A 72,089-nucleotide genomic window follows, 5' to 3' on the forward strand; every position below is an offset into this window, starting at 1 on the left:
ATCAACTCACATGGCTCATTCTAGTTTCACTTGGAGATTGCTCAGCATTAGGACACCTCAATCTATCCCACAACTCCTTTGTAGGTCCAATATCACATTCACTCTCCAAATTAGAAAATATCCAAGATATTGATCTATCTTTCAATAATTTGTCAGGGTAGGTTCTAGAAGCGGGCTTGTTTGCAAATAGATCTATTTTAGCATTTCTTATGGCGAACCCTAGCCTATGTGGCCCCAAAAATTATTCATTACTTCCATGCCCAACTCACACCCACCAAAAACATTCTCTTCTTAAGAAAATAGCCATATTACTTGCTGGGCTCATTGGATTTATGTTATGCTTCTTCATTCTAGTAATGCTACGGAGATATAAATTTTTAGGCCAACTAGTCCTTCCCTCAAGCTTTAGTTTTGAGAGTCTCAGCAACCCAATTTTTTCTTATTAGGAAATTTTCATTGCAATATTTGGATTTGATGAGTCTATATTACTTGGAGTAGGTAACTTCAAATCTATCTACAAAGGTATCTTGAGGGATGGTAAGATTATTGCCATCAAGACTCTTAATTTTCAAAATGAAGAAGCTCTAAAGAGATTTAAGAGAGAGTAAAAATTATTGGGGAGGATTAAGCACCATAACCTCATTATAATCATAAGTGCATCTTTCTACCCTAATTTAAAAGGTTTAGTTCTTTAGTTTGCACCTAACAGATACTAGAAAAGCATTTGCACCCTGATAGGGATGATCAAGACTTTTGTAAATTTGGATTGAGAGAATGTTTGAAAATTTCTATAGATGTTGCCCATGCAATGGCATATTTATATCATGATTGTCTTCTACAAATTATGCATTGTGATTTAAAACCTAGCAATGTGCTCTTGAATGCCACCATGACAACTATTGTCACTGATTTTGGTATAGCCCATTTAACTACTACCGGTTCTGTGGATTTACTGAGTACAACAACATTTTGGCTTAAGGGATCCATTAGCTATCTTTCTCTAGGTAACATTTTTTGAGTTATCTTTATGTTGGCATCATTATTTACTTTATTATCATTTTATGAATTTATTGAATAAATTGGATTTCACAGTATGGATTCAGTGGGAATGTTTCTACAAGGGAGATGTTTATAGCTATGGATTTATGATATTGGAGATGATTGCAAGGAGGAGACCAAGTGATGACATATTTTTGGGAGATACAAACCTACAAAAGTGGGTGAGGTTGGCTTGTCCAGAGAGATTGGTAGATATTTTTGATAGTGAACTACTAAAAGATGTAAATGAAAATGTGGAAGACAATAGAGTTAGTTTTCTTTGTAGTGTTGAAACACCAAGAAAGAGACCTTCCATGAGAGGTGTAGCAAATGGATTGGAGATGCTGAGGACATCTTTGATGGGTGGGGAGGTTGCTTCCAATTTAACAGCTCCAATATCAGAACTCTTGGAGAGCACCAACTACGTAGTAGCAACTACATCTGACACTCAAAGTAGTTTATTTTAGATGTTTATAATTTTCAAACTAGTTATATTGCCTTATGTTTAATAGTTCAATCTTCCAGCACTAGCATTATAATTGTTTCATGCCAAATCCATTTCTTAAATTGTAGTTTTGCAAGCTTGTAAGAAGATCCAATTGATGTGTTTTCTTTAAAGTAGTTGGAAAAGTATGATGTTAATTAACACTTTCTCATGGCTAGGAAATGCCAAGCTCATATTCATGTTTTTTTTTAATGGATGAAGCTACTATTTCTTATGGAACTATTTCATTTTATTGGTTTGATACTTCTCCAACTGTTCAAGAATTTTTACCTTTTTCAGCTTCTTGTCTCAACTACTGATTTTGTGTATCTTTGTCTTAACTAGGTGCCTCAATATACATCACTATTTCAATTATTGTATTGATGACCTCTTTTAACTCTAGCTATTGGATATATTTGTTCATGTTTTAGCTACTATAGTTATATTTAAATTCAATTTTTCTTTTTTCAATTTAAAAAATGATATTTTCAATAAATACATACTGAAAACACAACTTATATAATATAGTGTCATGTTTGCAATACTTTGTAAAAGTTTAACAATTGTTCTCCTTTGATTTTCAAATTATATTTTCTAAATGTTATGTTTCCTTCGGTTCCTAAATATTCAGTATTAGAACAACATTATGTTATAACAATAATTAATATTATATCTAATGTTCCGAATTGTAAGAAAATAGAGTCTAACATAAAAATCTACTAATAATAATGTGAAATTTTCCAATTACTATTTGCCAGATTGTGTGAAAAACCTCCTTATAGCAATATCGTGAGAATGCTCGAAATAACAGAATACAAAGTGATAGCAGAACTCAGAATGAATCTACTGATCGCAGGCCACTTCGAGGGGGTAACCTCCTTTGAGCAAGCTCAATACAATAAATTCGTCCGTGCCCATCAAGGGCCTCAACCTATTCTTATATACTGAGTACGATCTAGAAAAGTAATACTACCTATGCATGTGGGATAGTAAAATATACTCACGGGACGACTTACAAAGCATATGCGTCCAACAACACTACTCTGACAAAATAAACAGAAGGAACACACAGGTTCCTAACATCCCCTCTCCCTTAGAAAAAGCTTTGTCCTCAAAGCTTAAGGTGTGGAAATTGTTGTTGAATCTGAAGAAGGGGTTCCCAGGTAGCATCCTCTGGTTGCATGCCATGCCACTGAATCAAGACCTCAGAGATGGAGCGAGAGCGAAGCTGGCGAGTGCGCTGGTCAATGATTGCCACCGGCTCCAGGATAATGGATCCTTCCGTATCCATTTCAGGGAGAGTAGTTTGTGCTCTGACAGTGGTACCCAGAACTTTCTTTAGACAAGAAACATGAAAGACTGGATGAATGCGGGAAGAAGGAGGAAGTTCCAGTTTATAAGCAACTGAACCAATCTTCTGCAGAACCTTATAAGGCCCATAAAATTTTGGGGCCAGCTTATGACGCCCTTTCAGCTTTAGGGAGGATTGTTTGTATGGTTGTAGATGAAGAAAAACCATATCCCCAACTTGAAATGAGCGCTCAGAACGGTGTTGATCTGCTTGCTGTTTCATCCGATTACGGGCCATGTGAAGATTATCCTGTAAGGTACGAAGAATCTGATCCCTGCTGCGGAGAACTATGTCAACTGCCTGGACTGGTGAGCTGTTGGGAGTGTAGGGAAGGAGCACTGGAGGTGCCTGACCATAGACTGCTTCATATGGAGTCATTTTAGAGGCAGTGTGGTAAGAGGTATTGTACCACCATTCAGCTAAAGGGAGCCACTTGGCCCACTGATGTTTCTGTTCGGAAGTGAAGCAACGAAGATAAGTTTCCAAGCATTTATTGACAATTTCAGTTTGACCATCAGTTTGTGGGTGATAGCCCGAACTCATCTTCAGTTTGGTGCCAGTTTTCTGAAACAGTTCAGTCCAAAAATGACTGGTAAAAGTTGCATCACGATCAGAGACAATGGAAGAAGGGAGTCCATGAAGACGAAATATCTGGTCCATGAAGATTTGTGCAACAGAGGAGGCAGTATAGGGGTGGCTGAGGGCACAAAAATGACTATATTTCGAGAGACGATCAACCACAACCAAGATCACTGTCTTGCCACCGGATTTAGGAAGCCCTTCATTGAAATCCATAGAAATATCAGTCCAAATCCGTGTAGGGATGGGCAATGGTTCGAGCAAGCCAGGAAGGAGGGTCGTTTCACCCTTGTGGCGTTGGCAAGTATCACATTCAGCCACCATCTGTTGAATCGTCTGTTTCATCCCTTTCCAAAAGAAGTTTCTCCTTGCTCGCTCATAAGTTTTGAGGAAGCTTGAGTGCCCTGCTGAAGGAGAAGCATGGAGTTCATAAAAAATAGCCTGATGTAGAGCTGGGTTCTGAGGAAGCACTAGCCGACCCTTGTATCGAAGAGAAGCACCATCCCAAGAGTAATGTGGTATAGCAGAAGGATTATTGGCTAGCTGGTGAATGATTTGAGATAAAGAAGAGTCACTGTCATAGCCCTGCTGAATAGACATTAACCAATTGGGAATGGGCATAGAAATAGCGGAAAGGGAAGCTTGATTATCAAATGTGCGAGAAAGAGCATCTGCCACAATATTCTCCTTACCCTTCTTGTAGGTGATCTCATAATCATACCCCATGAGTTTGCTGACCCATTTCTGTTGTGTAGGAGAGGATACCCGTTGTTCCAAGAAGTATTTCAGACTTTGGTGATCGGTTCTGATGCAAAAATGACTCCCTAAGAGGTATGGCCGCCACTTCTGTACAGCATGCAAAATAGCCATCATTTCTTTTTCATAAGTAGAGAGGGCTAGATTCTTACCAGAGAGGGCTTTGCTAGTGAACGCAATAGGATGGTCATCTTGCAGGAGAACAGCACCCAATCCATTGCCGCAAGCATCACTCTCAATAGTGAAGGGTTTGGAAAAATCTGGCATCGCGAGAACAGGTGTACTGCACATAGCCTGTTTCAGTTGTTCAAATGCAGTCTCAGCAACAGGGGTCCAGGAGAAGGCATCCTTTTTTAACAGAGCTGTCAATGGTGCTGCAATTTTCTCGTAATCTTTGACAAACTTGCGGTAGTAGCCAGTCAACCCCAAAAAACCCCGAAGGCTCTTGAGAGTTTTAGGATGCGGCCAAGTTTTCATGGCATCTATTTTTGTAGGATCCACCCGCACTCCATGGTGTGCAACAATATGCCCGAGATACTCCACTTAGATAGTTTTGCACAGAGTTGATGATCAGAGAGAAGTTGCAAGACAAGCTCCAGATGATGGAGATGCTCAGCCCAAGTTTTGCTATATATGAGGATATCATCAAAGAAGACCAGAATGAATTTCCGGAGGTATGGTCGAAATATGTTATTCATCACTGCCTGAAATGTTGAAGGAGCATTCGTGAGGCCAAAGGGCATGACTAAAAATTCATAGTGACCATCATGTGTGCGGAAGGCAGTTTTAGGTATATCCTCCTCATTAACCCGAATTTGATGATACCCAGAACGAAGATCTAACTTGGAGAAAAAATGAGCCCCATGAAGTTCATCAAGAAGTTCATCAACAACTGGAATGGGGAACTTGTCCTTTATAGTGAGATGATTAAGTGCTCGGAAATCAATGCAGAGTCGCCATGACCCATCTTTTTTGCGAACAAGCAGAACTGGAGAAGAAAAGGAACTGGTACTAGGGCGAATAATACCTTGCTTCAGTAAGTCACGGACAAGTATCTCGATTTCGGTCTTCTGATGAAATGGGTAGCGGTAGGGCCTGATGTTGGGCGGAACACTGCCAGGAAGGAGCTGAATACGGTGGTCCTCTGGACGAGAAGGAGGTAATCCCACAGGTTCAGCAAATACACCAGAATACTTGTCCAAAATGTGTTGGAGATCGGCAGGAGTGCTAGAGACTGTTGATGGCTGCATCTGAATGGAATGGAGCTGAGCGATGACACCATGTGAATTCTTCTTAAAAAGTTTTTCCATACGGTGTGAACTGATGATGCTGAGAGACCCTGGTTGTAAGCCTTTCAAAGTGTGTTGGTGCCCCTCGGCTGAAAACTGCATCCAAAGTTCAGCAAAATCCCAGAGAATGGGGCCAAGAGTGCGTAACCATTGGGCACCCAAAACCACATCACAGCCACCTAAGGGTAAGGCAAACATGTCAGAGCGCATGTTATAATCTCCAATAGAGAGACGCACATTGCGACATTTCCCTTTACAAGGTAAAGTGCCCCCATTGGCAATCATGACTTCAAAGCTAGAGCAGGGATGGATAAAGCAATCAACCTGTTTGGCTATTCGTGGATCAATGAAGTTATGAGTGCTACCAGAATCAATGAGTATAGTAAGAGGGATCTTCTTGAAGAAACCCTGGACCCGCATGGTTTGTGGAGTAGTGACTCCTGCCAAAGCATGGACAGATATCTCTGGTGGAGCTTCTGGTGAAGGAGGTTCAGGCTGGTGAGGCTCAACCGCATCATCCACTGTTTCCTGAGCATCTACATATTCTTCCAGTTCCGGTGGAGAATCCACATCCAAGAGATAGAGCTTTTGCTGAACACATCTATGGCCCTGAGACCATTTCTCATCACAATTATAACAAAGCCCTTTGTCTCGCCTGACTCGCATCTCTGTTTCAGACAAGTGCTTGATCGGAGTAGTTCTGGGAGCTGGTATGACTGGAGGGTTGTGAGAACCTGTATTTCTGAATGGAACAAAATTAGATCTGGAGCGTTGTAGAGCACTAATCTTGTCTTCCGCTAACTTAGCCAACCCAAGGGCTTCCATCATTGTAGTAGGTCGAAACATTTTGACTTCGGAGCGAAGTGCATCCTTCAGACCACTGACAAAACAACTACGGAAGAATTCATCAGACAAGCCCTCTGTGTGATTAGCTAATTTTTCAAACTCTGTCTGGTATTCTCTTACAGTGCCTGTTTGACGCAGTTTAGTAAGTGCTCCTGTGAAATCATCAAAGGAACTAGGGCCAAAGCGCTCCAAAATGAGGGTGCACAATTCTCTCCATGTTGGGCCTACATTAGCCTTGATGTACCAACGGAACCATTGAAGAGCTTCATGTTCCAAATGAAAAGATGCAAGGGGGACTTTGTGGTTATCCAAAGTATTATGCAAGCTGAAATACTGCTCTGCCCTATAGATCCATCCAGTCGGATCAGAACCATCGAAGCGTGGAAAATCAAGCTTTGGTCCACGGAAATTGCCAGAAGAGGACCCAGTATCTCCTGAATGGTTTCGGCTCATGGCTGACTGCTGAAAGTTAAGACCCAGAATTTTGTCATCCAGATCTTGAAGTTTGGTTTTGAGGGATGCCATTTCTTCTTCCATGATTTTTGCTCCTGTACGCGTAACAACCATAAAGCAAGGTTTTTTTTTTTTTTTTTTTTTGGAATGGGTAGAAGATGAGAAACAAAAACTTTTTTAGTTACGGCAAACTTGGATTTGGGTAAAACTCAGATAGGAAATGGGTGTTCGACAGGTGGTGGGAGACTATCTAGGGACAAGGGAAACTGAAAAATGAGGGTTTCAAGGGTAGGGAGGCGAAATGAGGCGAACAATCCAAGAGGGATAAGGGAGCAAAATGAGGAATTGAATCTTGTGGCTCAGTTTGGTGGCGATTGGATGAGAGGTGAAAAAGATAGGGCAAACCCTAAAATTAGATAAATGAGGGATTTAGGGCTTTGATATGTAAAATTTGGGGTTGGGTCGCCAAGGAAGGAAGTATGCGAAATGATATTGCAGACGTTCTGCGAAAGTATGAGCAGAAACAGAAAGCAAACAAGGAAGCTACGACTAAAAAACAGAAAAATTTTTACTCTTTTTTTTTTGTTTTTTTTGAACAGTCGACTTAGAAAAATTCACTCACAGACAGAACAACTGAAAAGAGTTATTGCAATAACAAGAGATATTAGAAGTGAGAGGAACCTGAAGGCCACGACAGAAAAAAAAATTTGATGTAATTTCCACCCAGCGAGCCCAAGAGAGTGCTCTGATACCAGATGTGAAGAACCTCCTTATAGCAATATTGTGAGAATGCTCGAAATAACAGAATACAAAGTGATAGCAGAACTCAGAATGAATCTACTGATCGCAGGCCACTTCGAGGGGGTAACCTCCTTTGAGCAAGCTCAATACAATAAATTCGTCCGTGCCCATCAAGGGCCTCAACCTATTCTTATATACTGAGTACGATCTAGAAAAGTAATACTACCTATGCATGTGGGATAATAAAATATACTCACGGGACGACTTACAAAGCATATGCGTCCAACAACACTACTCTGACAAAATAAACAGAAGGAACACACAGGTTCCTAACAGATTGTTATATATATATATCCAAGAGAGAATAATTATTCTTTTGAAACTGAAATTTAAAAAATACCTATCTAGGACAATGTACATATATCCTTTGATGCAAAGTTTGTAAAATATGTATGCATTGATCCTTATTTCATTTTCTATGTTTTCCCTTATCTCATTCCCTGGGTTGCAATTTCAATGTGCATTGCTTGTAAACCCGATAAAACCACTAAATGGTTTCTTCAACACCTTGTTCATTTCTTCAAATTGCACTTTAGATACGATACAAGATCCCCTTTCTACAATCCACCTCACCATGGTTTCCAAAAGTAACGACTGACTATAAAGTTATAAACATTAAGGCTTTTTAATTCTTTCCCCTATGATTCTAAGGCTTTATCATATCAGTTTGTATCTTACTTTTATTCCCACTTTATGTTAGAAGGAATAGTTCACCAATATAACTTGGGGGGGGGGGGGGGGGGGGGGGGTGGCGGTTAATTAATTATATATTCATTTTAAACAATTCTTACTTTATCAACCAAAGTAAAAGAAAATCATAAAGAAATGTGCACAAACAAAGACACAAGATATGTTGACTAGGGAAACCCTTGATCAGAGGGAAAACCCCAATGGGAATGATGCCCACAAAATAATGTACTAATATGAATATACCTAGTTAGAGGATGGATCCAGTTAAGAGTCTATTACAACACTTAGTACAAGAGACTTTGAATCCCTATTAGGAGATTCCAACCCTGTTAGGAGTCATAGAAGGCAGTCAAACTCAATGTCCAAATAGCTTTAGGATCAAATCAATGAACCCACTATCCAATTGATCTTGGTACTATTCATTCAGAATAATAGATGTGAAACAATCTCTTTTATCTTCCTCTGTCTAGTACGTCAAACTTCTTCACCTTTAGATCATGCAAATAGATCTAAAACTCATTAGTATCCCTTAAGGTCACTTACATGCATTAGCAAATTACTCTAATCTTCTACTTCACAATTCGCAAGTCTTCTCTGCTTCTTGATCACAATGATAGTCTATAGAACTTGGAAAACATCTTTTCTTTATACCATACTCAATTATTAATCTTTTGAGTCAACTCCATACACTTAACATTAATTTGAGTCAGCTCCATATTTGATTTAATGAAATACATATTTAATTAATGTTGTTGGCTCATAGTTTTTCCAAACTTCCACACATGCGACTTCCATACCTGCACACTTGCTGACATCATCAATTGTCAGTGTACTTCCTCTATTTAACTATGCAATCCTTCATTCCAAACACAATGTGTTATATTAATCATACAACAAAGACTATTTTCCCAATGCTCTGTTTCCCTCTAGTTCTGTGCAAATCATTAATATCTTTTGTATGTTGTTGATTCAAGTTCTGCGCACTTGACCACATGTCAAATACATGATTTAGTATATGCTATTAACTACACATGGGAAGATACACAATGTGATTTTCTCAATACATAAATCTCAGTCTGTTGCTTTGTCAGTCTTACTATGTTGTCATCAATGACAAACACAGTCATAACACTATTCTGCATTGCTCCCCCATAGCATCAACATTCATGCTAACAATCTCCCCCTTTGGCATTGATGGCAACATAGATGAAAAACATCTAGTTCCAAGAATACCAATGATTTTTCTTCATCAATCAAATCTTGCTTCATGTAAATCCTTCAACACAACTCCCCCATAGTGCAAGATCTCTCTAATGTTTTCATATCACTCTCTCTCCTTTTCTGACTCCTTTTCTAATGTTTTTCATATCACTCTCTCTCCCTCATTGACATCAATGTCAAAGGTAGTACAAAAATTGAACATATAACAACCTATTAGCATGACCACAAGCATGTCTATTTCTTTACAATTCTTTTATAAATGCTACAAGTATCTAAAGATACTATTGTATACCAATTACCTATTACCAAGAGTCCTTAACTAACTTTGTTCATCACAAATACTCCCCCATTGAGGAAGCATCAACATTCAATCCAGTCTAACAATGGTGTTGTGTACCTTGGACTAATGTACTTTTGCATCTTCTACTCTGAGCTAGGTAGGAGCATAACCCCAAGCATACCTCTCACGTACTCAAATGTGTCTTTTGGTAAAGCCTTTGTGAAAATGTCTACAATTTGTTCCTTAGTGTTCATGTACTCTAATATGATTTCTTTCTTTGCAACTTTCTCTTTCACCACATGATACTTTATTGCTATGTGCTTAGTTTTAGAATGCAAAATAGGATTCATAGACATGTTGACTATACTTATGTTATCATAGTAAATGATTACAGGTTATGTGAATGTGATTCCAATATCCTTCATCATCTGCTTCATCCATATGACTTAATTATAGTTGTTTGTTACTGCAACATATTCTACCTCTGCAATATTTTGTGAGGTACAATCTTGCTTCTTGCTAAGCTAGGAAACTAATCTTCATCCAAGGAAAAATGCTCCTCTGCTAGTGCTTTTATCGTCATCCCTGTCTCCTGCCCAATCAGCATTTGTATAGGTGCAAAGAGTAAAGTCACTGTTTCTATAATACCAAATACCATAATCTAATACTTCTTTCAAATATCTGAATATTCTTTTTATTGCTGCATACTGATATTCTTTAGGATCAGCTTAAAATCTTGTCACAATTCCAACTACATTAGCTATATCTAGTCTGCTATGAGTCAGATATTGTAATCCACCAATCATAGATCTATACTTCTTTTGTTCAATAGTAGGTGTGTCATCTTTACTTGATAATTTATGACCAATTACCATAGGAGTTCCAATAGGTTTACAATTTTCTAAACCAAATCTTTTCAGTAAATCTTTTAAATGCTTGGTTTGAGAAATAAAGATACCTTCTTTGTTCTATACAATTTGCAATCCTAAGAAAAATTTAATTTAACTTATAATGCTCATTTCAAACTCATTCTTCATGTCTTCTAAGAATTTGTTACTGGCTTCATCATTTCCACCAAAAATGATGTCATCAACAAATACAATGATTATTAGCAAACCATCTTCTATTTTTCTCAAGTACAAGTTACCATCTATTGTTCCTTTAGCAAATCCAAGCTTTGCTAAGTATTTGTCCAACCTTGCATACCAAGTCCTTGGTGCTTGTTTTAATCCATACAATTCTTTCTTTAGTCTACAAACCATATCCTTTTTCTTTTGTTAAAGGAAAACCCTCTAGTCATTCAATGTAAACTTCTTCTTCAAGTTCTCCATTTAAGAATGCTAACTTAACATCCATCTAATATACCTTAAAATTCTTATTTGCTGCATAAACATTCTAACTGCTTCCATTCTTGCTATAGGTGCATATGTCTCTTCATAATCAATTCCTTATTGCTAAGAGTAATCTTTGCATACAAGTCTTGCCTTGTTTCTTATTACTTCTCCCTATTCATTCATTTTATTTCTGAATACCCATTTAGTTCAAATCACATTTTTTTCCTTTGGTCTAGGGACTAACTCCCATGTGTTATTTTTAATTATCTGCTAGAGTTCTTCCTTCATTGCTTCTTCCCAATAATGATCGTTGATTGCTTCATTTGTGCTTCTTGGTTCTACTTGAGATATCAGACATAGTTCTTCATTAATTCTACTTCTTGTCATTACCTTTTTTTCCTTACTCCCTATTATCTGATCTACCCAATGATTTCTTATCAAATTCCTATTTGGAGTAGGAGTATGGACCAATAAAGTATGATCAAAATAACAATAATAAAAATGAATTGTTGTACATACACAGTAGGAGAGCCTGTATATAAAGGCATCTAAACTGACTAGGTGTTAGTGAAATGATAAGACTCACAACTAAGCACATGTCCACCAAGAGTGGATTATCCTCCATTGAGCACAAAAGTCAATGCAATGATGAGAGGATAAGACTACATAGGTGTGTTATGTTAAAAGATGTTGTAGCCCCCATGTGCTTAATTAGAGTGTGAACAACTGTGTTGTCTACATGGCAACTCAGATAATTATGCAAACTCTTGTGTTGTAGACACCATGTGCTAAATTAGAGTTGCTAACTCCTGTGTTGTCAACAAGAGAACTCATATGAGTATGCATACTCCTAGGTGTCTAACTAATAAATAATAAAATAATGCATTAACCTAAGTAAATTTAAGTAAAGTGTAATAATAATTAATTATTTACACTAAAACTTTGGATTTTTCATAATCTACCAAAGTAACAAAGATCATAGAGAAATTGAAGAGCAAATATCTAGACATCATTTTGGGATAAAGGGGAAGAAAACTTAGATGCTGGAAATTCAATTTTGACACTTGGGGAAACTTTTGGATTTTTGGAACCTATCATCAAGGTGTGTAGGTGCACTTTTCACAGAGGTGTGCCGATAATTTTGAAGAAGTAATAGTGCACCGATAGTTAACTATCAGTTGCTATTTTAAGAGCATTACATGCACTAGAAACACATTTTTACGACAATTCAACTCCTAGAAACATTCAGAGAAGTTCAAGCTTCCATTTTTAGAGCTTCTAGTGACTCTCAGATCCTCTTGCAACTTCCTTCTTCTTATCTCCTTTTACTATTTGAGTGAAGTAAAGCATCATGCACCCATTAATTGATATAAACAAGGGTAGAGACCTACTTAGCACCATTTAGAGAGATAGTTTGTGTATAATTATTGTGTATAATTAGATTTGTTTTATTTCTTTTTAGCATGTGTTTGCATTTTAAGAGTTCTCATTCTCAACACAAAAGAGAAGATGGTTTCTTATAAATACATGGAAGTAATATATACTCTAAGCCATTATTTTGATGCAATAATTTATATGCTATTAGTTCTCTCATTCTGAGTGTAGTTATTCTTGTCATAGTGTGTTATTTTTGTGAATGCATGTTCATGAATAATAATGGAGCCAAGGATTTTGTTGTGTTGATTTGATTGTGCAACCTTTTAGTTATGGTGTTTGCCTTGTGTTAACAAATTCCACTGATGTACTAAGTTGGAGAAAAGATCACCTATTGTTCTTTCATAGATTCTTCTCTTGCATGAGCGCACTTTCCGTGGCCTTGTGATTCAATGAGAAGTGAAACATCTTTTGGTTATTATTGAGTTCCCATTGACGATTGCATTAGTGGAATGGAGGAAGCATTGCTCCTATTTTCTTTGGTTTCCTACCTGATCTTTTCAGCATTTTAACTTGTAGACGTTTTGTTACCATGGTTAATGTCAGTTAGAAATTTCACTTTCAAGTTATTTGCTTTAATTTCTCATTACCTTATCTTTTTTATTTGCTTTGCTAACACTTGGTTAAGATAGGAATTCATATTGTTGCATTGATAAATTGCATTCTTCATAAAACAAAAAATACCAAAAATATATCTCTTTTATGGTTACTTTTCAAAATAGTAGATCAAACATCTTATCTGAAATTAGTTGAACCAGCAAAGGCCTCCTTGTGAACATACAAATTTATCTTCAATCCAACAGATTCCAGTAGGTCAAGAGTTGATCCTAGATTAGCTTTTCAAAAGAGGAGTTCAAAAGGATTCCTACCATTAAGCATTATGCAAAACGACAGCCCAAAAAGTCTATACAAAATATTACACGTGTGACTTCAAGTCTTGTGCATATGTTGACATCATCCTCAGACTATATTTTGTCACTAGTTGACCGTGCATCACCGGATTATATCTCAGATAGAAGATATAATACAAACATCAGAAATTGCTTCCTAAGCACTCTGTCTCTACACTGCTCTCTGTAAATCAAGTATATCTTATGTACATCTTTGACTTAAACTCTGCGCATTGAACCTTAACATTAGGACATAGTATAGAACATGTTCATGAACACACCTTACAAGACAATCATAAAAATGTCCGTACAACTAAGATCTCAGTCTATTACTTTGCTAGTCTTCTCAGACTTAGTGTTATATTGACATCAATGACAAACACTTTCATGAATGCAACATATCAATACTCTCCAATGCTTAGGATACTCCCGCAATGTGGTACCATTAGCATTCATGCTAACATGAAGTTCATTGCTAGTGTAGAAATAGTTTGTGTTGTTCTAGATGAGATTTCTGGAGAGACACAAACTATTGTAATGTACATGTTCATAGAGATAAATTTGTTTTGAAGGCTTAACTTATCTTTCATATTTTGGAAAAATACATTGTGAGAGATATTTATTTGAATAACTTATAGGTATAAAAGCCTTTTGCTTTTCAATATTTTTCAAAATTATAATTATATAAAGTACATACATTTCCAAAATAAAATAAAATAGATTTTAGAAGTCATGAAAAAGAATTTTCTTGTTTCGAATGTTATACCCTATAGGAAAGAGGATCCAATACATGCTCACTTTAACTATGTACTTCTCAAAATTCTATGTTGATATTCCACATTACTGTCAATTTTTATAGTAATTTACTTTTTAGTTCTCCTACTTTAAAACTAAATTTTAAATTCAAATGGTCAAAATGATACCATATTAGTATGCATTTGTGTGAAGATGTCCAAAATAGTATAAGCACACTAAATCTATAGTATACAATATATGTACATGCTCACTTAACTACACACTTCTATGTTGATATTCCACATTACTCTCAATTTTTATAGTAATTTACTTTTCAATTCTCCTACTTTAAAACTAAATTTTAAATTCAAATGATCAAATTGATATCACATCAGTGTGCATTTTTGTGAAGATGTCCAAAATAGTATAAGCACACTAAATCTATAGTATACAATATATAGAATGAAATTAAATCAGTCATCTTGTAACAAGAGAGTTGGTATTGTGTTCTAAATTTCTTATGATGTTAGTATTTGAATTTGGAAAGAGCCATTTTTTTTCAAGATGATTTATATCCGGTGAATCTAACCCTGAGGCGTAATTCTAACCCCGAACCAATCAACTTCAAACACCAATCTTAAGCTAATCTTTATCTCAACTTTACAATGACAAATAATAAATATAATATATTTTTAGTAAATATCATTTATCAATGACATCAAATTAAACATAATAAATCAAATTATTTGAACACGACAAATTTAACTTTTCAATCAATTTGCATGGCATATAATTTAAATCATATAAATCTTAAATACCTATAATTTTTTTTTTTGGTAAGTATTTAAACAAATCCACTAACTGTCAGAATTTAATATCTACTAACTACATACACTATACTCCATCAGTAGATTAAACCGCACCCTCACCAAAACTTTCTCTCGAGGACTGTCTGGCACTCACTATTACCTTGTATCTTTACAATGCTTTACTTCTAGTGTACTGCAGTGACCGCTGACTGTGGCTCGCATTTTCTAGCATATGTTTATGTAATCATTGCTCCTTTTTTCTAAAAGTATAAATGCTATATATATATATATATATATATATATATATATATATAAATAATTTCTAACCTATATATACCACCATAAAATTGAAACATGATAAGAATTGATTTTTGTTTTTAAGTCGTAAACTCATCTACATCAATTATTGCATGCGCGTAGGTAGGAATTTGTTTTTGCGTGTGAAAAATTAGATTTGAAAGTTAGTATAAAGATTAGTTTGGGATGGTTATGCAGGCAACTGACACATAAATTTTCAATGGTATATGCGTCAAAAGCTTCATTTTTCCAAGTCTTACAAGACTTTGTTATCCTTCGGAATTTTCGTCTGGGTGCGATAGAGATTAGATTTGTATGATAAAGCAGGACACTGATTGAGATTAAATTTCAATAGCATACTTAGAAGGACGTTAAATAGAGATTAGATTTGAACGGTTATGGAGGAAACTGATAGAGATGAAATTTCAATGGTAGTGTGATTTTAATGTGCAGGACAAATGTTTCACTTTCCCAAGTCTTATAAGAACTTTTCCAAGTCTTACAAGACTTGCTATCATCTGGAATTTTCTTTTAGGTATGAGAAATTAGATTTGAATAGTATAAAAGTTCAATCGGACATTGACAGAGATTAAATTTGAATGGTTATGCAAGAAACTGACAGATAAATTTGGATGGTATATGCAGTCCAGTACATTGAAAGACTGATTTTAATGTGTAATACAGTATTTTTCATTGTTAAACATGCTCACTGCTCTCCCTAATCTATTTATTCCTTCACTATTTCACTCTATGAATTCCACACTTCAAACAATGTAATATTTTGCTATGGGTGAAATTTTTGCCATGAGCAAAATCATTATGATGCGGCTATCCTACTTTCGACAAAACTTAAAAAGTTATAGCAGAAGTCAAATCATTGCACTATTTTTGCTATAGGTTAAATCGTTGCACCTATTTTAAATTACTTTTGCAATGGGCGAAATCATTGCACTTCCTAGAAGTGCAAGTGCTAGTAAAAGGCTTCGGCAACGTCTATACAGTCACGAAAATGTACTTCCATACGAAGGAGAGGACTTGGTTGGATTTTTTAAAAAGTTAGAAAAAGCAATGTAAAGAAAGTGCATTTTCGTGGCTGTTTATCCACGGGCAAAGGGTTCACCCATCCGACAAGTCAATTAAATTTATTCAGTCACAGTAAATTTATAAGATTTGTTATGCTCTGAAATTTGTTATGGTCTGAAATTTTCCTTAGCGTGTGAGAAATTCGATTTTAAAGAGTACAAAAAATTAAAGAAGGTAGTGACAGAGATTAGATTGTTGGTAGGAAAGTTTCGCTGCTTCACCGAATCTTACAAGGCTTATTATATTTCTAGAATTTTCCTTTACTAATGAGAAATTATATTTGAATCATATAAAATGGAAGAAGACGTTGACAGATATTAGATTGCACTACATTGGTGGACAGTTTGGCTTTCGCAAGTCTTGCAAGTCCTGTTATGGTCCGAAATTTTCTTTCACGAGTGAGAAATTAGATTCGAATAGTATAGAAGTTTAAAAAGACATTGACGGAGGTTAGTTTTGAATTGTTATGCAGGACGCTGATTGAGGCAAATTGACGGACTTTAGCTGTCTGATTGTAATGTGCAGTATAAAAATTGGGTTTGCTAAAAACGCTCACTGCTTTCCCACGTCTATTTATTCCTCCACCATTTCAATCTTATTCTCATCAATTGACCTCTGTGTTGCCCTTGCCTCACTGTTGCTTGATCTACCATGGCCGCTCTTTTCTCATTACTTTATCCAATGCTTTCCATTTTCTTGATCTCTGCTCTTCCTCATTCTCTAAGCAATCTCTCTCTTCAACAAGAAATTCTCCTGCGATTCAAAGCTGGTGTTTCTTCTCTGCCCGACTGGACTCCCCTTCACCCCGTCTGCAATTGGACTGGCATCTCCTGCCACCCCTCTTCTTCTCACTCTGTCCGTGCCATCCACTTGACCCAAATGAATTTACGCGGCACCATCTCTCCTGCCCTCGGTAATCTCTCCTCTCTTCGCTCCCTCAACCTCTCACAAAATCACCTCACTGGTTCCATTCCTCCCCAACTCGGCCAATTACCACATCTACGGATACTCTGGCTTGAACATAATCAATTACGAGGAACCATTACCCCCTCTCTCTCCGCGTGCCGCTCTCTCTATTTTCTGGCACTCTCCTACAACCAACTCCGTGGCAGCATTCCGCCTGATCTCAGTCTTCTCACAAGTTTGAAGCACCTCTACCTGGGCGTTAACAATCTCACGGGTACCATTCCGCCCTCTTTCGAAAATCTCTCTGACCTAGTGGAATTGGAATTGGCCTAAAATGAGTTATCGGGCACCATCCCTCCTGAATTGGGCATGCTCACTGCACTAGAATATCTCAGCATATCAGAAAATGAGCTTAGCGGAAACATACCAAACTCCTTGGGAAATTGTTCCCGTCTCATGAAACTTTACTTAGGAGACAACCTTCTCGGTGGAACGGTTCCAGTGGAGCTGGGTAAGTTGAGCCTTCTAACCCGGCTCTACCTACACACCAATCAACTTGTTAGCGACAGCAGTAACACATTGGCTTTTCTCACTGCTCTCACAAATTGCTCCCACTTGCAAAAAATACAAATTGAAAGTAATCATTTCACTGGTGTATTGCCTCCATCCATAGGGGAACTGTCTTCCAATCTTTATTTCTTGAGTTTATTAGAAAACATGCTAAGCGGCAGCATTCCGCAACAGATAGCCAATCTGACAAACTTAACTTACTTAGATCTAGGCTTTAATCATTTCAGCGGCACTATTCCATCTGGAATTGAAAGGTTCCGTCAGTTGGAACGGTTGTACTTGATTGGGAATCGATTAGAGGGAAGCATTCCTAGCGAGATTGGCCAAATGCAACATCTGGGACTCTTAGAACTTAGTCAGAACCAATTATCCGGAAAAATACCAGATTCTCTTTGTAACTCCCAGCAGCTAAGACGTCTTTATCTAGAGCGCAACAATGTATCAGGGGGGATCCCTGTTAGTTTGGAGGGATGTAAGAAGTTGGAGGACCTTGACTTATCTCACAATAAACTAGGGGGAACAATACCAAGGGAAGTCATTGCCAGCCTTAAAAACCTGCAATTCTACCTCAACTTGTCATGGAATTCTCTGCAAGGGTCATTGCCACAGGAAATGAGTAGCATTGTAATGGCTCAAGGGATAGATATATCTGGGAATCTACTCACTGGGCTCGTTCCAGTTTCACTTGGAGACTGCACAGCATTAGAGCACCTCAATCTGTCCCACAACTCCTTTGCAGGTCCAATACCACATTCACTCTCCAAATTAAGATATCTAGAGGAGATGGATCTATCTTTCAATAATTTGTCAGGGATGATTCCAGAAGTGGGCTTGTTTCCAAATAGAACTGTTGTAGCATTGCTTATGGGGAACCCAAGCCTGTGTGGCCCCAAAAATTATTCATTGCCTCCATGTCCAACTCACACCCACCAAAAACATTCACCGATTAAGAAAATAGTGACATCAGCTGTTGGATCCATTGGATTTATATTATGCTTCTTCATTCTAGCAATGCTATGGAAACATAAATTTGCTGGGCAGCTAGTCCTTCCCTCGAGCTTCAGCTTTCAGCGTATTGGCTACCCAAAATTCTCTTATCAGGATCTTGTCACTTCAACATCTGGATTTGATGAGTCCACCTTGCTTGGAGTGGGTAATTTTGGATCTGTCTTCAAAGGTATATTGAGCGATGGTAAGATTATTGCCATCAAGACTCTTAATTTTCAAAGTGAAGAAGCTCTAAAGAGTTTTAAGAGAGAGTGCAAATTGTTAGGGAGGATTCAGCATCGTAATCTCATCACCATCATAAGTGCATTTTTCTACCCTGACTTAAAAGGTTTGGTTCTTCAGTTTGCACCTAATGGGAGTCTGGAAAAACATTTGCACCTTGATAGGGATGATCAAGGCTCTTGTAAATTGGGATTGAGAGAGTGCTTGAACATTGCTATAGATGTAGTCCATGCAATGGAATATTTACATCATGACTGCCCTTGAAATGTCCCTTTACTGATTTTATATGATATTTCATGCCTCTAATCAGATTTTCAAGATCAAACAACTAATATCACAAAGATCCACCAAATTTCTCAAGAAACCCCAAATCGGGTATGCCAGAAATAGTGCCAAAAGCTTCACAGCTTCACCTATTATTAATAAATCTGAAAGTGGACATTTTTACAGAAATTTGAGCAGCATAACGGCCTATAAAATGACATTTCTAGATTTGTATAACATGCACACAATAGCTCTCAAACGGAGGACAGAAACAATGCTCATCGAGCTTTCGAAAATAGCACAAAATAGCCTAGAATCACCACAGAAACTTAATAATCTATCACAAAAGTATAATCATATCCAAATACATATATTCAGCTCTATTTTAATATTTAAAAGTCTGATATACAGTAGCAACCCAAACTGATATGAAATACTCAACTGGAAACACCAAACTCTTACAAAATATACACCCGAAAACCTACAAATCTACACTGTTCAGCACAAAGGCAAACTCTACATGAGCATGCACATGGAATGGCTTCAAACTCCCGTCCTTAGCCTTCCTGCAAACCTGCAAACTCTCGTTCTTAGGTCTCCCTGGAAACCTACAAACTCCCATTCTTGGGTCTCCTTCTCCGCAGGTTTGGCAGCCTCTGAAGAATAACAAAGGAATGAGCAAAAATCAAGTTCTGGAATTAGCCCAAAATGCCTCCAAACCCCTTAAAAGAGGGCATAACCCTAACTCACATCCAAGAGGGGTTAATAAAACATATTTTAATAATAATTTTTATTTATTAGTCCATTCGCTTCCAAAGATTATCCCCTTTTGCTGAAACTTCACCTTTTTTGGGCCTGCCTGCCTTAGCAAAGATTATTATTTTTAATTATTTGAAAAGGGGACATGACAAGTCCTCCCCTCTCAAATATTGCTTGTCCTCAAGCAATGGTTGAACAATAAACCAATCAATCCACCTAGATCCCAAATGTAGTCATGAACTATACTACTGCCAATTAACACAGGCTCCTGCAATATCCTATAGTAAATACCATCAACACATCCCACTGGCCTATACAAAATGTAAAATCCAACTCTGCAACAATGGTGAATGCTCTCGAATGAAACTGTACCAAGTATGGAGAATCCACACACTGTACAACTCCTGCAGTCAACACAACTCTGCAAATCATCGGCCACTATCTCATAACCATAACTCCCATGCACTGCTGATGGTGAAAAGACATTACAAGATAAAGAGTAAGAAATGGAACCCAAACCAAATTTGCCATGAACAAGTGATATAGCCCACTATGACTAACTACCAGCTAAGTTAGGAGATGTCATAGCCAAAGGAGTAAAATCAGTAACAATGATTGTTGAAGCATCACTCCCAAACTCCTACTCTAAGTCATGTATTATCAAGCTGTCAATTGCAAAACCTATCACCATGTCATGCCCATCACAACTCTCATCTCGAGGTGTCAAACTGTCCCATAACTGATGACAAGCACTAGGAACCAAAGTACATCTTTGTATCATCATCTCGTCAGCATGGTCATCAAAGGTAAATTGATGAGTGTACCTCACAGTGTAATGCCGATAGAATGCGCCAATCTCAGTTAGTGGCTCAGACTGTAATCCAGATGAAACTAACTGCAATTGATCATTAACCATGTTGGAACTGACTACTGCCTCTGAAGATATCACCAAGGGAGTAGTATTACTAGCAGGAACCATGCCAACTGCCGATTCACCAACATCACACATGATCTTTGATACATCTTTAGTCTCCGTGCCATCAGTACTAGAGGCCACCACCATGTTAGGCATACAACAATCTGCTACAACACCCAACTCAACTGAACCTGACTCTAGTGGGAATGAACCTGATATGCCAATGTTAGTATCAAGGATGGATGCATCCCCATCTCCACTGTCTCTGACAATCTCGGCCATGGACATCCTCGGATCATCAAACACCACAGCTTGTGACTGTATAGAATTAGGTAAAAATTGTAGTCGCTCTAACTCCATGGTCACCTTAGCCAAATGAAACTGTGACTCCTTGAAATCCAATTGTGTACTCTCAAGAATCTCAGAAGTCACCTCAAGCTGCTCAGTAAGCTCACTCACCTCATCTTCCTTGGCCAACAATGCATCATATGCTGTACTGCCCCACTCCATAAGATAATCTCTGTCGGCTACCAACTGCATATAATTCTATCTCAAAATCCGAATAGCCTCCCATAAAGAGTGGATCTCTGTCAAGGAAAGATAAGTGCCTTCTTGCTCATCACTAGTAGGAGAACCCCATCCATAAACTGCTAACAACTGACGAGCAACATCGAAATGCTGGCAAGTGATAGCAGTGTCTCGGTCACTAACTCTCAACTGATTAGACACATGATGGCACTGGCTTGACTGCCGCCTACAAACCTCCTCTGATGCACTATCTAAAGGAGTATCCTCAAAGTTACTAGTCTCTAGAGTATTACCATCCATATCCTGTGAATCAAATCTAAAGCTCATATCAACATACAGAGTATCAAAAACATTAGCACTGCTGTCCAACTCCTCTGTACCCAAGGAAACTAAGTCTTCAAAACTGCCCACTGCATCCTCCTAGATGTCATCAATGCCAATATGATCATGGGACTCATCTGTACATACTGCCAAATATGAAATATCATCAACACATTCCAGCAAGTATGGTCGACTGGATATATGAACAAAGCCCAACACCGGTGTATAAAAACTAATACCAACATCGGATAAGCTCTTGGCACAAGAAAAGACAACATTGTGCAATCTGCTAATCAAATCCATGATAGCACCCAAACAATCACTGCTACCAAAAAGTGTTAAAGATTTCGAGTCAACTGAATCCCAAATGCCAATATAACAATCTCGAGTCCATATTCGTAAACTATAATCAGTTGGTAACTCAAGCAAAATCCTCACCTAAGTAATATGACCAATACCAACTAATTCCACATACCTGTATGACATTATCCCTATATCCTAGGTGTGAATGCAAGATGAACTCGCAACATTATCAATGTCCACATATGATCTACCATTCGCAGAAAGCTGAGTATTAGGAGTGCAAGATGAAACTAAACTCAATTCCATGCCATGCTTATCCCCATGTCTCTCCCAGTCTTGTAATGCCAATGGAGTATTCACCAAAGAAGCTCGAGTGTCCTCAAGCTCGTGAGAAAGCCTGTCAACTTCCCACTCCTTCCTCCTCAAGGCATCTGAATAGTCTCCGACAAGGCTAAGAAGATGGTCACGATCTGATAGAAGATGTAAATAACTCAACTTCATCGTTCCCATTCCTTCCCTAGTCGCTTGTAAGTCAACACAAGGAGACTTTTCCTAAACTCCCTTATGTCTACCCTGTAACTGAATCATCTGAATGTGATCCTCTATCATATCTCGCATCCTGTCATGATGAGATAATGAAGTCACAATACTATCTTTGTTCACCTTTAGCTGGCTGGGCAAATCATGTGAAGTACTACCTGCCTCAACCTCATGTGATGAAGCATCTAACTGTGCCTGGTACTCTTTCTCAGCAAAGTCATGAATGCTCAATGTCTGCTCATCTCTACCAAGTATCTCACCATCATGCACAACAACATCCTCATAATCATCATCTAAACCCACTACCTCCTGTGGCAGAGTAGAATCTGAGACCTTTGCCTGGCTATAAGCTAGTTTCTCAAACTCCTCATGCAAGTTCTTGGTAATTGTGTCATCTGCTCTATGAGAAAATCTGCCAAATAGAAATCCAATCAACTTATCCACCTTAGTTGGGTCGGACAACATGTCATTCATCATATGGTGGTGCTCAACCAACTGTTCAAACATGTCATGGCTTATTTTCATAAGTTTATCTCGAATGTCTAAATAACCATCATTTCTACTATTTTGACTCTTGATATCAATTGTCCAAGATCGTGTCCTCTGAGACTCTGTACTATACCTGTCTATTCTGGATAAAGTAGAGTGTAACCCCAATAGGATATAACTTCTTCAAACACCAAGAACTAACATGCAAATGATTAGAAGTAGCATGCAACCATAGATTTTGACATGCAACTGATTAAAAGCAACATGCAACCACCAAATTCACCAAGAACTAACATGCAAATGATTAGAAGTAGCATACAACCATAAATTTTGACATGTAGCTGATTAGAAGCAACATGCAATCATAAATTATGACATGCAAGATCTGAGTAGTTGTCAAAATTGACATGCAAGATCTGGGTAGTTGTCAAAACTGACATGCAAGATCTAGGTAGTTGTCAAAACTGACATGCAAACTTCTACAAACCCTCAGGATGGCAAGATCATGGCTCTAATACCACTGAAATGTCCCTTTACTGATTTTATATGATATTTCACGCCTCTAATCAGATTTTCAAGATCAAACAACTAATATCACAAAGATCCACCAAATTTCTTAAGAAACCCCAAATCGGGTATGCTAGAAATAGTGCCAAAAGCTTCACAGCTTCACCTATTATTAATAAATCTAAAAGTGGACATTTTTACAGAAATTTGAGCAGCATAACAGCCTATAAAATCAAATTTCTAGATTTGTATAACATGCACACAATAGCTCCCAAACGGAGGACAAAAACAATGCTCATCGGGCTCCCGAAAATAGCACAAAATAACCCAGAATCACCACAAAAACTTAATAATTTATCACAGAAGTATAATCATATCCAAATACATATATTCAGCTCTATTTTAATATTTAAAAGTCTGATATACAGCAGCAACCCAAACTGATATGAAATACTCAACTGGAAACACCAAACTCTTACAAAATATACACCCAAAAATCCACAAATCTGCACTGTTCAGCACAAAGGCAAACTCTGCATGAGCATGCACATGGAATGGCTTCAAACTCCCATCCTTAGCCTTCCTACAAACTTGCAAACTCCCGTTCTTGAGTCTCCCTGGAAACCTGCAAACTCTCGTTCTTGGGTCTCCTTCTCCATAGGTTTGGCAGCCTCTGAAGAATAACAAAGGAATGAGCAAAAATCAAGTTCTAGAATCAACCCAAAATGCCTCCAAACCTCTTAAAAGAGGGCATAACCCTAACTCACGTCCAAGAGGGGTTAATAAAACATATTATAATAATAATTTTCATTTATTAGTCCATTCGCTTCCAAAGATTATCCCCTTTTGCTGAAACTTCACCTTTTTTGGGCCTGCGTGCCTTAGCAAAGATTATTATTTTTAATTATTTGAAAAGAGGACATGACAGCCCTCTACAAATTGTGCATTGTGATTTAAAACCCAACAATGTGCTCTTGGATGCCACCATGACAGCCATTGTCACTGATTTTGGTATAGCCCGTTTAACTACTATCAATTTTGTAGATTCACTGAGTACAACAACATTTGGACTCAAAGGATCCATTGGCTATATTGCTCCAGGTAACATTTTTTTGAGTTATCTCTACATTAGCATCATCATTTACATTAATTATCATTTTATGAATTTAATGAATAAAATGAATTGCATTTTATGAATTTAATGAATAAAATGAATCGCGGAGTATGGATTGGGTGGGAATGTTTCTACAAAAGAAGATGTCTATAGTTTTGGAATTCTGATATTAGAGATTGTTACAAGGAGGAGACCAAGTGATGACATGTTTGTGGGAGACATAAACCTGCAAAAGTGGGTGAGGCTGGCTTGTGTAGAGAGATTGGTAGATATTGTTGACAATGAAGTGCTGAAAGATGTGAATGAAAATGTGGAAGACAATAGATGTCTCCTTTCTTTTATTCAAGTTGGTTTGGTTTGCAGTCCTGAAACACCAAGAGAGAGACCTTCCATGAGAGGGGTAGCAAATGGCTTGGAGAGGCTGAGGACATCATTGATGGGAGGAGGGGAAACTACTTCCAATTTAACAGCTCCCATATCAGAACTCCTGGAGAGTACCTGTCAACATAAATTAATTACATTGCAAAGCATGGTCAGCACCGACCAAGAAGCTTCCAGAGGCATGTGCGGCCATCCCTCCAACTGCCAACTACTCTCATTAAAAACATTACCAAAATCTTCTCTAGAATGCTCTGTACATTCAGCTATAAATAGACTGGCTGGGCCTAGAGTTTTTCCGTGCTCAAGTTTGGATTGATATGTTGTGACTCATTTCCTGAGTTTTTCTACTGTGTTAATCTCTCTGTTTTTGTTCATGGTATCAGAGCCATGAGTGTAAAAATCTCAGAGAACTATTGCAATGTGAGTTGAGAGTTATCATTGCAGGTTTGAGAATGATTGTTGTGAGAAGATTGTCCATACAGAAGCTACTGAATATAATATCATCATTTGCTAGTTGGTCGTTGAAGCAAGGAGTTGAAGGTTTGAAGAAGATTGATGAGAGAAGGCTTCCTCCATGCAAAGGAAGATGAGAGCAAGGAAATGTTGATAGAAAGCTTTCCCGAGGAGTTGTTAGAAATCTGCAACTTGCAACAATACTAAAGGTAAGTTTTTTCTTTGTCTGAATGTGGTGACGCAGCTAAGTATTCTTGTTTTTCATATGTTTCTTGTATACGATGGACAAGGTATCCATGAAAGAAAAAATTGAGATATGAAATTTGTGAGGGGCATGTTGTTTTATATGGTTATTTGCAAAGCCTTTATAGTTTCTATATTGAATTGGTGGTGTTTTCTTTTAAAAGAAATATTTGAGAAAAGTGAGAGTATCTTTGAAAGATATAAATTGTATATGCCTCAAGGTGTGTGGAGATATTGAAGATTTATTGTGAAGAGATTGATAAGAATAGAAAGTGGTAACTTTGTTTAGAAAAGAAAAGTTTGATAAAGTTATTATAAGTCCTTGTTTGATAGGTTCTTAAGAAGGCCAATATCAAGGTGTGGTCTTTGCTAGATGCTTGATGCTTATGTGATTGTGTGCATGTGTGTTGGTAATTGATTGGAAAATTAACTATGGCTGGTGAGATGTCTAATCTTGTGGTTAGTGAAAAATTGGATGGTTCAAATTATGCTAATTGGAAATGTGAGATGGAGTTAATTTTACAAATGAAAGATTTATGGGAACTAGTCACAGAAGAAGAACCTACGGATCAAGATAAAATTGATAAATGGAATAAAAAGGATATGAATGCACGTGCTACACTTTTGTGGCAAATTAGTCCAGGGATTAGGCCTCATGTTCAAGGTTTAAAAACAACAAAGGCAATATGGGAAACTTTACAAACAATGTATGAAAGAACAAGTAAGTTAAAAGCAATGGATATTAAGAGGCAATTAACTCATTTGAAAATGAAAGAAGGAGATGGCATGAATGATCATATTGCTAGATTGAAAAACCTAAGAAATCAGCTTGCAATGATGAAGGTTGAGTATGAAGATGATGAAATCATAGAATTTTTAATTGAAAGTCTTCCAGAGGAGTATAATAATTTCATTTGCACTTTAGAATTAACTAACAAATTTGAAAATATAAAATTGCAAGAAGTCTATGGTGCTTTGTTAAATGAAGAAGAAAGGCTTCACAAGTTTACAAGTGAGTCTAGTAAGAGTCAAGCATTTGTAGCTAGAGGGAAATACAAGAATTATAATCAAGAAAGAACATATCAAAATCAAAGACCTAATCAAGGGAATCAATATAGAAATTATCAAAGACAATGGTCACAACAAAGAGATAATCAAAATAGGCAAAATTATCAAAGGCCACAAAATGAAGGGAGAAATTACAATAATAATCTCAAAGGAGCAAATACTATCAAATGTTTCAAGTGTGGAAAAGAAGGGCATAAAAGTGATCAATGTTTTAAGAAATGGCAAAAGAGATTTAATCAAAGAAGGCAATCAAATTTTGTTCAAGAAGAGGGTGATCATCATATAATGATAGCTTCTTTGGTTGCTCAAGGTGATTCAAGTAATGCATGGTATATTGATTCAGGAGCTAGCCAACATCTAACTCACAACAAAAATATTTTTAGCTCTTTAGAAGCAACAAGAGGTGCAAAAATATTTCTTGGTGATGATAGTTCACATGACATAGAAGGAGTAGGTACAATTTCAATGAAAAGTAATGATGGTAAAAATTTAGAGATAACTAATGTGAATTTTGTATCTAGATTGGCTAAAAATCTTCTATCAGTGAGTCAAATAACTCAACATGGATATAAGGTGGAGTTTTATTCAGATAAGTGTTTAATCAAGAATATTAATGATGGATACAAAATAGTTGCTAGAGGAGTTCAGAATGATGGATTATATAAATTTCAAGCTAGTGTTGCTAAGAAGGCTTATATCACTACAAGATCATCCTTAAGTGAGTTATGGCATCAAAGGTATGGTCATTTAAATTATCAAAGTTTGGCTATGCTTTCAAAGATGAATATGGTTGATGGATTACCTTGGATAAAATTAAATACAAATGTGTGTGAAGGATGCATGGTTGGTAAAAAACATAGAGACACTTTTGAGAGGTCTAGATGGAGAGCAAAGAAAAGTCTAGAACTTATCCATAGTGATTTGTGTGGTCCTATGAATCCAACATCAAAGGGAGGAGCTAGGTATATCTTGACATTTATTGATGATTTTTCAAGAAAAATTTGGGTTTATTTCTTGAAACAAAAGGATGAAGTGTTTAACAAATTTGAAATTTTTAAAGCTCTTGTGGAAAATGAAAGTGGAAATAAGATCAAGAGAATTAGAACTGACAATGGTGGAGAATATGTAAACAATAGGTTCAAATCATTTTGTGAGCATCATGGGATCAAAAGAGAAATGACTACTAGATATACTCCTCAACAAAATGGTATTGCTGAAAGGAAGAATAGGACTTTAGTGGAAATGGCACATTGTATGCTACAATCTAAGAATCTTCCTTTGTTTTTATGGGCTGAAGCTATTAATACTGCATCTCATGTTTTGAATAGATCTCCCACAAATGTTTTGCAAAACATTACTCCTGAAGAAGCTTGGAGTGGAAGAAAACCTAATGTTAAGTATTTTAGAGTGTTTGGATGTGAAGCCTATGCCCATGTACCAGATGAGATTAGAGAAAAGAAATTTGACAAGAAAAGCATTAAGTGCACCTTTGTGGGGTATGATGACCAAAGGAAAGGATATAGGTTGTATGATCCTAGTATGGAAGATGTGTTTACAAGTAGGGATGTCAAGTTTAATGAGGGGTTTAATGATATGCCAATATCCACTCCTATTCCACATGTGGCCATTGAGAATCATAAAGATCCTAATGATTTTGAAACTGGTGAAAGTTCTAAGGAACCCTTTGACATGGATGAAGAATCTAGTCCTTCCCCAAAGACCAAGAGTATTCAAGAAATTTATCAAAGGACTCATCAAATTAATTATGCTTTAATGACCACCATAATGAAAACTAATGATCCTCAAACATATGAAGAGGCCAAAGGAAAACATGAATGGGAAGAAGCTATGAAAAATGAGTATGATTCTTTGATAAAGAACAACACTTGGGAATTGGTAGAGTTGCCAAAAGGTAAGAATGTGGTTAACAATAAGTGGGTATATAAGACCAAGTTCAAGTCGGATGGGAGTATTGAAAAACATAAGGCAAGACTAGTGGCCAAAGGGTATTCACAAAAAGAAGGGATTGATTACACAGAAACTTTTGCCCCAGTAGCAAAAATTAGTACTGTCAGACTTATTATAGCATTAGCAGCTCATTTTAAGTGGCCTTTACACCATATGGATGTTAAAAATGCATTTTTGAATGGTGAAATTGATGAAGAGATTTATATGACTCAGCCACAAGGATTTGAAATACAAGGGAAAGAACATTTGGTTTGCAAATTAAGGAAGTCTTTATATGGTCTCAAACAGGCTCCAAGGGCTTGGTATGCTAAAATTGATGAATATTTTCAAATTCAAGGCTTCCATAATAGTCCACATGATCCAAATTTGTATGTGAAGGAATTTGCTAGTGGTGATATCATAATCATTGTGCTTTATGTTGATGATCTTATTATCACAAGACATAGCATGGATAAAATTAGTAACATAAAGTTAAGCTTGCAAAATACATTTGAGATGACAGATCTTGGTTTTCTACACTATTTTCTTGGTATACAAGTATGGCAAAAGGATGATGGATTTTATCTTTCTCAAACTAAGTATGCCCTAGACATATTGAAGAGGTTTCAAATGACAGAGTGTAAAAGTGTATCTACTCCAATTGCTCCGGGGTTCAAATTAAGCAAGGACATGGAAGGTGAAGATGTTGATCCTACCTTATATAGGCAATTGGTTGGTAGTCTTGTATATTTAACACACACTCGTCCTGATATTTCTTTTGCAGTTAGTGTGGTTTCTTGATTTTTGAGCTCACCTAAAGTCCCACATTGGATAGCCGCTAAAAGAATACTAAGATATGTGAAAGGGACTTTAACGATGGGCATCTATTATTCATTTCATGGAGATATTTCCCTTATTGGCTATTCAGATTCTGATTGGGCAGGATGCATGGATGATCATAAGTCCACTACAGGTTATGTTGTTTATCTTGGTGCAGGTCCCATTTCTTGGTGCAGTAAAAAGCAATTTACCATAGCTATATCTACTACAGAAGCTGAATATACTGCGGCAAACGAAGCAGCGCTCATTTCCTGAATATACTGCTGTGTTATTTTCTCTGTGTTTTTTCATGGTATTTGCAGCAAACGAAGCAGCAAAAGAAATCACTTGGCTACGAGCTATTCTATCAGTTCTTAAGCAACATCATGCAGGGCCTTCTCTACTTCTTTGTGACAATCAAAGTGCCATATCATTGTCTAAGAATTCCGTGTTCCATGCTCGCACCAAACATATTGAAGTTTATCATCATTATATCAGGCATCTCCTCCAACAACAGGTGATTCATCTTCAATATTGCAAGACAGAGGACCAGATTGCTGATTTATTCACCAAAGCTTTACGTGAAGCCAAGTTTGTATCTCTTCGACATCTTTTGGGCTTAAGAGCAGTGACATAATTGTCTCATGGTTGTCATTCAAGGGGGATTCTTATGAATTTCAACCATTGTATTTAGGAAACTACAGATTGTAAATGGGTACCTAACAAGGCCTTAGGCCAGGACCCATCATATGTAGATTATGGGGGGATATTTAGATAGTAGATATTTAGTATAGCTATTGTAATTAATTTAGGGGGGATGTCAACGTAAATTAATTACATTGCAAAGCATGGTCAGCACTGACCAAGAAGCTTCCAGAGGCATGTGCGGCCATCCCTCCAACTGCCAACTACTCTCATTAAAAACATTACCAAACTCTTCTCTAGAATGCTCTGTACATTCAGCTATAAATAGATTGGCTGGGCCTGGAGTTTTTCAGTGCTCAAGTTTGGATTGATATGTTGTGGCTCATTTCCTGAGTTTTTCTGCTGTGTTAATCTCTCTGTTTTTGTTCAGTACCGACTGCGCAGGCGCAGCTACATCTGACAGTCAAAGTAGTTCATTTTAGATGTTCATAACCTCCAAACTAGTTTTACTTCTTCGTGATTGATAGTTTCGTCTTCCACCACAAGCTATAGTATTGTTTCCTGTCAAATCCATTTCTTAAGCTGTAATTCTACAAGCTTGTAAGTAGATCGAATTCATGTGTTTTCTTTGAAGTAGTTCGGGAAATTATGATGTTGTCAACCAGCACTCTCTCACGACTTATATTCATGTTTTTTTTATGGATGTAGCTACTATTTCTTATGGAACTGTTTCATATTACTGTTGTGATACTTTTCCAATTGTTCATGAATTGTTACCTATTTCAGCTTCTTGTCTCAACTATTCATTTCGCGTACCTCCGTCTCAACTACTCATTTTCATATATCTTTGTTTCAACTACTTAATGAACTGTCTCTTTTAGCTATTTGCATTGTCTGCACACTTGTCCCAGATTCAAATTGGGGCGCAGGGATTCAAATTGTCTGTACACTTGTCTGTTATTAGAAATGCATACTTTGACAGCGAAATTTCCCATTTTATGATTGCAAAATGCCTTCGCAAGTGGTAGTTACCCTGGCTTGGCATGATTCCATAACATTCTGCAATGATGATTTCCTTCCCGTTGGGATGAATAGTGTTGAAGAAATCTAAATGTGTATTTTTTTGGAAACCATAAATGCAATTTTGTAATGCAAGGAGCTCTGATGTTGCAATGTAATCCAACAAGTTTTCTCATTCTGTTGATAATCAGCTTGACTGATGAGAGTTTATGGCTGGGATTATGAGTATTTTTTGTCTTTTGATTTATTAACTAGGGCTATGAACTAAATCCTTTTGGAAGATCTGCCAAAGATTTAACTGGGCGTTTCCATGAAATTGCCCAAACCATGAAAGTGATGAAGCTGGCTTCTTTTCCCGTGCAGATAAATGTTTCAAAATGTAATTTGTGAAAGCATTAGTTACCATGTTTAGAAAAGTCTCTGCATTTATTAGGGTTTCAATTTAATGGATTGTAGACAAATGAACAGAGCAAAGCCAAAATCCTTGTCAATAAAGCTTATTAGGCCAGTTTTGTCAAGCAAGATCTTGATAAGCCCTGCATCTATTATATTCTTTTGTTTCAAAATCATGCAACACTTTTGATTTTATTTTTCTGAAATCCCTCAGTATTTTTATGGCTCACCTAAATACCGCTACTTACTTCGCTTCCTAGTTATATCCATGTCTCTACTCTTTTTGTTGATTTTGGCTGTCCCTTGCATCAGCTTTCAAAATACCATATAGTCCCTTTTGGTATTTGGATAATTTCTAAATACCAGTTTCCTTTCTTCCATTCTCCAACACAAACAACTATATACTATCCTTCAAAAAATTGAAAATGTCAGTGTTCTAGTGTCTGCCGATAATGCCCGGTTTAACTTACTAAATCCAATTTAATGAAATTTGTTCTGCTATTGGTTTGATGATTCAATTAACTGATTCTGATCCAACCATTATCCAAAAGTATTCTGTTTCCTTTTAATTATTCTGAATGATGGAACAAAATACTTTGTGGGAGCCGCTTTACTGTCAAAATAATTTGGGGGTTTTTGATTTTGTCACTTTTCTTCTGTTTTTTTAATGTTCAACTGAATCCTTTGTGACACCTAAGTTTGTGTTTCTACCAGATATTGTTCTGTTAACTATGGTTGAGTAGAGGCTTGCTTTATTAATTTCTCAGATACGAGAACTCTTATTTCCATCTCTGCTCACGGCCCTTGGGTTCGGCTTTTTCAGTCACAGTATTTATTCTAACATCTTGTAACAGACTTTTTAATGATAAAATAAGTAAGATGCATGTTCTGTGGATATATTTTCTGTTTTAATTGGCCATAGACCCAGCACAATAATTGTTTTTTCTTTGATTATGATCCTATCCCGACAATATCATTCTTAAATATTCAGTAGTCTTCAAGCTCAAAATTATGCTTCATTTCCCTTCGGTTTTTAAACTCTCTAGGCTCAGAACACGAGAGCAACATAAGCGGATAGGCTATTTTGTGTTGGAGTTTAACTGGAAAAGCTTGAAAACTCATAAGGAAATATATCGTCACCGGTAAACTGTGAAAGAAATTTTTTGACGATCTTGATTATCGAGAAATATTTACAGGAGTAAAATGTGCTTTGCCATCGCCAGACCGTCTTGAAGATACTCTGAAGCTACGTATTCGTGAGTTCCAATTTTAACGGATGGTTAGGGAAGTAAAATTAAATTCAGAATCTCATTGAGATACTGAATCGATGTTTTTTTGGAATCTTCAATAGACCAAACTAAAATTGAAATCCAAGCTTTTTACACCTAGTCAGAAAAAATAAATTGAAGGGAAGTTCAACCACGAACAAAAATTAGAATCAAAATTGTTCTCACCTACACACGAAACAAAACTATATTGGCTGTTCAACCTGGTAAATCCATGCTACTTAGTTCAAAATTTTGTATTTACATCGATTAAGACATCAAAGAAAGATGAATTTTGTAAATGATTGTTGTAACTGGGCTGCTAGACATGTAGGCTAAATGGGGAAGCACAAAGAAGGTGAGTGAATTATTTGAAATATAAATATAAATATAAAGAAAGAATGAGGGGAGATATGAAGAGAGTTCGAAGAAATAGAAAAAATATGTAATATGTAAATAATACTAATTTTGTAAATAAGTCATAATATCAAAGTACGGTATATCATATAAACATTATATATACATATCACATTTTGAATTTTAATCATAATAACAATTCTCAAATCAGTTTTCTTGGGTATTAAGAACATATTGATTGTCAAAAAAACCATAAACAATAAATTGATCTTCATATGACCAATGAGTATCACAAAATACTCTCAAGGAATGAACATACAAGCATATGCACTCAATTCTGAGAACAAGTTCAACAAAAGTGATCATGATGATAGCATCTCACATCAGTATGTAAACAAAAATATTAATGGAACATCAAACAATTTAAGCCTATGGTATGTCTAGCCCTAAGCCAAACCTAGACTATCCATGATTACAAAAAACATGTACCAAACACCTGACATAAAAATCACTTTGTTTAGTAATCAGATTCGAACATAACTAATAATATAAAATAATAATAAGATTGGCCAAATGCAACATCTGAGGCTCTTAAGTCTTTCCCACAACCAGTTATCTGGAAAAACCTAAGACGAGTCTTCTCTTTGTAACCTCCATCAGCTAAGACGTCTTTATCTAGACCGCAACAATCTATCAGGGCGGATCCCTGTTCGTTTGATGGGATGTCAGAAGTTGGAGGACCTTGACTTATCTCACAATAAACTAGGGGGATACCGAGGGAAGTCATTGCCAGCCTTTAAAAACCTGCAATTCTACCTCAACTTGTCATGGAATTCTCTGCAAGGGTCGTTGCCAAAGGAAATGAGTAGCAATGCTATGGAAACATAAATTTTCTGGGCAGCTAGTCCTTCCCTCGAGCTTCAGCTTTGAGCGTATGGGCTACCCAAAATTCTCTTATCAGGATCTTGTCATTTCAACATCTGGATCTGTCTTCAAAGGTATATTGAGCGATGGTAAGATCATTGCCATCAAGACTCTTAATTTTCAAAATGAAGAAGCTCTAAAGAGTTTTAAGAGAGAGCGACCTTCCATGAGAGGTGTAGCAAATGCCTTGGAAATGCTGAGGACATCTTTGATGGGAGGAGGAGAAGCTGCTCCCATGTCACAACCCCTGTAGAGTACCGACTGCGCAGGAGCAGCTGCATCTGACACTCAAAGTAGTTCATTTTAGATGTTTATAACTTCCAAACTAGTTGAACTACTAAACTGTAATTCTGGAAGCTTGTAAGCAGATCCAATTCAATTCATGTGTTTTCTTTAAAGTAGTTTGCAAAGGTATGATGTTGTCAATTAGCACACTCTCAGGGCTGGGGAATGCGAAGCTTATATTCATGTACCCACTGTTTCTTATGGAACTGCTTCATATTACTGGTTTGATACTCTTCCAACTGTTTCATATTACCGGAATGCCAAGCTTATATTCATGTACCTACTGTCTTTTAGCTTCTCGTCTCAACTACTCATTTCATATATCTTTCTCTCAACTAGGTGCCTCTGTTTATATCTCTGTTTCAGTTACTGTATTGATGGCCTCTTTAGCTATTGGATATATCAGATCATGTCCCATCTGCTGTAGTTTTTGTACTTATTTTTCTCAATGATTTTTACATACATTTGTTTTGCATCATCTCAACTGTCACAGATTCAAATCGGGGCGCAGGGACTTGAATGCTATATTATAGGGAAAGCTTTTGTCTGTGCAAAATTGCAGGATGCATACTTTGACAGCGAAATTTCCCACTTTATGATTGCAAAAACCCTTCACAAGTGTACTTACCCTGGCTTGGCATTCCATAACATCCTGCAATGCTGATTTGGATAAACAGTGTTGGAAAAATCTAAATGTGTAACATCTGTAATTTTGTAATGCAAAGAGCTCTGATGTTGTAATCCAACAAGCTTTCTCATTCTGTTGATAATCAGCTTGACTGATGAGAATTTATGGCTGGGATTATGAGTATTTTCCGTCTTTTGATTTATTAACTAGGGCCGTGGACTATTTTTGTTGTGAAAGATCTGCCAAAGATTTGACCGAGCGTTTCCTTGAGATTATTTAAACCTCGCTCAAATGTGATGAAGCTGACCGATTTTCCTGTGCAGAAAAATGTTTCAAAATCTAATTTGGGAGCATTAGTGACCATGTTTAGCCACCTTAGACTGGAGAAATACGATTATGGGACTTGAAGTTGAGGAATTGCATCTCTTCTTTGTACACTCTGCCTTTCATTGCTTGTACTGATCAGCTTTGTAGAGTTTATATTGCGCATCGAGTTTGAAATTCCCATTAACTGGTTGGCATTGGAACCTTCTTTTTTTTTTTTGGATGCGGCTATCCTGCCTACAAAATGTACCGTTGATCAAAATTCAGAAAATTGAAAACATAATGAAATGGTCTGCATATAATAGAAAACAACAAAAAAATTGAGAAAAATTCAGTGGAAAAAAATTATGTTGAACATTTTGTTTTAGTGCATTTTGTTTGGAGATTATCCAGTCCCCCTTTTTTTGAGTTTAGAATAGAATGAACATTTCAAATTAAACATTTCCGAGTTTTGCGTCCTGTTATTTCTTTTTTCATCGAAATTTATGTTTTCATTTTTCTAATTTTAATTAATCCCTCAGAAAAATTAGGCAAGTTTCGAAGTTTAAAAATTTGTTTATTTTTCAAATACATTTGTAATCATTAAGTTCTTCTTTCTATTAACTATTTTCAAATTTATTGAGAGTTATTATTTTTTAAATTCAAAAAATTAGTAAAAGTTAGGAAAGAAAGATATTTTGATTCTAGAATTTCAATCCAATTTTAAAACATGATTTAGAAATATTTTTTTAGCACATCACATATTCACTTATCATTTTCTCCTCAAACTCAAAGCTAATACCTTTGTTTTAATTTTTTCCAAGTTAGACCTTCTAGAATTGGGACTGAAGTTTTTGATACCTAAAATCAATTTGGACCAAGAAATTGAGAAGTGATAAGCATCAAACCCTATTTTTGCCATCATTTTCATATCATCTTGACCAAACCAACATATTCCAGATCAAACAAACATTCACACATTGGAATAAAATTCTCACATTGTAGCTTGTTGATAATTTATTGAAAGAACAAGAGGATACTTATGGATTTTAACATGACCATTGTTTCCATCCAAAGTATTTTCTATGAAGAAGAAGAAAATCCATCAAAGTTCAGATTTTATGGATTAATGGTGCTAACTGACATTATTTTGTATTCTTAATAATGTCCATGGTCTGGTCATTTTTGCTTCATCTTCATGAATAATCATATACATAAAGTAAATAAGATCTTAGGAAAGCATTAAACAATAGACATATAAATATTATGCCAAGATAAATTATCCTTGCAAATGATTTATGGCTACATTGTCAAATTTATAATTAGATCAATAGAACCGACATGTCTCATTTAACTTAACACTAGCCATCAAAACGTAACAATATTAATTCTCATTCTCTTGCAATGCCCCCTTCCCAATCAAATCTGGTGTAGGGTTTTCCAGACTTGCTTCTGGTCCTCTCTGCTAAAACCCTTAATGCCCATGAGGAGTCTTGTTCTTCTTGGGACCCCAACCCTATCGAGCCAATTGACGCCTCTCATGATATGGCCTATATGTGTCCCCTCCCTCCCAGGGGCCCCATGGAGGTGGGTCTCTAGAGTGTTGCTTCCCTAAAGCCAAACTAGAAGGAGGTTGTTGTTGGATCCAAGATTTCTATGGATTCTAGTGAGCAACCTAAGGTGGTTTTGGGTTTATTAGGATTGGAGATTTCACTACCGGACTCAGAGGTTGATTCAGTGTCCTCTGGACTCTCTTTGAGCCTAGTTGGAAAGAAAAATTATTCCCAACCTAATGTGGACATGGTTAGGAAATGGTGCTCTTCTAGATGGAGGCTAGTTTGATCGATGATTGTCCCTGCGATGGTGGGATCCCTCTTCTTGCAAGCTTCACAATCAAAGCGGACCAAAATACTATCTTGGCAGGCACTTGGCACTATGGTAAACACTTGTTGATGCTCACTAGATGGAAACTAGGATTTTGCCCCAATCTTGACCTATTTAGGTTGACACTTGTTTGGGTCAGATTGCTAGGGCTCCCTCTTGAATTCTGGGATGAGAGAGTTTTTAAGTGGATTGAAGACTCTTTTGGACACTTCATTAAGGTTGACCCAACAACTACTTCCAAGACTAAACTAGGCTTTACAAGATTATGCATGAATGAGGGGATGAATAAACCATTGCCGACCGCAGTGACTTTGAAATCAAGATGGGGTGTTTGGTCACAATCTATACTTTATGAGAATGCACCACCCTTTTTGCCAAAACTACAATATGTTTGGCCACCTAGTTGTGGAGTGCAAACATAGTGAGAAGTTTAAGGAAAAAGTCTCCTCACCTAGAGTTGTTGTGGTGGAATGCTTGAAGACTACAAAAACAAAGGATCAAGACAACATAGAGCCTCCTAAGATCATGAAGATGGTGGCTGCTCATTCTTTAGGTCGGAGTGAGGGACCCAAGAAGAAGGTTGAATGATGAATCATGGTGAAGGGGATGGAGATGACCCCTAAGGTGTAGGATACTACTAACCTTGATGGTAGGGAGATTGTTGTTAGTACCCCTATGACAGAGGGTGGAGTAGCTCCTAAACTTGAGGAAGGGGAGATTGCCATATTATAGACTAAGTTGATCACACAACAAATTGGGGGGGGGGGGGATAATGAATAGTTTTTTGAATCTTCTGGATGAGGGTAGGAATTCCCATTCCTTGAACCCTACAACAACTCCTCAGAGAAGGGGAATGACTCACCTCATATGAATGGTACCCTAGTAGTTTTCCTCCTGGGTATTGTTGTAATTCATTCCCCTATCGAGACCTGAGTAGATGGTTGCAACCTGAACATTGATGTTGGATGGACCATCCCCAAAAGAAAATTAAGGTTGCAAGCAAAGATAACATTGAAACGACTGTGAAAGTGGGGAGACCCCTAACTAAGAACCTACGACAAAAGGAGACAATTAGAGATATAGCACAAGGTAAACAAAAGACCCTAGATGAGATCCTAACATAGAGAAGATAAAGATTATATCTTGGAATGTGAGAGGGCTTGATAGTCCCAAGAAACAATAAGTTAAACAAAAGATCATAGAATTACAAGTGGACATGATTCTTTTGTATGAAGTAAAAATGATGGCACAAGCGTTCTTTAAAGCAGCAAATTATGTTTGTCTAGAAGTAAAATTCACATATAACATTGTGATGGGTGCTTTAGGAGGCATTATGACTCTTTGGAACCCTGATAATATCATGGGTAGAGAGATCCTCCTAAATCCCCATTTCACAGTTGTTGGCTTTGTTTCTAAAACTCATAAATGGAACTTGTTTAATTTCTATGCTTCCAATACTAGAAATGGGTGGCTTTCTGTTTGGGAAGAGGCAACAAAGGTTTTTGACTCAATGAGGCATGAGAGCATGTTGTGTATGGGAGACTTTAACACCCCCTATACCCCTTAGATAAAATGGGCAATTTGGAGGACTTCTCTGAGAGTATGTACGATCTGGAAATTTTCCTAGGACAAAATGATCTTATTGATATTGATCTCTAGGGAGCCCCTTTTACCTGATCAAACAATAGACTAGGAAATGACTTGATTTAGGTTAGGCTTGATCATGTTCTAATCTCAGTGGGTGTGGACATTCTCCTGCATACCTCCTTAATAGCATACTTGAGGACCATCTTTGACCACTCTACGTTATTCTTCTCTTGGAAGCAAAACCAAATGAGCAGAGAAGACCCTTTAGGTATGAGATAATGTGACACTCGCACCTAGATTTTAAAGATTGCATTGCTCGATGGTGGAACACCCTCGTCCAAGGCTTGACTATGTTCTCTATTGCTAGGAAATTAGAAAGTGTTCATAAGTAGGTGAAAGGGTGGAGTAGATCTTCATTTGGTAATATCTGTAAGGAAAAGAAGTTGGCTGAGAAGAAGTTAAAGTCACTCCAAGCCAATTTGGCTTTTGGTAACTCATCTTAGGAAGACCAACAGGAGGAGAAGGAATGTCAAGCTTAATGGAAACTTTTGTTAGACTAGGAGCAAGTTTTATGGAGCATCAATCAAGGGTCTAGTAGCTAGAGGAGGGTGACAAGAAGACAACCTTCTTCCACAGATCGACGTCAAAGAGAAAAAAGAGGAACACCATTAACCTTTTGGTGGGCAGTAGTGGACAAGATATTTTAGAGGAGGCTGGGATGGGGGACTAGGTTTCTAAATATTTTTAGGAGATGTACAACCCTCCTCCAAACCAAATCGATATTAACACTCAGGATAATATTTTAAAGATTATGAACTGAATTGTTGATGAGAAGATGAATAATGACCTAGTTAGAGAGGTCGTAGAGGAGGAAGTGAGAAAATTTGTGTTTTCCAAGAGCCAATATAAAGCCCTGAGGCAAAATGGGTTTCCCCCTGTGTTTTTTCAAGAGTTTTGGAACATTGTCAAGTATGATGTTTCTCATGCTACTTGGGACTTTGTGAGAAAGGGCAAGTTACTAAAGGAACTTAACCATACCTTTATTGTGCTAATACCAAAAATGCATGAACCAAGATGTCTAGAGGAATTTAAACCCATAAGCCTCAGCAACACTATTTATAAGGTCCTCTTTAAGGTCATGGTTGTAATGTCCCCTACCAGGACTAGATTTAGATACTTTTCTATTAAGCTAGTTGTAGACTTATTTCATAAATATTCTTCATATTTTCCTTTTTCCATCCTTGATTTGACAATGTCAATTTTATATATAGTTTTCCATTCTTAGAGTCATGTTCTTTCATAAATGATAATAATATTACATTAATAATAATATAATTATATATTAGTAAAATAACATATATTATTTTAATAATATTATTAATTATATGAATATGCCTTATTAATATATTATTATTAATTTAAAAAATAGTATTTTTAATACTATTGCATAATATAATTATTTTATATATTATTAATAATATATTTATTCTCATATTTTAAAAGTAATATATTATGCAATATTTAGTATGATTATAATAAATCATAGCTAGTTTATTATTTATATTATTATTATTATATTGATTTATTATTTATCTATATTTTATTTGACGAGAATATCACAGTCCTCTCCTCTCAGATTTTGCTTGTCCTCAAGAAAAAAGGTCATCTATAACTTTTCTTGCAGATTCATCAAACAAAACATATAATTGGAAGCAAGAAGATTTATGAGATATACATCTTTAATGAATGAAAACACAAAGTAGACACGATACAGATGTAGATGCTCAAAAATGGTTCACATCTACGGTTTCATCACTTCTTCATACTAATTTGTCCCATTTTCTCATTCTACTAACTTCAATCTTTTGGCCAAATTGATCATACTTTATCATTTGTTTCCTCTTTCACATCAATTTCATGTTATTTCAAAATCATGTCAAATCAACTCGAAACCATTTCACATCAACTCGAAATCACCCCAAATCAACTCGGACTCAGTCCTAATCAACCTGAAATATATCAAACATCCCAAATCAATCATCATCTATCCAATCCTAGGCATTGTTGTGGCTTTTAGTGTCTTGGAAACCTATCAACCTATCAATCTTATCAATCTGATCTTAGTACTGTCGTGGCTCTCAGTGCTAGGTCAAACTATCATTCATGTCATTCAATCTTTGACATTGTTGAATCTTTCAATGTCAAATCATAGCATCATCAACCATTTTAATAATATTGACAGTGTCTGTCGATGTTATTATGATCAACCTTATCAATCAACCTCGATCCTGTAGCATTTGCGATGTCAGTTAAATGTTACATATCAATCAATTCATGTCATGTGTCCTTGGCATGTTATCAACTTCAATTGATCAATCTAACCATGGCTTTGGTCCACTTGTCATCATCTCATTTGATCTATATCATCATCATATTTTTATCAAAGGATACAGTCACACTCATTTAGTTAATTTGGCCAATCATTTACTAATTTCCTCTATAGGATTAAATAACCCATAATTTAATCCTATTATTCTTCCTAATTATCATCCTCAATTAATTTATTTTATTAATTAATTGATTCATTGTCCACAAACCATGGAAATTCTTAATTTCCTAAGTTCCATTTTCCATCATTAATTCCATTTTCTACTAATTCTTATTTTGTGGAATAAAAGGATTTTTAATTCAAATATTCCATAAAATATTGCATCATAGTGACACTTGGATATGACACCTCATGGATTCTCCTTTGACACTTGGATAAGATATGTCATAATCGAATATTCTTATTCTCTTACGCATGTCCCTATTTGGCTTATTTGTCATAGATTCTTGGCTTTAAGTGGGTTGAGGTGTCTTATGATGTGTCATAGATTCTCTTCCACATTTAGCCAAGTTTGACTTTCATGCATCATAGAATCTTACAATTGGCATATTTTGTCATATGTGTCATGGATTCTCAAAGGAATCTCTTGCCACATCGCATATCTAAGGGTGACAAATCCAATTCTCTCATCCTCCATGTCAATTATAAAATGGACACTCTTTCTCTCATTTTCAGTCCTTGGGTTCTTGAAGTCTTGGAAGTCCTTGAGTCCTTGAAGTCTTGGAAGTCTTTAGGTCCTAATTTCTTTTAGATTTCTCACTCCATCTCTAACATTCAAATCATAACTTCAAGTAGTCTCATGGCATTATCTATATCATAGGCTTTTTCTTCAATTTTGTGTGCACTAGAGGCAACTTTGGAGCTACAATCATTTGGAGAAGAAAGAAGGACATGGGAGCTACAAACGAAAGAGGGGGTTTCTAACTTTGTGTTTGCTTCTTTTGATTAGTTTGGCTTTCATGGTAGACTAGTAGGTGCTAACTTATGATTATTGAGTTTGGTGATTTTCTCATAGTATGTTATGCATTTAACCCATTCTCTAGGAGCTACATTTTGGTGAACCTGATGTGAACATGCATATCTAACTTGGGTTTTCTTGTTTTGTGCTTGTAGGTGCAAGGAATGAGCTCACTTTGAAGGGTATAATGACTATTTTCTCTTCCTTTTCACACCTAGATTAATTAGGGGGTCTAGTAATATGGTTGTATCCTTTCATTCTATGCATTTTGTTAGCTTGCTATCCTAGGGTGCGCTCTGCTTTGTCAGGGCGCACTTGGGACTCCTAGGAGTAGTTTTAGGAGCCTGGAAGCCACCAAAACCCCTTTCTATTTTTTTTGACTTACCAACTACGTCATAAAACTACCAACTGTGTCATTAACACAATTGGTACTATTTGGGTGCACTTGGTAGTATAGGTGTCAAAAAATTTCAATTTTTGGGTCTTCATTAGGCACCATTTCCCCACAGTTTGCACTTGGGCTCCCAATTGCACCCAGAAACTACCAACTGCACCCAACTGGGCCCCAACTACATCATTGACATAGTCTACACTATCTAGGTGCACTTGGGAGTGTTCTGAGCCATTTTGGCCTTTTGGGTTGTCACCTGCTCTGTCAGAGCACACCTGGTTCATAGTGAGCACATACATCAATCAGAATCTACACATAAGGGTTCCATTTCCTTCTAGAACATAGAATAGAGGATTTTTGTGTTATTAATGGTCTATTTGTAGCATGTGACAATCATGGGATGAAGACATGCTCATAACAAACTACTAATGCTTGCTTTGTAGGACATTGTTGAAGACCATTGTGTGTTTGCTAAAACCATGTGTGTGGATTTTCTAGATTAGATAACACTTCATTTGGTGCTTAAAATGAACCTTTTCTTTTCTTCCTGGCGTGTCTATAGTGTTTAAATCCCTAGGGGTTACATTGGACGTATCCTCTCCCCTCTCCATTCGTGGATCTTGGGTGTAAGAGAAATCTGTGTAACTTCTATAGGAGGCTTGCCTTGGACCAAGATACTCAATATTGGGTATGCTAGGGGACAACCTTAGAGCATTAATAGGCCAAAGATAGGTCAATGTTCTAGCCACTATATAAAATTCAATTATAATGAAAGTTGTGTTGGCAATATTGTTGTGTGATAGCTCTCCTCTAGTACCCTTGTGGTGCGTCAAACCCCAGTTCTCGGGGTCTGGAGACCTTTTGTAGAAGTTTATCATTCACTTGCTGAATGAAATGCCCTTACTAAAAATTGCATTTTAGTGGCCAAAATCCTTTCTATCCACTTGCTCAAGGGGTCACCCATGCTCATAAAGACATCCTACATTCTCACGGTCCTTAGTAGAGGTAATAGTCCCTTGGGAAGTCATGCCCCTTGGGAAACGGATCTTGGTAGCCCCAAGAAGTGAGTGTGTTGTAAGGGGGATCCTGTGGTGCTAAGATCCTAGGTTGTTCACTTTGGATAAGCACAACTGAACTTCAGTTCAAGTAGGAATTCAGTGGATACAATCCTAAAAGCCTAGGTTGTGGTGTGTTTGTTTACTTTAACAACAACTATTCTTGTCTTAATGTGTCTTACGTGTGTGTAAAACATAATCAAGATAACAACCAACATTCAAATTTACACCTTGAACCTTCTCCAAACATTACACATTGTCAAACATTTACAACCTTTATCAAACTTTGCAAACTTTGGTTCAACACACTCAAACCTTGGAAAACATGGCAACTTGTGCTCCTAAATGTGCTTGGCAAAACGTCGATTTCACTCTTGCATAGACTTCACTCACATTCACCCTAGTCTAGGCTTCATTCTTGCATCATATAGACTTCATATTGCACCTTTTAGTCCTCATTTAGTATACATTACCTTTCATTTTGCATCCATTTAAGTTTACTTTACCTACCTTAGTCTTTGCATTCCCATCTCAAAATCTGCACTTTTGCATTCACCACCTTGCATCTTTGCATACCTATTCATCATCATGACCACTTTATCCATCTTTCTAGGTGTCCTAACCATCATTTTGAGCATTCATACTGGTCTTAACACTGTCCCCTACTGTTTACCTCTCTGTGATATCAATCTAGAAATCATAGTGCCCAAAATTGTCTTAGTTTCAACGTAGTTTACCAACTGCGCCCTAAAACTACCAACTGCATCATAAAACTACCAACTACATCATTGACATAGTTGAGACTATTTGGGTGCACTTGGTGGTCCTTAGACCTAGTTTTGGATTCCAGATAGCATTTTGGGGCTTCAACAATGTCCTTAGGTAGTTGGTTAGCTTCCCTTGCATTAGCTTGCCTAGATCTGCATTTTGCATCACCTAGTCTTCATTACCTTCACTTAAGACATCATTATATAGGTCATAACCTCTATTTTTCATCTCCCACCCCATCCTAACATCAATCCAACATCTTAGCTTCCTGGCATATCACTTTGGTAACCATACCCTTCATAATCAACAACCATACTTCCTAGCTTACCAACTGCACCCAAAAACTACCAACTGCGCCCAAACTGGCCCCAACTATGTCAATGATGCAATTGGTACTATTAGGGTGCACTTGGAACTATTAGGGCACACTTGGGTACTTGCATTACCATTTTGGGCCTCTGAACTATACTTCATGACCTCAAACTGCATCTAGGAGCCTCTCTACCTCCCCATTCTGCACTTGACCCAAAACTGACTCTTGCACCCAAAATCCCACTTTGCATGATAGGCATTGTCCATATTACGTATCCACTTAGCATCACCACCATTTCAAGTCCCTGAAACATCATTTTGAACCCCCAAAACCTTTGAATTTAGTCAAAAATATAGATAAAGTATAAGTCTTAGAGTATCTCCTAGTGTTGACGGATAATGGATCTTGAATAGTATTTTTATCTTTTCTTATCCTTTTCTTTGGTCAAAATATGTCTATTTGTTGATGGATTTGACCTTTTCATCTTTTATCAATTTGATCTTTTCGTCTTTTATCACTTTTTGGTCAAGATCCAAAGTCCTTTATCACAAGGTTAAACTCCTAGACAAAATACTTTCTAAAGGTTTTACCTAAGTTCAAAACCTTCCATATACTATTGTCATAGCATAATCATATCCCTCGCATCCCTAAGCATCATTTTGACTTACCCTAGTGGCATATCCCCATCATCTTGCATTGTTCAACATCCTAGCATCATCAAACCCTATCAAATTGTCTATCAACTAAATTGTATTCTTCATCATTTACCCTCATTTTGCATGTCCCAAATGTCATTATCAACCCTTGGAAACTATCCTTTGCATAGTCTACCTTGCATACACCTACCTTTAGTACCATTACCAAATCCAAAACATAACCCTAACCTTCATTTTGCGTACCCTCAAAACATCACCTTGCATTTGCATTTGCATAACATCCCTAGCACATTTGCACTTTGCACCTCAAAACCCTAATTCATTTAGCATTTCCTCACATTTCATAACATCCCTAAACTCTTAAAAATCCCAAAAACACTCATATATTACATACCGACCACTCTAAATCACCCAAAACACTCAAAATTTCCATTGCATCTGCATTCTTAGGTATCATGCTAGCACTTACTAGGACACAATCAGCCCAGAGACCTGAAGAAATTTATCAACCTTTGTTTTTTGAGGCACAAGCACAACCAAAACCTCATCCAAGATAGAAGAAAAGCAAGAGAACCTAACAAACCATTGATGAAGAACAAATCGAGGCATCACAACCATTACTAACAGACCCCTTAAACATGTATCCACAAGATCATCATAATCAAGCTATGACACAACAAACCTTAAACAATGCACCTACCATGAGATTTCCTCCAAACACTTCCCCCACACATGGGATGGTTCAATGGAGTCCTGACTTTCAACTTATATTTGTGTCGATACCAACTGGAGGTGGAAGTGTACCAACCACACCCGAGGATGAACAATCACATTCCTTTGAATTCAACCAACCTAACATAAGTACCTTCAACTATAACACATCAAACATACAACAAGGTACTATACACCTAAGTGATGACTCTGACATTGATTATGGCATCACTGATGAAGAAATGGCTAGGCCATGTCAAGACAAAAACTTTCGTAAAAACTTCAAACTTTTGGCAGCCCAAGAAATTGTCAAATTCAACCCAAATATGGAAGGACCTAAGTCCAAACATCAAACCAACACAACCATTGAAAACATACACTCCATGATCAATTTGGACTTAGATAAGGGAAAATAACCTTTGGAGTTTTCAAATGCAATAATGGCACCTATAAGGTCCCATCAAGAACCAACAATTGAAATCCTCCAAAGTACATTTGAACACATCAATGTTGTTAGATTGTGGTGACTGATCAGGAAAGTACTGCACATGTTATAACCCTAAAGTGGTTTAATACTTGTATAAAAGGGCTTAGGGTTGGGTAATTTTCATTATGTTGTGATGCGAAATTGGTTCTTGCGGCGATATTGAACTGTAAGGGATTACATATTGTAATTAGGTTGTAATCACTAGATTGTAATAAGATTAGACTTGCTTTTTTGGTGGATGTAGCCCAGGGATTGGGTGAACCACATTAAATCTTGGTGCCTTGTGTTCATTTCTATGTGTTCTATTATTTTCTATTATTGGTTATATTTGCATGTAGTTTTTTTATTTCTGTCCGTGGTTTATCCTAACAAGTGGTATCAGAGCCTAGTTGTCTTTTAGTTATCCTCTGCAGGAAAGTCTCACAGTTAAGTGGGAGTCTCACAGTTGAGTGGGAGTGATGGCAGATGAGGGTAAGCTAAGGGTTGATAGGTTTAATGGGCAGAACTTCCAATTATGGAAGATACAAATGGAAGACTATCTATATCAGAAGGATTTATGGAAGCCGTTGGAAGGCAAAGCCAAGAATCAGGGAACTATGTTAGAGGCTGAATGGGATCTCTTGTATAGAAAGGTACTCGGAAGAATTTAGTTATGCTTGGCACCATTGGTGGAATTTAATATTACAAAAGAAAATACGACAGAAGATTTGATGAAAACCCTAGCGACACTATATGAAAAGCCCTCCACTTCAAACAAGGTATTTCTCATGAAGCGTTTATTTAATATGAAAATGGCAGAAGGTGGATCTGTTGCAGATCATTTAAATGAGTTTAATACTATTACTAGTCAATTATCTTTTTTGGGTATCAATTTTGATGAAAAAATTAGGGCTCTCTTGATTTTGTGTTCTTTACCTGAAAGCTGGAATGGCTTGGTAATGGCTGTGAGTAATTTTGTTCCTGGATCTAGTACCCTAAAATATGATGATGTGATCAGTGTTATTTTAAGTGAGGAAACTCGTAGCAAATCCTCAGGTGGATCTACATCAGGAAGTGCTTTAAATGCACAAAGTAGGGGTAGAATGACTAAAAGAGGAAGTAACTCTGGAAATCGTGGGAAATCAAGAGGAAAGTCAAAGGGGAAGAGGTCTCAATCGAGAGGACCAAATGATTGCTAGTACTATGGGAAACCAGGGCACAAAAAGAAAGATTGCTGGAATCGAAAGAAAAATGAAGGAGATAAATTAGATGGAGACAAGGAGGCAAATGTGGTAAGTAACAAATCCAAAGAGGATGCTTTGCTTCTATCTTTAGAGAGTGTTGATGATTCATGGGTTTTAGATTCTAGTGCTTCATTTCATGCTACACCTCATAGAGGTTATTTCATTGATTATGTCCAAGGGGATTTTGGGCTTGTTTATTTGGGGGATAATGAACCCTGTCAGATTGTTGGAAAGGGAAAAATTAAGATTAAGTTGCAGAATGGGAATCATTGGCTACTACATGAGGTAAGACATGTTCCAAAACTAAGTAGGAATTTAATTTCAGCAGGGCAACTCGGTGATGAGGGTTGTGTAGTTACTTTTAATGATAAAAATTAGAAGGTTTCAAAAGGTTCCCTTGTAGTAGCAAAAGGTGTGAAAGTAGGAACCTTATATCTTTGTACAGGTCATATTGTTCCTTCTACTTTGATTGTTTCAGAGAAAAATGAATGTTCAGGAACAATTGCTGCAATTGAGCAAGGAGAACAAATAGCTGCTATAGATTCTGATAAAGTGCTATGGCACACTAGACTTGGGCACATGAGTGAGAAAGGTATGAAAGTACTTCATTCAAAGAAAGTTTTACCAGGTCTGAAATATGTGAATATGGATTTCTGTGAAAGTTGTGTGTATGGAAAACAAAATAGAGTGAGTTTTGTAAAGACAGGGAAGGAAAACAAAAAGGAGAAATTAGAGCTTGTGCATACAGATGTATGGGGACTGGCTCAGGTATCTTCCCTTGGTGGCTCTCATTATTATGTTACATTTATTGATGATGCAACTAGAAAAGTATGGGTTTATTTCCTTAGACAGAAATCTGATGTATTTCAAACTTTTAAGAAATGGAAATGCTTGGTTGAAAATGAGACTGGTAAGAAATTAAAATGTCTCAGTTCTGATAATGGTGGTGAGTATTGTAGTCATGAATTTGAAGATTATTGTTCCACTAATGGTATTCGTAGACAGAAAATTGTTCCAAGGACTCCATAGGAAAATGGAGTGGGTGAACGAATGAACAGGACTATAATGGAGTGTGCAAGGAGCATGAGGTTGCATTTTGGGTTTCCCTTACACATGTGAGCAAAGGCTATCAATACTGTAGTCTATTTGATTAATAGAGGTCCCTCTACTCCTTTGGGCTGTGGTATTCCAGAGGAAGCATGGACTGGTAAGAAGGTGAGTTATTCTTTTCTCAAGACCTTCGGTTGTGAAGCTTTTGCTCATATAGACTCTAAAAATAGAACCAAGCTAGAAGCTAAATCAAAGAAATCTGTCTTTGTTGGATATGGCATTAATGAATTTGGTTATAGGCTTTGGGATTTTGAAAATCTTAAAATTAGTAGAAGTCAGGATGTCATATTCAATGAGAAAGTGTTGTACAAAGATCTGTTGCAGCAACATTAGAAGAAAGAAGATGATTATGTAGTGCTGGATGATACTCCAAAAGCTAATGTTCTAGTCATTCCTCATGATGTGCAACAACTGGAAAAAAAAATACCGCACACATCAGTAAATATTAGATGGTCAAAAAGGCAAATTAGACCTCCACAAAGGTTTTCTTCCTCTTTGTATTCTATTTTACTTACTGATGTTGGTGAACCTGAAAGTTATGATGAAGTTGTGCAGGTGGATACTAAGATTCAGTGGGAGTCTACAATGAAAGATGAAATGAACTCTTTGCTGAAAAATAAGACATGGGATTTGTGCAAGTTGCCTACGGGTAAAAAGGCTTTACAGAATAAGTGGGTTTACAGGTTGAAAGAAGAGGAAGGAGGTAAGAAAAGATTTAAGGCCAAGTTAGTTGTAAAAGGATTTGCACAGAAAAAGGGAATTGATTTTGATGAGATATTTTCTCCTATTGTTAAAATGACTTCTATTCGTACTGTTTTAAGTCTTGTGGCTACTGAAGATTTGCATTTAGAGCAGATGGATGTTAAAACAACCTTTCTTCATGGTGATTTGGATGAAGAAATATATATGGCTCAACCACTAGGTTTTGAGGTCAAAGGTAAGGAGAGCTTAGCGTGCAAATTGAAGAAAAGTTTATATGGCTTGAAGCAAGCACCTCGGCAATGGTACCTGAAATTTGATAGTTTTATGCATGAGCATGGATATAACAGGTGTCATTCAGATTATTATGTTTATTTTAAGAGGTTGGATGATGATAGCTACATTATTTTATGTCTATATGTTGATGATATGCTTATAGCTGGTTCTAACATGGATCATATTAAGGGGCTAAAATGCCAGTTAGCACATGCATTTGCTATGAAGGATTTGGGGGCAACAAAACAAATCCTTGGTATGAAGATTTGCATAGATAGGAAGAACAGAACCTTGATGGTATCTCAGGCTGATTATGTTGAGAAGGTGTTGCAATGTTTCTGTATGGAGAATGCTAAATCTGTCAGCACACCTTTACCTGGTCATTTGAAATTGACTAAGGAGATGTGTCCCAAGACACAGGAAGAGCAGGGTAAGATGTCCAGCTGTAGGAAGTTTGATGTATGCTATGGTATGCACTAGGCCAGATATTGCACATGCAGTGGGAGATTGTTGTTTAGTGTGGAGCCTGATTAGTCCCCAAGTGGGAGATTATTAGATTGTGGTGACTGATTAGGAAAGTATTGTACATACTTCATAAATAGTGGGGTTTAGGGCATCGCCCCCAAAAAAAATTTTGGGCCGTGGCCGACATGGTAGCCGACATATTATGGCCGACATATGGCCAACATGTTATAACCCTAAAGTGGTTTAATACTTGTATAAAAGGGCTTAGGGTTGGGTATTTTTCATTATGTTGTGATGCAAAATTGGTTCTTGCGGCGGTATTGAGCTATAAGGGATTACAGATTGTAATCAGGTTGTAATCACTGGATTGTAATAAGACCAGACTTGTTGTTTAATGGACGTAGCCCAGGGATTGGGTGAACCATGTTAAATCTTGGTGCCTTGTGTTCATTTTTGTGTGTTCTATTATTTTATGTTATTGGTTATATTTGCATGTAGTTTTTTTATTTCTGTCCATGGTTTATCCTAACAAATGTTAATCCCTTGTTCGATGAAATACCACCAATTCCTAAACACCCCAAAAGGACATTAAGACTTGATTTTAGTCACATGATTCAACAACAAGATGCACCTAAAGGGGCTTGTTCTCTAGGGATGCCAAACATAACTTCTTTGGAGGCAAATCAACAAAGTACATCTTTGGTCCTATCCCTACCAAGTGGTATGACATCAAATATTATGGAGCCTCCCACGAGTGCACTATATGCAACATCATCTACAACAGTCCCTATTGACATACAAAGGAAAAGTCTTATTGATATTAGACCAATTCCCAAAAGGAATGAACCTCATTGTCAAGTCAATATGATGTGCCAAGCAGAAACCTCCAAAATAGAAAGGAGCCAAAACAACAATACCAACATGATGATCACTTCCCAAGGACTTAGTCAACTCCCACAACAACATCAACCTATCGTGGTGCAAGGACTTAACACTTCCAATCCTCAACCAAGTATACATCCACTTAACACACATCCCACATATCAACAACAACCTCAAGTGGGGCAAACATCCAACATTCCTAATACACAGTCCTATGTGAACCCACTTGACTTACACACAATTTATCAACAACAATTTCAGCAACAATTCCAACAACAACAAACCATATTTGCTAAACAACAAGAACAACTCAAAAAAAAAATGGAATATCAAAGAAGACTTGAGCAAAAAATTGCATACCAACAACATTTGTTACAACAACAACATGTTCCACAACAACCTCAACAAATAACTCTACAAAAACACTCACATACATGGTGTCACATACAACCAATAGAGTTATCCCAACAACAACCACAACACATGGCACAAAAACAACACATGGTACAACAATCATAGTCAATCCCACAACAAGTGCCACATCAAATACCACAAAATATTCCCCAACAATAGGGACCCTTCTGTCTTTGAGGTACCAACATACCTCCACCACCTAGTGACACATCACCAGACTCATCAGATACAAAAATGTCAGAACTGAGTAGACATAGCTCCCACCATAGCAAACGATCTACTCACAAACACAAAAGACTTGAAGGAAAGACCATCATGAAAAACCCCAATGAAGAACTATTACAACAATTCAAACAACTTTCCAAACAAGTCAAGGCATTAGGAGTCCAAAAAAAAAGCTCTATATACAGAAAGTGACCTACATCCTAATCCATTTGATAAAAGTCTGTATATGCCTCCATTCCCAAAACACTTTGAGGCTTCAAGGTTTGAAAAATACCGAGGAAAAGGAAACCTTGTTGATCATATCAGAGAATTTTGTGCTTCATGTATCAAACTCAGTGATGAGCCCACTTACTTTATGAGATTGTTCCCTCGTTCTCTAGGTGGGTGCGCACTTGAATGGTACTCCAAATTTCTTGGTAATATCAAATCTTGGTCAGAACTCATCTCCCAATTTGCCTTTACCATTACAAATGAGGTGACACTTTTTGATTTGTGCTCAACTAAAAAAAAGGTAGGAGAGCCATTCATCACATTCTTACTTCGTTGGAGAAGCTTAGTTAGTCAATGCTCACTAGACATTCCTGAAGAACAAGTAAACTTGTGCATTGAAAACTTAGTCCCAGACTTAATGTATGAACTCAAAATCAAGAGCCCAAGCACTATTTCTAAATTGATGAAGAAAGGGCTAGTATTGAAGATGCCCTTATCCGTAAGGGAATCCTCAAGATAAACAAAGAAAACACAAGCACCAATTCATCCAATGACAAACCAAATTTTTTCTCCAAAAACAAGAATGTGACTAATGATGGCATTGTGGATGCCCACACAATTAAAACAACACAGCCTCAATTGACTTTGAAAGGCAAAAACCCCACAAATTCACAAACTCCTAATCAAACAACACCTCAACAATAGAAAACTAACACTTTCATGCAAGACAAGCCTCGAAGACATCCTAGAAGCAAGGACAAAAAATTCACACCATTGGGGATACCTCTTAAGATTGCATTACAATAGTTACTGAATAATAACTTCTTGCAGTTACCTCCAATCAAAGATGAACCATTGACTAAAGCTAATTGGTGGGATGACAAAAAGTATTGTGATTACCATCTCACCAAAGGACATAAGACTTCATCATGCTTCCAATTGAAACATGCAATACAATACCTTATTGATGATGGTATAATCACAGTTGATCCATCATTGTTAGCATCCAACTCTGACCACACTATATTCAAACATTCTTTGGGTAATCATGACAAAGAGAAGCCCTCCAGTTCAAACTCTAACTCACAAGGTAATGTGAATTACACTCGCATGAGATATGACTACACTGTCAATTGTTTCAATGAATCAGATTCCTACATATCCACATTCACTTTAAAGGCTAAAGACCCTCGTTGCGCTGTCACTACACATTGTACCAAGATCACCCTACTTGGAGCTCCATCTAGACCTATTGCTTCTACTAGACTTGCATCCCCTAGTAGACCTGTGGTTCCCACTTCATCTGATTATAGCCTTGTTGAGCTCAACAAGACCCCTGCACAAATATCCATTTTGGACCTACTACATGCATCTCCCCAACATCAAAAGGTCTTGGAGCAAGCCCTTAAAGAGTTAGTAGTCCTAGATAAAATTGATGTTGCCCAATTCCAAGCCATGGTTGGGAACTTATCTGCCTCACAACATATCACCTTGTCCCTCGAGATGTTCCTAAGGACAAACCTAATCACAATGATCCCCTTCATCTTGAAGTCTTCATCCATAATGCCAAAGTCAAATGTGTCTTAATAGATGGAGGAGCAAGACTAAACATCTGTACTCTTAAGGTTGTCAAAAGTTTGGGTTATTCTGAAGATGATATGGATCCCTCTTGAAGAATCACAATAAAAGCTTATGATGATGGTGAACGCTTCTCCAAGGGCATCATCACATTACCTATCAGGGTTGGTCTAGCTACTAAAGACACATTGTTCCATGTCCTAGACATCGAAATGAATTGCAACATGATACTAGGATCCTCTTGGCTTCATGCTATGAAAGTAGTACCTTCTACATATCATCAATGTCTAAAGTTTTCCTATGACAACGTGGAGGCTACCATCCTCGGTGATCCAAATCCTTTCCAATTTTGTGCTAATCTAAGAGATGCTACTACATACCAAGTCCCAAAAAATAATGAAGCACAACCCACAGATTCCTCTAAGTGCTTGGATGTTGATATACTCCTCAATAAGGCCAAGGAAAAGATGAAGATTGAAGACAATGGGTGTGGAGAGTACCTTATATCTCAAGTCTCTCACAGTAGGGAGTCAACACCTTCTCCCCAATCTTATGGATTACCACACCTATTCCAAGAACAACACTCTAAGATCAGTACAAAGAATGCCACTTCTATCAATGAGATTACATCCATATGTATTGAGAAAGCACAAGAATAACAAAAACCCACTTTGATATCTCCTAGCAAGTATGGACTTGGGTTTACTATCATGCAGAAACAAGGCTATGATGGTTATAGCGGTCTTGGATCTCAGAAACAAGGAATTGTTGAACCTATCACTACAATAGGATGACCTCCTAGTTTGGGGCTTGGATTTAAACCATTACGAATAGGTCCTCCTAGTACCACGATACCTACATGTAAGACTATGGATGTTTTGAAAGATGAAAGGGCATTTGAGGATATCCCACTTGAAACCAACAATCCTCTAGCTTCTGAGCATAACCCCAATGACCCAGTTGAATCGGATACCCATATATCTACCTTCAACCAAAGCCCATTTAGTACTGATGATGACATGCCCTCAAGTTATCCTGAACTATTGGATTGGGACCAACGTGGACCACCAATTTTTGATCAATTCGACAACGATGATGCTCTCATGAAAAACTTTGAAATCTATGAAGGCATTATGATTGACAATCATAAAGACACAATTTCTTCTAAAGAGAACACATTGGCATACTTTGGGGAGCCAACTCCAACTTCTAGTTACAAAGCAAAAAGAGAAAAAGATAGCAAGCATAGGTCTCTTGGTGAAAACCGAAAGGTGCCATTAGACCATAAAAAATCAAAAGCTAAGTAGCTCCCAAGGATACAAAATGAAAAAGATGATGCCATGAATATCATTTTTCTAATGTTCAACATGCCACCAAGTCTTTTGGAGCTCTCTCTATCAAAATTCATGTGGAAGGTCATTGGTCTCAACCCTCCCAACCCTTCCTTATATCCAGTTGTTTATCCCCACATCTAGCTACCTAATTTTCCCAACACCCAAGATCAAATCCTTATCCACCAAGCCTTTGCATATGTCATCATCAGAGACATCCCATACAAAGAACCCTTTGACCCATTTATCCTCAGATGCCTTGATTCACAAGAGATAGACACTATCTTACATATGGTACACGATGTTATATCTTGAGGCCTTTCTAGTGGTTTGATTTTAGCTACAGACTCAGAATGACTCCTATGTAGTTATAGTCAACCATGGATCTAGAGCTCATTAGCTAGTAGCACCAACAATAGATATCTTCTTAGCATTTGTTAGTGACATTCTTGATTCCATCTAAAAGTCGTAAAAAAATATTTAAAAATTGAAAAAAGTCATGGAAAAAGCAAAAAAAAAGAGTGAAAAGAGTCATAAAAAATGTGGATGCCTTGATGAAAACCTATTAAATAGGCATCTTGGCACGAAAATTTGAGTCAAGAGAAAATTTTTGTCCAAAATTGAAAACTTGGCAAATAGGCACTTTGGGCAAGTACCATTGTGAAAACCTGGCAAACAAGCGCCATGTGTAATCAGTTGTTGCTCCTCCATCTATCGGGATTCCATTTGGTCTTTTCCCCCTCTACCATTCCTTGATCATATTATTCCTATTGCAAGACATCCTTGGCTCCTTGACCATGGCTCACGAATTGGTTAATGTCCTTTGTTACCTTGCCTAAGCATCACTAGTCTGCACACACCATCATTGGCCTTTGTACATAGTTTGTGTCTTGTCTGGGGGCATATCACCTACATGGTGCACAAGTTTGAATTTTAATAGGGGGCATATCCCTAAGGACTTTTTATCTATTGAACCTATCGCACAACATATTGTATATGCTTTTACGATCTTGGAAAAATCACTAAAAATCATAAAATGTCCTGAAAAAAGCACTAAAAATCATAAAATGTCCTGAAAAAATACTAAAAATCATAAAAATGTCCTGAAGTAAAACCTAAAAATCATAAAATGGTGCTAAAAAAACCAATGACACAAAAAGATCAAATATCCCCAAAAAACCCTAAAAATCACAAAACCCATCAAAAATTTGCAATAAACCTTATACATATTCATTGTGCATAACTATCCCTTTTGTGTACATACTTACACTTTGTAGACTGGAACTCAAAGCACTACACTTTCAAGACAATCACACCACTTGAGCAATGTGACCCAACAATCAATCCAACACATCACTACAAACCTCTCAACTGAATCGACAAACAAAGCTATCACATTATCAACATGTCAAACACCATATGAACACCTCAAAAACTAAAAGGAAAATAATAATAGACAAGAATAGCTATTGGCTTATGCTGTTTAGTGAGTGGTTTATTTTTGCTTTATTTTTTCTTCGATCATATTCCTATGCTACTCGATGATATAAACTAATCTATGAGACTGGCTAGGATGGTTCATGGTCATCTTTTTCTATTTTTATCTATTACAATGTAACTTTGAGAGTCTGGGGCATGTACATATGCCTCAGGCTGGACAAGGTCATTTTCTATCTACATCGTGCTCATTTACGCAAAAGGCTTGCATTTGCGCTCTATCCCTTTATGCCATGATGCATTGCATTCCATTTTCCATATCAATATAAATCTCCATTTGACATATAGTGCACTTTTTGAAAGAAAAATTCTTTCCATCATACTAACATCTCCTCATCTCATCTTTTTTCTTCATCTTGTTCTCCATCACCATGATCATGTCTCCCGATTCACCACATCATCTTCATTTTACACTCATGCATTCTTGCATCATCCTACGTTGTCAATCAACTTTCCATGGCTTTCCACCTAGTTCAACCTTAGTCTGACATTTGTCTCACCATATTTGACCAAATGTAACCATTTTTTATGATTTCACTCATGCTCTTCCATCTTTCCATCATTTTGGGCATGCATGCAAAGTTTCGGGGCATTCCAAGTCCAATTGGGTTGTTTTTGGCCCCCAGAGCCTTCTAGGGCACAATCTACACTTTCAGAGCATAGTTGGGCTTCTCAACTGCATCATTAATGCACTTGGTCATACCAACTATATCATTGATGCACTTGGTGGAGTTTTGGGTGCACTTGGGGACCTAGGGTATCCAAAACTACTCTCAAAACCCCTATGTTGCACTCCAGAGGCCATAACTTTTGCATTTCAACTTTGATTTATGAATCGTTAGTTTTGTTGGATTCATATATTTCTTATGAACATAATGAGCTATCATTTTCATTATTTGGTCACTGTATGGAGTGGTAATCCTTGAAACTACTCTTAGGCTCCTGCTTGGCCCCTAGAGCCTTCTCGAGTGCATTTTACACTTTTCGAGTCCACTTGGGCTTCCCAAGTGCATCATTGATGCACTTGGTACTATCATGATGCACTTGGGCTTACCAACTATTTCATTGAAACACTTGGTTGAGTTTTGGGTGCACTTGGGGACTTAGGATCCCCAAAACTACTCCTAGAACCCCTATGTTGTACTCTAGAGGCTATAACTTTTGTGTTTTAACTCAGATTTGCAATCCATCAGATTTGTATCTTTGTTGTGGACAAAATGAACTATCATTTTTGTCATTTTGTGTCTTTCTTGAGTGGTAACCCATGCAATTACTCTCGGGCTCCTAGTTGATACTATTATGCACTCTGGACCTCATAACTTTCACATTTTAGCTTTGATTTTCATTTTGTCAGTTGCTATGGTTTTGTCTTCTCATTGTCAAAAAATTGACTTATCATATGCTTATCTTAGTCAATTTATTGAGGGGGCACCCATATATATCATCCCTACTAGGGCATGTTGTGGTTTTCTCACCAATTATTCTTTGACATAATGCTCTAAATCACATTGTATCAAAGAGGGGCAAAATGTAGATGCTCAAAAATGGTTTGCATCTACGGTTTCATCACTTCTTCATACCAATTTGTCCCATTTTATCATTCTAATAACTTTTATCTTTTGGCCAAATTGATCATACTTTATCATTTGTATCCTCTTTCACATCAATTTTATGTCATTTCAAAATCATGTCAAATCAACTCGAAACCATTTCACATCAACTCAGAATCACCCCAAATCAACTCAAAATCAGTCCTAATCAACCAAAAACATATCAAACATCCCAAACCAATCATCATCTATCCAATCCTAGGCATTATTGTGGCTTTCAGTGTCTTGGAAACCTATCAACCTATCAATCTTATCAATCTGACCTTAGTACTGTCGTGGCTCTCAGTGCTAGGTCAAACTATCATTCATGTCATTCAATCTTTGATGTTTTTGAAGCTTTAAATGTTAGATCATGGCATCACCAAACATTTTAATAATATTGATAGTATCTTTTGATGTTATTATGATCAAACCTTATTAGTCAACCTCGATCCTGTAGCATTTGCGATGTCAGTTAAATGTTACATATCAATCAATTCATGTCATGTGTCCTTGGCATATCAACTTCAATCAATCAATCTGACCATGGCTTTTGTCTACTTGTCATCATCTCATTTGATCTATATCATCATCATATTTTTATCAAAGGATACGATCGCATACATTTAGTCAATTTGGCCAATCATTTACTAATTTCCTCTATAGGATTAAATAACCCATAATTTAATCCTATTATTCTTCCTAATTATCATCCTCAATTAATTAATAATAGTAATTAATTGATTCATTATCTACAAACCATGGAAATTATTAATTTCCTAAATTTCATTTTCCATCATTAATTCCATTTTCTACTAATTCTTATTTTGTGGAATAAAAGGGTTTTTAGTTCAAATATTCCATAAAATATTGCATCATAGTGACATTTGGTTATGACACCTTATGGATTCTTCTTTGACACTTGGATAAGATATGTCATAATCAAATATTCTTATTCTCTTATGCATGTCCCTATTTGGCTTATTTTTCATAGATTCTTGGCTTTAAGAGGGTTCAGGTGTCTTATGATGTGTCATAGATTCTCTTCCACATTTAGCCAAGTTTGACTTCCATGCATCATAGAATCTTACAATTGGCATATTTTTTCATATGCATCATGGATTCTCAAAGGAATCTCTTGCCACATTGCATATCTAAGGGTGACAAATCCAATGCTCTCATCCTCCATGTCAATTATAAAATGAACACTCTTTCTCTCATTTCTGATCCTTAGGTCCTTGAAGTCTTGGAAGTCCTTGAGTCCTTGAAGTCTTGGAAGTCTTTAGGTCCTAATTTCTTTTAGATTTCTCACTCCATCTCTCACATTCAAATCACAACTTCAATTATTCTCATGGCATTATATATATATCATAGGCTTTTGCTTCAATTTTGTGTGCACTATAGGCAACTTTGGAGCTACAATCATTTGATGAAGAAAGAAGGACATGTGAGCTACAAATGAAAGAGGGGGTTTCTAACTTTTTGTTTCCTTCTTTTGATTAGTTTGGCTTTCATGGTAGACTAGTGGGTGCTAATTTATGATTATTGAGTTTTGTGATTTGCTCATAGTATGTTATGCATTTAACCCATTTTCTAGGTGATCCGTACTAGGGCATGTTGTGGTTTTCTTACCAATTATTCTTTGACACAATGCTCTAAATCACATTGTATCAAAGAGAGGCAAAATGTAGATGTTCAAAAATGGTTCACATCTATGGTTTCATCACTTCTTCATACTAATTTGTCCCATTTTCTCATTCTAGTAACTTCGATCTTTTGGCCAAATTGATCATACTTTATCATTTGTATCCTCTTTCACATCAATTTCATGTCATTTCAAAATCATGTCAAATCAACTCGAAACCATTTCACATCAACTCAAAATCACCCCAAATCAACTCTGAATCACTTGAAATCAGTCCTAATCAACCAAAAATATATCAAACATCCCAAATCAATCATCATCTATCCAACCCTAGGCATTGTTGTGGCTTTCAGTGTCTTGGAAACCTATCAACCTATCAATCTTATCAATTTGACCTTAGTATTGTCATGGCATGTCATGTGTCCTTGGCATGTTATCAACTTAAATCAATCAATTTGACCATGGCTTTGGTCTACTTGTCATCATCTCATTTGATCTATATCGTCATCATATTTTTATCAAAGGATACGATCGCATTCATTTAGTCAATTTGGCCAATCATTTACTAATTTCCTTTATAGGATTAAATAACCCATAATTTAATCCTATTATTCTTCCTAATTATCATCCTCAATTAATTAATTGATTCATTGCCTGAAAACCATGGAAATTCTTAATTTCCTAAGTTCCATTTTCCATCATTAATTCCATTTTTTACTAATTCTTATTTTGTGGAATAAAAGGATTTTTAATTCAAATATTTCATAAAATATTGCATCATAGTGACAGTTGGATATGACACCTTGTGGATTCTCCTTTGACACTTGGATAAGATATGTCATAATTAAATATTCTTATTCTCTTACGCATGTCCCTATTTGGCTTATTTTTCATAGATTCTTGGCTTTAAGTGGGTTGAGGTGTCTTATGGCACATCATAGATTCTCTTCCACCTTTAGCCAAGTTTGACTTTCATGCGTCATAGAATCTTACAATTGGCATATTTTGTCATATGCGTCATGGATTCTCAAAGGAATCTCTTGCCACATTGCATATCTAAGGGTAAAAAATCCAATGCTCTCATCCTCCATGTCAATTATAAAATGGACACTCTTTCTCTCATTTCCAGTCCTTAGGTCCTTGAAGTCTTGGAAGTCTTTAGGTCCTAATTTATTTTAGATTTATCACTCCATCTCTCACATTCAAATCACAACTTCAAGTATTCTCATGGCATTATCTATATCATAGGATTTTGCTTCAATTTTGTGTGCACTAGAGGCAACTTTGGAGTTACAATCATTTGGAGAAGAAAGAAGGACATGGGAGCTACAAACGAAAGAGGGGGTTTCTAACTTTGTGTTTGCTTCTTTTGATTAGTTTGGATTTCATGGTAGACTAGTGGGTGCTAATGTATTATTATTGAGTTTTGTGATTTACTCATAGTATGTTATGCATTTAACCCATTCTCTAGGTGCTACAACAGACAAATGAAGAAGACACAAGGTAAACACAATGCAGCCACATCATATATTTTTTATTAATTCTATAAATGAAGTAGAGTGAAGGGAATGATTTATAAAATATACTTGCTCTGATACCACTTGTAATGTCCCCTATCGAGACTGGACTTAGATACTTTTCTATTAAGTTGGTTGCAGACTTATTTCATAAATATTCTTCATATTTTCCTTTTTCCATTCTTTATATATATATATATATATATATATAGTTTTCCATTCTCAGAGTTATGTTCTTTCATAAAAGATAATAATATAATTATATATTAGTAAAATAACATATATTATTTTAATATTAATATTAATTATATGAATATGCTTTATTAATATATTATTATTAATTTAAACAATAGTCTTTTTAATACTATTGCATAATATATTTATTTTATATATTATTAATAATATATTTATCCTCATATTTTAAAAGTAATATATTACACAATATTTAGTATGATTATAATAAATCATAACTAATTTATTATTTATATTATTATTATTTAATATTTTATTGATTTATTAGTTATCTATATTTTATTTGATGAGGATATCACAATGGTGAACTGCATCAAACCCCTACTTGATAAGTTCATAGGTCCCTACTCTTAAAAATGTAATGCAAACTAGGTGATTGAGAGGGGGGGAGGGGGGTTGGATTATGAATCATTTAAACTTCTTTCGTATAATCCACTTTGTTAAGTTGTCCAGTCTACTTGCATAAAAGAAACATAAAGCAATAAAATAGCAACACCATAACACAATATTTGGTAACCCAGAAACCCTCCAAGTGGGGTAGGGATGACACCCACAATGATTCACTTCTATAGTAATAAAGTTGGTATGTGAAGGCTTACAATTGATCACTTATGGTGATCTACTCAGTTAAGAGTAATAAGGATTGTTAGGTCCACCTTGTGAAAGGATTTATACAATACAATTAAGTATGTGGGTAAGTGCACCAAGTTGTTGTGCCAAAAGGGGGGTATAAGTGGACACCTTTTTTTTGATATTAGCAATTTTTAAACTTCAACAAGAATTTGAAGACAGTCAGGCTCAAAATTTTAAGATATGACAAAAACAAAAGTAGTAGTCCTTTGAATCTAATTTCTAAACTACTAATTTTTTTTCAAAATGGTTTAGTTTTAGGTCCTCAAAAAAGGGGGCCACAGAAAGTGTTACTATTTATTCCAAAAAAACATAACATAGTACAAAGTGTGGCCTCCCAAAAATTTTAACTTTTTTTTTGAAATTCTTTAATCACTCTAGTCAAAAGTTACTTAATACTATGTAGTTTATCCCAGATTTTTCAGGTAATTTTATAATGTGTATTTTTTTAATGAATTTTTTAACTACACACATCCCAAAAACATGAAATATCTATGTGCCCCCCCTAGAAATGAATGAAAACTAATCTAAAATCAAAACTTTTTTTTTTCAAAGTGTGTAGAATGGAGTCTAGTTTCTAAAAAAGTAAGTTGTTGCAAAATTTGATGAACGAGCTAAAATCTGCAGCCCAATTAGTACATGTTGGTTTTTGACCAAAAAAGGACATACATTCAAAAGAAATTATAGATGAAAGGCTTGAAATAGTTCAAATAAAAAATAAGTTATATGGTTATATAGCTAACATAGAGACCTACAATGTCATGTAACTTGATCTTATCGATGCTCAACCACGAGGAATCTTGAAGGAGAGCACACAAGAAAAATCAATCATTTTTGTATGTTTGCAACAAAACACATCTCAGACCAGTTTACAGACTCCATACCTTTGGGTTGGGTCCCCAAGGAAAAACCAAGCCTTAGGCCTGGTAGAATGCAAAGCTTTGAATAGCATGTGCGCACTATAGCACACATGCACTATTTAAAGCTTTTTAAATTTGAGTCTTAATAGTGTGTGTGGGCTTTAGTGCACACACACTATTGAGACCTAAATAGTGCATAAAGAGGGAAGAAGAGAGGTAGAGCAAGAGCAAGAGAGAGAGAGAGGAGGTGGGATGGGGGTGTGTATGAGAGAGAGAGAGAGAAAGTAGGAGATGGGAGAGGGGATAGAGAGAGTAGGGGATGGGAGAGAGAGGAAGTGAGAGAGAGAGAGTAGGGGTGGCAGATAGAGTACAAGATGGGAGAGAGGAAGTGTGAGAGAGAATAGGGGTGGAAAAGAGAGAGTATGGGATGGGAGAGAGAGAGAGAGAGATTGAGAGTAGGGGATGGGAGAGAGAGGAAGTGTGAGAGAGAGTAGGGGTAGCAGAGAGAGTACAGGATGGGAAAGAGAGATTAAGAGTAGGGGATGGTAGAGAGAGTAGGTAGTGGGAGAGGGAGCAAGAGAGGGAGAGAGAGAGGAGGATAGAAGTGTGTATGTGTGTGACAGAGTAGGGCATGGAAGAGAGTGTAAGAGAGAGTAGGGGTGGTAGAGAAAGAGAGTGGGGGATGGGAGAGGGGAGAGAGAGGAAGTGAGAAAGAGAGAGAGAGAGAGAGAGAGAGAGAGAGAGAGAGAGAGAGAGAGTATGGGTGGAAGAGAGAGAGTACAGGATGGGAGAGAGAGATTGAGAGTAGGGGATGGGGGAGAGAGAGAGTAGGTAGTGGGAGATGGAGTGGGAGAGGGAGAGTGAGAGAGATAGAGAGGAGGATGGGACTACATGTGTGTGTGAGAGAGAGTAGGGTATGGGAGAGGGGAGAGAGAGAGAGAGATAGGGGGTATGGGAGTGTGTGTGTGAAAGAGAGAGAAAGTAGTGGGAGAGGGAGTGGGATAGGGAGAGAGAGGAGGGGATGGGAGCATGTGTGAGAGAGAGAGAGAGAGAGAGAGAGAGAGAGAGAGAGAGCAGGGCATGAGAGAGAGTGTGTGAGAGAGAATAGGGGTAGCAAAGAGAGAGAGTAGGGGATGGGAGAGAGAGTAGAGAGAGAGTAGGTGCTAGGAGGGAGTGGGAGAGGGAGAGAGAGGGGAGATGGGAGTGTGTGTCTATGAAAGAGAGAGTAGGGGATGGGAGAGAGGAGAGAGAGAGTGAGAGAGTAGGTGGTGGGAGAGGGAGTGGGAGAGGGAGAGAGAGAGGGGAGAGGGGAGTGTGTGTAAGAGAGAGAGAAGGGGATGGGAGAGAGCGAGTAGGGGTTGGTAGAGAGAGTATGAGATGGGAGAGAGAGAAAGTGAGAGTAGGGGATGGGAGAGAGTGAGAGAGAGAGTAGGGAGTGGCAGAGAGAGAGTAGGGGATGGGCGAGAGAGTAGTGGATGGGAGAGAGAGAGAGTAGGTGGTGGGAGAGGGAGAGCAAGAGAGATGAGGATGAGAGTGTGCAAGTGTAAGAGAGTAGGGGATGGGAGAGTGGAGAAAGAGTAGGAGATGGGAGAGGAGAGAGAGAGGGGAATGGGAGAGTGTGTGTGTGTGTGTGTGTGTGTGTGTGTAAAAGAGAGAGAGTAGGGAATGGGAGAGGGGGGAGAGAGAGAGTAGCGAGAGAGAGAGAGAGAGAGAGAGAGTAGGTAGTGGGAGATGGAGAAAGAGAGGGGGGAATGGAAATGTGTGTAAGAGAGAGAGAGAGAGAGAGAGAGAGAGAGTATGGGATGGGAGAGAGTATGAAAATGTGAGAGAGAATAGGGGGTGGCAAAGAGAGATTAGAAGGAGAGAGTGAGAGTGAGAGTGAGAGAGAGCGTAGGCAGTGGGAGAGGGAGAGTGAATGAGAGACAAAGTAGGGGATGGGAGAGGGGAGAGAGAGAGGGTTGAGGGATGGGTGTGTGTGTATGTGAAAGAGAGAGAGAGTAGGGGATGGGAGAGGGGAGACAGAGATAGAGAGAGAGTAGGGGATGGGAGAGAGATAGAGAGAGAGTAGGGGATGGGAGAGAGAGAGTAGGAAGTGGGAGAGGGACTATGAGAGGGAGAGAGAGGGGGGATGTGAGTGTGTGTAAGAGAGAGTAGGGGATGGGAGAGAGTGTGAGAGTGTGAGAGAGAGTAGGGGTGGTAGAGAGAGAGTAGGGGATGGGAGAGAGAGAGTAGAGAGGGAGACAGTGAGAGAGAGAGAGATAGTAGGTGGTGGGAGAGAGAGTGGGAGAGGGAGAGAGAGAAGGGGGATGGGAGTGTGTGTGAGAGATCTAGAGAGTAGGGGATGGAAAAGGAGAGAGAGAGGGGGGATGGGAGTGTGAAAGAGAGAGAGTAGGTGATGGGAGAGGGGAGAGAGAGAGAGTAGGGGATGGGAGAGAGAGAGTAGGTGGTGGGAGAGGGAGTGGGAGAGGGAGAGAGAGGGGGGATGGGAGTGTGTGTAAGAGAGAGTAGGGGATGGGAGAGAGTGTGAGAGTGTTAGAGAGGGAGTAGTTGATGGTAGAGAGAGAGAGAGAGAGAGTGAGAGTAGAGGATGGGAGAGAGAGAGTAGAGATGGAGAGAGTGTGAGAGAAAATAGTAGGTGGTGGGAGAGGGAGTGGGAGAGGGAGAGAGGGGGGAATGGGAGTGTGTGGGTGTGTAAAAGAGAGAGAGTAGGGGATGGAAGAGGGGGGAGAAAGTATCCAGAGAGAGAGAGTAGGGAATGGGAGAGAGAGTAGGTGGTGCAAGAGGGAATGGGAGAGGGAGAGAGAGGGGGATGGGAATGTGCGTAAGAGAGAGAGAGAGTAGGGGATAAGAGAGAGTGTGAGAGTGTTAGAGAGAGTAGGGGGTGACAAAGAGAGAGTGAGAGTAGGAGATGGGAGAGAGTGTGTGAGAGAGTAGGGAATGGGAGAGAGAGTGAGAGTAGGGGATGGGAGAGAGAGTAGAGAGGGAGAGAGAAAGAGTAGGTGGTGGGAGAGGGAGTGGGAGAGGGAGAGGGAGAGGGGGGATGGGAGTGTGTGTAAGAGAGAGAGTAGGGGATGTGAGAGAGTGTGAGAGTGTGTAAGATAAAGTAGGGGTGGCAGAGAGAGAATGGGATGGGAGAGAGAGAGTGAGAGTAGGGGATGAGAGAGAGAGAAGGCAGTAGGAGAGGGAGTGGGAGAGGGAGAGTGAGAGAGAGAGAGGAGGATGAGAGTGTGTGAGTGTGAGAGAGTAGGGGATGGGAGAGGGGGGAGAGAGAGAGTAGCCCAAGAGAGAGAGAGAGAGTAGGGGATGAGAGAGAGAGAGAGAGTAGGTGATGAGAGAGGGAGTAGGAGAGGGAGAGAGAGAGAGAGTAGGGGATGAGAGAGGAGAGAGAGTGAGAGAGAGTAGGGGATGGGAGAGGAGAGAGAGAGTAGGGGATGGTAGACTTGAGAGAGAGTGAGAGAGAGAGTAGGGAATGGGAGAGGGAGAGTGAGAGAGAGAGTAGGTAGTGGGAGAGGGAATAGGAGAGGGAGAGCAAGAGAAAGGAATGGGAGAGAGAGAGTAGGGGATGAGAGAGAGAAAGAGAGTAGGTGGTGGGAGAGGGAGAGAGAGAGGGAGGATGGAAGTGAGAGAGAGAGAGAGTAGGGGCTGGGAGAGGAGAGAGGGTGAGAGAGAGTAGGGGATGGGAGAGAGAGACTAGGTAGTGAGAGAGGGATAGCATGAGAGAGAGTAGGGATGGGAGAGGAGAGAGAGTAGGGAGAGAGAGTAGGGGATGGGAGAGGGGAGAGAGAGAGTAGGCAGTGGGAGAGAGAGAGAGGGGGATGGGAGTGTGTGTGTGTGTGAGAGAGAGTAGGGGATGGGAGAGGAGAGAGGGTGATAGAGAGTAGGTAGTGGGAGAGGGAGAGAAAGAGAGAGAGTAGGGGATGGGAGAGGAGAGAGAGTGAGAGAGAGAGTAGGGGATGGGAGAGGAAAGAGAGAGCGAGAGAGAGTAGGGGATGAGAGAGGATAGAGAGTGAGAGAGTAGGGGATGGGAGAGAGAGAGTGAGGGAGAGTAGGTGATGGGAGAGGGAGTAGGAGAGGGAGAGTGAGAGAGGGTATGGGATCGGAGAGGAGAGAGAGATTGAGAGAGAGTAGGGAATGGGGGATGGTGGGATAGGAAGAGATTTATTTTCACATAGTGTGTACACACTATAGTGCATACACACTATATGAAATCACCAAAAAATGGTCATAAAGCAAGTTTGGGTCCCTTTTGATCCATATTCTACTTTTTATCAGTTGTGCATTCTATTATTTTCAAAGAAAACACAAGTTTCAAGCTGTTGGAAGTTAGCAAACACTATTTGAAGACTTTTTGAAACTTGCAAACAAAAAATTCAATCATTGGATACACTATTTGAAAGCTTTTTGAATATTCTTTCTATAGAAAAGGTTAGTTCAGTCCCTTTTAAATATTGTTTGTTGATATATATAGAAAAATTTGATTATGATTTGACATGGTGTTTAATATATAGTGAATTCATTGAAATTTGTATGTTTGAATCAATTGCTATTTGGAAATGGTTAGAAATTTGGAAAGTTGTTTAATATATATTATCTATTCATTGAAATAATTGTAATTTTTATATTTATTTGAATGATTTGTAATTTACAAATTGTAAGTAATTCAGATGTTTGAATAATTTGACATATAGAAATCATCATCATGCCAAGGAAGAAACCAAAAACTCAAACAAAGGAAGAGAGGGAGATAGATTTGGCAATTAAAAGAGATAAAATGAAACTACTACATGAACAAAGAAAATTGCAAAGCAATAATGAAGAATTAACTTTTGAAGAGGAACAAGAACCATCGATACAAAGAAACAAAGAGCAAGAATTGGAAAGACAAAGAGAACGAATGAAATTGTTACACTCAAGAAGAAAATTGAATCGTGAAGTTGCACCATCTTCCAATGTTGGAGTCATATCATCCTATCATGTTGAAGAGATGCTAATTTATAGATCCGATGATGTACACACTCCATCATGTCATATTGAAGGCACAACATCAACATATCAAGTAGGTGATATTCCATCTTTTGAATCTTATTTCCAAGGCACATCATCTTTGGTTCAAGGTACGCAAAACACACAACCTTATGTTGATGTTTAAAATGTTGAGGGAATGGAAGAGATTATAACACCTTCTAGAATTCATTTTAGAAGACCAAAATATTTGATTGATATTGATACTAACATTTTAAAATCAATGATTGACAAGATTAGCAAGCATACTTGTCAAAGAAAAGTTAATCATATGTGGAGATTATTCTTTGAAGAATTGAATATTACAGGTCAATGCCAATTATTTGTTGAAATGATGAGGAATTTGAAATTTAGGCTTGTCATGAAGATTCTTGGGCTAAAAATGATGGACAATTCAAATGAAAAAAGCATTTTGAAGAATCTAATGAGTGCTTATGAAAAAGTGGGTTCTAAATCATGCACCAAAGATAGTAATATCACAAGACAAGTACTTACATCGACAATAGTAAGTACCCAAATGAAGAAAGCATGACTCATGAGAAAGACAAGAAAAACATTGAAAATTGGTAGAGGTACTCTAAGGAGAGCCATGCTAAGGCATGAGAGATTGAAAGATCCAACAAATAATGAGTTATGAACATTTAACAGTAGACTACCATGAAAGGATAAAGAAATTAGTGAAGATTTGAAATCATTGATCGAAGATTTTTGGAAAAATAATACACATGTTTCCCATAATCAAAGAGATGTTGTAAGAAGGAGGATTGGTAGTCAAAATCATGACCCACATGCTAAACATTTTTTGGACTCAACTCAAACACAATTTTTTGCAAAATTTATTGGTATGTATCCTCAAATTTGAATAAGTCAAAGATTTTTTGAGATAGGTAAACCTTTTTATTTAAGATAAATCACGCATGCACAACTTTTTTTTGTAGGATTCATATTGAATATTCTAACCATTTTGTTGTTTTTAGGCATATATGTGTGTTTTTGCATTCTAAGTTTGTTTTGTAGGATTATGATATGAATGAGCCACCAAGATCTTCAAGGGAATTCATATCCAACATTTTATGTGAAATAGGGGATGGCCAACAATTTTACAAGACATCATGCTTGGATGGTACATGCTTATTTTGTGATTCTTTGTAACTTTTATCAACTTGTGAACATATGGATATTACACATGCAATTGGAAATGAAATAGTAGATTATGGAAAATTTAAGATAGTGACATATGCTCTAAAAGATGGGAAATAGGGTAAAAAATGTTTTTTAGTCTTTGAAAAGATTTTAGTGTATGAGTTCATGAAGGATTTTCATGAAAAGATTATTTACGATTATGGAAGGCATACACATAGAGCTCGATGGCTGGATTTTCAATTCAAGTTGTGCAAGGATACATTTCCACTGGATACCATTATTTTGGTTGTAGACTTTGTAGAGAAATACACACTATAACCACAAAATGAGGTGTAACAAAAGTATTATCCTTATCAATAGGTTTCCATACTTGTTCACATAACATTCATGCATTCACCTACAAGTATAGAGGATGACAGGAAGGTTTTGAGGGAGTATCATTTTTACATCAGCAATGATCGATCACATTCTATGGAGTTTGTACATGGTTGTTTTCAACTATTTCATGGAGATTTGGCTAACAAGGGCATACCATATCGTCAACACATTATTTGGTCAAACAATTGTGCATCTCAATTCAAGAATGTATGGATATTCTATTGTTTGAGTAGGATGCACAAGTTGTGTAGAATTCAATATATGTGGAATTTCATAGAAGTTGGTCATGGAAAGGGAGATCACGATGTGTAGGTGCATGCATCAAAAGAGCCTTAGCTTGTGAAGAACTAAAGTAAAAAGATGGAGCAATATAGATAGTTGCAAAATCCATTGTCCAATGGTGTCATGCTACAATGGGTCCAGGTAAGGAAAGTGAGTCTACAGTTTGTAGATTTTTTTGGTTGGTAGATAATACTAACATTGCACCATATGAGGATTGTTGCACACTAACATGATCAAGTGGGTTGCACTCTTTTAGAAGCTCCAATTCAAGTTCATTGAGTATCCACAAACGAAAAATGACATGCTATTGTCCATCATGTGTAGAGGAAAATTGGGATGACTGTGAGTCAACTGAATGGGCGGACAAATGGGATATATGGGTTTTGGACCCAATTGACACCTATCATCCCCCATAAGCGTTGGAAATGGTAGAGATAGATTTTTCTATTGAATTTGACCAATTTTTTGATCTAGTGCAACCTAGTAATATATATATATATATATATATATATATATATATATATATATATATATATATATATATATATCTTTGTAGTTTCAATATGTAACTTTATAACTTTTACCTAAGTATTTTTTGAATTAATGATTGCAATTTGTACATTTATCACTACAGGCCATGTCTTTGTTGTTATTACACCTGAAAAAAATGAAGAAGGGATAGATTATTATTTTTGTTGTTGTTTCCAAGCCAAACAAAAATTGGATCACTTGGTTATAGATGGTGAAGGTTTAGAGTACCATATCGGAGTAGTGGTTGTAACCAGCACATGGCTTAGACAATATTCTATGAAGAAACCTAACTTGTGGTTATTCAAGGATTAGCAAACAGAGAGGAAGATTCTTCATTATTTGAACCTTGTTGTCACATCAAATATCTACTTGATAAAATATGGTGAAAAACCACATAATAAGACTCTTTGGAAAGTTTGCGAGTCAGACCACGAGGCAATACTTGAGACCTTAAAATGTAAACCAAATCCAATTATCTCATTAGATTGAATAGGGAGAGAGGGAGAGAGAGAAAGAGTGCTAAATTGGATCCAGGTGTCATTATAAGCTAGGATACCAAATTGAACCAAAGGTCAAATTTGAGGAATTTGAGTTATTTTGTATGCAATAAGAAGTTTGTAGGTCTTTAGATAGATTTAAATGCCTTGGGGTTTTTGGGAAAATATTTAGGTGTCTTATAAATGATAGGTGGGGTGCATTAGTTGGGGTGCATGAATCCTAGTGGTTTAGTCCTAGAAATGTTGAATCATGTCTAAGTTTGAAGTCTTGAAACCTTTTTACTTGTTTTGCCTTAATTGGCCTAGTTGAGGGCAAGTGTCCCTAAATCCAATTTTGATCCAAGTTTTCCAAGAGCCCTAGGAAAAGGGAAGGACCTTAGGAGAGTGGAGTCCACTTGGATAAGTAAATTTCATCATAGTTGTGATAGCTAGGGTGTATAAAGTCACAATGTATTTGGAAGAGTAACTAATTGGTCTAGGTGATTGGCAATGTATTGTCATGTTGTGATTTTTTACTTTCTAGGTGCATAAGGTGTTCCTAAATTGTTGGAATGGTGTATTGGGGGAAGTTTGAATCCCAAGAATTCCTTGGGAAGACCCAACAATGGTCTTGGTGAAGGAATTGCAAAAGGAGCAAAAAAAAATAAAAAAATTATTAAGTTGCTGGTCACTTGTGTAAAAGTGCTGAGCAACTTTTGTTAGAAAGCAAGTTAACTTGTTTAAGTGGCTAAACATTCCCTAGCTCAAACCATACACCATGGGATAGCCTATTTAAAGTTGGAAGAACCTGAACCAAGGGTTAGAAGTCATTTTTTTGTACAACATTGTACTACTACAACCTACTAGGCCTACAAGCCCTAATTAGCCCTCAAATGCTGTCCTCTTGCATTTTTCTCCACATTTTCCCTTAAAATTAAGAAAATAAATTAAATATTAGGATACCCATTTATCTACTCTATAACATATCAAAAGATGAGGTATGGTTGGTTTGGACTAAATCTCCGCTGTTACACTATGGGCCACTTTTTAAGCATAAAAACCCCTCCATTTACAAAGGAACTATATGGAATAATTATCCCCAAATAA

The 72,089-nt window shown here is 37.2% G+C and overlaps 2 pseudogenes; both read left to right on the plus strand.

The window, feature by feature from the left end:
- The window catches only part of LOC149543184 (receptor kinase-like protein Xa21), a 2,338-nt pseudogene extending 833 nt beyond the window's left edge, over window positions 1-1,505 (plus strand).
- A 15,516-nt stretch (window positions 1,506-17,021) lies between these two features.
- On the plus strand, window positions 17,022-25,788 carry LOC149543185 (uncharacterized; annotated as a pseudogene).
- The last annotated feature ends 46,301 nt before the right edge of the window (window positions 25,789-72,089 follow it).

This window comes from Cupressus sempervirens, chromosome 8 (genome assembly GCF_028749045.1).
Source record: "Cupressus sempervirens isolate cs-2001-9-10 chromosome 8, ASM2874904v1, whole genome shotgun sequence".
Taxonomy (NCBI): Eukaryota; Viridiplantae; Streptophyta; class Pinopsida; order Cupressales; family Cupressaceae; genus Cupressus; species Cupressus sempervirens.